The sequence below is a fragment of the Neltuma alba genome, unplaced genomic scaffold, assembly GCF_004799145.2.
Source record: "Neltuma alba isolate B1F8T4 unplaced genomic scaffold, ASM479914v2 tig00005938_pilon, whole genome shotgun sequence".
NCBI lineage: Eukaryota > Viridiplantae > Streptophyta > Magnoliopsida > Fabales > Fabaceae > Neltuma > Neltuma alba.
In genome coordinates this window covers 1-57,753 of record NW_021634286.1, presented here as the reverse complement: position 1 = coordinate 57,753, position 57,753 = coordinate 1, and the positions used below count along the sequence as shown (strand labels likewise).

The following is a 57,753-nucleotide window of genomic DNA, read 5'->3' as shown; positions in this document are numbered from 1 at the left end:
AAGTGTGTCGACGGCTTCATCCATTTCATAGGGAAGCAGTTTGCTGACGACGGCCGGAGAGGGATTCTCGATGACGTGGTTGAGGCGACACCTGACTCTGGTTTCTATGTAAGGGACGCCGTCGTCGTTGCAGTCTACGAAACTGTTATCTATGAGTTTTCGGCGAGTGGGTAGTAGTAGTCGGATAAGACTTTAGATAATGATTTCTTGAGGTGGTCGGAAGCATCGTCGTCGATGCATCCTAGGTTTGAAGTGCGAGTATCGTAGAAATAGACCCATGAATTGTTGACTTCCGGACATAACTGATCGAGGAAGGAGAGATGGTAATGACGAAGATGAGGTGTGAGGTGTAGGAGAGCAAGGCTTTACGATTTTTACGATTTCCTTAGAGATTATTTCAACTTCTATCTTCATTTTCTCAGTGCTTCTGGTTATCATTAGTGCATGTATCTATTTATATTAAGACACGCTAGAACTTGCATCTTGGGACCGGTAAGCGTTTAAACGCAGATGACTCACATTTTTAAAACTAAAAAATTGTGATATAACTAGAGAAAGAGACAATGATAATTAAACAAAATTTAATACTGCATTTTGTGATTAATATAAGAGTTAGATAACTAATTTATAAATATTAAAAATTAGTTAAATTAGTTATTTGTAAAAAATAGATATTGTCTTACTTAAAATACCTTATCCTAATTATGTGTATTGAAAATATCTTTTGATATAAACTTCTTAATATATGCAATCGTCTGTCATTAGGATAAATATTGAAGATAAAGTGGATGAAATCTTATATTTAGGACAAAACGGAATCTCCAACTAGCTATTATATTAAGTGTAAGGTAATAAAATTTAAATCATTGAAATATTTGTAAATAATTCGAGTTAGATCAGGTATGTATCCTGGTAGATCGATATCCATTGGCAACAAGTTATTAACGAATTAATCCTATAGTATAAGCTAGCTGTTTTGTTTTTTCTGTCTAGCTGTTTTCTTAATTCTCTTTGCTGGCCGAAACAGACAGTTTTGTGCTCTTCTTACTGGCGTCTCTTATTTAGGATATTCCTTTATGTTTATATTACTAATTTATATATAAAGTCTAGGTCGATCACTTTTGTTAATACAATTTTGGTGTTATTAACAATCCCAATAATTAATTGAAGCAACACAACATAATATTCTGCCGGCCGTCTTGTTGATGCATGTGTATATGTCATTGGAACGATAACGGATGATGCCCAGTATCATGATATAATTGTTCTAGAATGATTTTTGCCTTGTTCTTGTTAATACTTGTTTAAGAATATCAACAATATACTTGCAAATAATGCGCATATATGTGTGTGTGTGTATTTATATACCTTATCATATTCTCAAGAACGCTGCAAATGAAGAAAGAAGGGAAGGAGAGATGACTAGAAGGCTTACTCCAGGTGAAATCTAAACTATGTTTGGATGGAGAAAAAAAAAGTTACTAAAGGAAATAGAGGGGATGGAATAGTACTAAAAAGGAAAACTTCTAAAAAATAAAAAAAAAATTATAAGGCAATCTTGTTTGAGTGTTAAGTACTAAATGTGAACATAATTTTTAATAGAAATTCGAATATTAATTTTTCAAATTATGAAAAACTCACTCCTTTTTTTTTTTTTTTTACTAGACTCCATCCATTTGGTCCTTTAGTCCATAAAATAGCTTATTCATAAGCTTGCTTTTGCTATCCCATTGGCCCATTATCGATTGGCAATCTGAACCTAATCTCTTTGGTCACGGGCAGTGCAGTTTGGGCCTATGTTTAGTCCAAACCTATTTTGAGTTCGGTGATGAATACTCCTTAATTTAGACCACTTTTGAGGATTTAGGATTTAAAACTCTTCGTAAATCTTACAAATATGCAAAATAACGTCTCATATTTTTTTCTCAATTTTTCTAGATCTTAACAATTGGGAAAATGGCTAATAAAAAACTTTGAAAATATGAAATGCTCGAATTGGAACCCCCACATACATGATTTCAGAAAAGTGCAACACCTAAATTGAAATTTTAAAGTTCAAACAGAAAGATCCCGGCGGCAGCAAGTCATCAAGCCATAGCCGTCACCTGTGTTGGAGCTCCCACGGGAGGATTCGTTTTAGAAAGTGGCGTAGGTAGCGTAGGTAGGATTTGATATTTTTAAATGTTAAGTTATTAAATTTGTTTCAAATTGATAAAAATTACCTATTTTACTTTTTGATTTACTCTCATTTCTCTTACATTTAAAATTCTCTCTCCTTCTTGTAACAAAGGTTAAAAGTAAAAAAACTATCATTAATTATCCTGTATTCCTGTCAACCTTTTTATATTTTAGACCAAAATTTTTTATAATCAACTTTTTATATTATAAACCGGAGGGAATATCAATTTATGAGTTTGATAAATTAGTTTGAAAGAAAAAATAAATACAAGAGATAAAATATATTAATTCTTACATTTAATAATATCTCTGGTCCTTAATGTAAAAACTAATTTGACTTCTGTTTTGATTCTAAATAAGATCCAAGCTATTTCGTTTCTTATATTTATCCCTTTTTTTTTAATATAGTTGTTGTAGTAATGATAATTCTAATTAATACATTTGATTAGTAATAATTTTTGAAAAGACAATACTTATTTATTACAAATAACTAACTTAACTAATTTTTTTAATTTACTCAAATTGGTCAACTAGCTCTTACGTTATACTATCTTCAGTCATTAATATAAGAGCTAGTTTGACTTTTAATTTGGTCCTAAATACAAGACTCTATTCTATTTTGTCTTTCATATTTATTTATTTTTTGTCAAAGTAGTCCTTGCAGTAGTTGCACATGTTAAACGTTCCATCAAATAGTAGTTTAGCTAATACACATATTAGTAAGGATATTTAAGAAAGAGAACATATATTTATTATAAATAACTAATATAATAAATTTTTTTAATCTACGTACTTAAATTAGTTAATTAGCTCTTATATTAAGAACTAGAGGTAGTATTAAGCACCAGAGGTGGTAGTAAAATTCACCCTTTACTAGTTGCTACATCATTTATGACACGAAGAGTACAACATATTTGTGTGTGTATAATATAAAATTAAAATCCGGGCTCTTGCTCATTCATTTTTAATATATACACACAACACACACACACACACACACACACACACACACACACACACATATATATCTCCTTCATTTACAAGTTATAACTTGTCATAGCTAGCCACTTACGAAGCGTGCGTGAGGGGCACAAGTAACTCCTGACTTTTGTGAACTAATAATCAATCTAACGAGAAGTTATGCGCTGACAGAAAATTTACTAATTGTTACGGTAAACGTTTTAAATTACTTTGTTTAAGCTTATAAGGTTAAACTTTTGAATTTTTTCTTTATGAATAAAACCAATCGAAAACTTTTTATAAACAAGAAAATTGAGCTTAAACAATGCGTGCAAGCTACCAATGATCTCTTGGTTTAATTTTAAGTTGTTAGTGTATCTTCTAAATAAAAGAATTCATGTGTTTTCAAATCAAACTAGAATAGCTAGCAAGTATCAGAAGTTAGATGATGAAGCTAACATCCGTTTAAAAATGCTTTATCATATTAGAGAGCATAGTAAATAATTTAGTTGATTTGAGTAGTATTTGACAAATTTATTAACTCTTGTAAGCTACCCTAGCCCAAAAAAAGAAAAAAACTCTCGTAAGTTACCAACAAGGATTGGGTCTAACAGAATAGCGAACTAAAGTTCAAATCCTTGTTAAGAAAAATGTTCACATTTTGTGCTCAACAGTATTTCGAATAGGATTATTTTTAACCGGAAAATACCTGTGTGTAGTACAAAAAAAAAAACTCTTGTAACCTAATCATTCTACCAACAAGTTCCTAATCAAAATTACATTATTGATTCAAATTAACAAGTAAACATTTTATAACACTTTCTTGGGAGATTAGACTTTTGACTCCTTAGTACCAAACAAAGTAAAGCCGATTATGACTTCCATCATCAAGAAAACTTATTATATAGTTGACAAATGAAAGTGGACAATTGACTATAGTACAGTAAACCCTAAAATAAACAACCAAGCCATACGATAAATCCAGAGCAAGTAGTAAAACATCATTTTAACCCCGCAGTAGAAACATGTGCGAGAAGTTGCTCATCGTGTTCAAATTTAGCCATGTCCTCCTCCGTGAGGCTAACATAAGCTTCAATGCCACCGCTTGACTTAGTGTCTTTGAAGGTAACCACATTCTTAAATTTCCACGTTGGCGGTCCCACCCACGTCGGATTCCCCCAACCAAAATCAACCTCGTATACCGGAAACCAACACAATGAAGAGAAAGCAAAGCAACGGCAATCTCTCCTTCTTCCCCACCACCAGTTGATCTAACCATCTCTTCTTTCTTCTGTTGAGGATTCCACTGTTCACATTCTCGAAGCTTCGCAATAAAACCCTTATCCATCTTATTTAACTCTTCTCTTAACTTCCTTCCCATATCATGACATTCTCCTTCTCGTCTAACGTTGGAAACGTTCTCATCGGCCAGTAATAGTTGCCGAACGCATATTCTGGTAATGGAGGATCCATTCTTGGTCGTAGATTTGCTGCCCATGCACCCAACTGAATCTTTTCTTTTTGCTTCCTTCTTCTTCTTCTTCTCCCCCTTAGTGGCTTCAAGAAACCTCGTCCATATGAAAGTTGACAATACTTCAACTCTTGAAGGTGGTTTCTGGCCTTCCAGAATGTTCTTCGCCACCTTCTCCGAGTATTTTGATCTCAGAGATTCTACTGCAGATGCTTCAAATACGAATCTGTTGCACACGATCTTTTCCTTCGGGACGAGACAATCCGGGTCGTATCCCGGCATGTGTTTTGGCGGGAAGAGTGCGGATGATTCGAAGTGGGTCGTGATGTGTTCCGGGTTGCCGCCGCGTGTCACGGTGGCCCAGCTCTTCACGAACTGGAAGTAAGACAGTGCATCGGCGATCTTGTGGGAGATGCATATACCAATGGCCATTCCGCCACATTCAAAGACATTAAACTGAACACCTAGGACTGTGTCAACGGCTTCATCCATTTTAAACGGAAGTAGTTCGCCAACGTCGGCCGGAGAAGGGTCGTCGATGACGTGGCTGAGGCGGCACCGGACTCTGGCTTCTGTGTATGGGACACCCTCGTCGTTGCACTCTACGGGTTAAGTTCTTGGCCATGAGTCTTCCTGCGAGTGGGTAATACTGAGTTAAGACTTGAGATAGCGATCTCTTGAGGCGGTCGGAGATGTCGATGATGTCGAATTTTTGTGCAGCAGCATCGAAGAAGTAGACCATAGAATTGTTGACTTGGGGAGTGATCTGGTCGAGGAAGGAGAGATTATAGCGACGAAGATGTTGAGGTGTAGGAGACGAAGGTTTCACGATTTGTGCAGAGATTACTTCCACTACTTCTGGCCTCATTTTTCTGTCGTGCTTCTCTTTATATTGCCCCACCCAAACAATTCATTACTCTATCATCACTATTTATACATCGCTATTATTTGTCCTCCTATTAAAAAAGAAGAAGAAGAAGTTTTCGTGTAATATCAACAATATTAGTAATGGTTTTTAGTCCACATGTGATCAAGAGCGAAGTTGCGTGCAGTACATATTAAGACGGGATCTTTTGGAAAATTTTTGGGGGGAAACAATGAGATGGTCGCTTTGGTGACTTACACATATATATAGCATTGATGAGCATTTTCCTTGAGGAGAAAGTTTTGGTGCTAATAACCTGGGGACTAATTAATTAGATGGATTAAAACCATGGTTTTAAAGGTGCTTTTACGGTGTATGGAGTAAATATATGGAGGAATTTGCCTTGTTCTGCGGAAAAGTGCTTCCAAACACCCCCTAAGATTAAAGTCGTCTCAACAAATGTGTTTATGAGGATTTAAACTTTGTTCTTCTTTTTATGGGAGTGAGACTGTCTACCATCTCAACTAACAATTTATTAATAAGATTACATTATCTATATTATTTTAGATTTTGTACGCATTAAAATAATTTTTTAAAAATAAATTAAAAAGTTAAATTCATACTGTTCAAATTAAACCTGAAAAATCCAAATTCCAATGGGGATAATGTCTTGTTTCTTGAATCTTAAATAGAAGACAGGTATTTGACAAGATATTATTAAATATGTCCATTGATGGATTCTCCGCACCACAATGAATATAATTAGCCGTATACCTGTCTTGCGAGAGTCATTTAATAAGCTAATAGATGGAATGATAGCATTTATTTTAGGTAAAATTTCACTAAAAAGACCTCTGTGAACCAATATTGATGACTATAAAGTATCTAGAGTTATTGTTTTGAAGACCAATAGATAGTTAATTAACAGTCAAATCATACAAAAATCGAATTATTTTTTCAAAAAGACCATCATGCTCTTCAACTTATTTTAAATATTTTTCTTCAAAATTAGAAATTTCCCATTGGATCATTGCATTTCCTCCTATATATAGCTACTTCTTTCCTTGGAATATTTATGGAAAGTCCTTCCTTCTCAGAATCTTTTGCTATCACGAAACAGCCACTTTAAAAATCCCTACGCAGGAAAGATAATTTTAATAATAGAAGAGATGTTCGAGTAATACTACCTCCAGTCCTTAATATAAGACCTTATTTGATTTTTATTTTGGTCCTAAATATAAGACCATAATCTACTTTGTCTCTCATATTTATATATTTTTTCCCAATGTAGTTCTTCTAATAATGGTAGTTCTAACTAATACACTTGATTAGCAAGGATATTTTAGAAAAGACAACACCTATTTATTATAAATAACTAACTTAGCTTCTTTCCTTAATTTCCTCAAATTAGTCAACTAGCTCTTATAATTAGAACTGGAGATAGTATAATTTTTAAAAGAGGTCTCTATATGTATTCTTTATAAAAAATAAATCTGCCTATCCTTTTTTTTTTTTTGGGGAAAAGCATATTCTACTTTTATTGTAGTAATATTTTATTTCCCACAACCATCCTCAATTTGCATTGAGACAGAAAATCAAAGTATCCGATTTTTATTCTTTTTGCCATCAAATATCCCGATTTTCTTTAATACTTTATCGTATTAGATTGATTACAACTTTTGGACGTAGGTTTTTGCTAACATAATAATGGTTAATATTATCTTTAGTCCCTAAAATTTGATCTCATTTTGATTTTGATTTCTAAATTTGAAATCAGTAGTTTTAGTTTCTAAAATTTGATTTCATTTTGGTTTGCCTAAAGATTTTTTGTTCTTAAAATAGACAATGTTTTAAAGACCAAAACCATTAGTTTCAAATTTCAGAACCAAAATTAAAATGATTAAGCTGAAATTTCATGGATTAAAGATGATATTAACTGCAATAATGTGCAATAGAAGATTTGACTTGTAAGCTAATCAAACAAGTTGCACCATAAGCAAAAAAACACACACATTGTTCCAATAAATAAGTAAAATTATTACTATAACACTTTAACTCCAACAGATGATACGTGCATAACTTTTATCCAAAGAAGAATTGCTCTGAGACACTGGCTACAGAACACAAGTCCTACTAGTGTCTCTCTTTCTAGAGGAGGAATGATGCTATATCCCTCTATGTAAGGAGACTGTAATATTGCAATGCAAGTCCCTATTCTTGCTTTTTTTTTTTTTTAGAGAATAATTGTCACCATTTTGATACTCGAGACTACTGCTTTAGTAATACTTTGATTATGGATATCAACATCCCTGTGAGAGCATTCCATGAACAAGCAATGTCTGAAAAAGCGATGAAACCCTTTATTTCTTGTAAAATTGAAGTTGGTGCTTGATTTTCCTTCATGTAAAGCTAGATTCCTACTTAGCCACAAATGTTGGAGTATAAAATACCTTTCACTACAAAAAAATATGTTAATTCTAGCGGTTATGGTGTTACATTTCTAGCGGTTTTTAACCGCAACAAATAACATTTGTAGCGGTTAAGGAACCGCTAGAAAAAACAGGGTTAGAAAAAAATTCTAGCGGTTATCGCAACCGCTACACATCATGGTCAAACGATAGAAAATTTCTAGCGGTTCCGAACCGCTAGAAAATATCTGAAGGAGACACATTCCTAGCGGTTATAAAACCGCTAGAAACTTCCCCGGAAAAATTTCTAGCGGTTTATAACCGCTATAGAAACCTGCTAAACGGGAATTAAATAATTTCAGTAGCGCGCGAAAATTACTAGCGGTTATAGAACCGCTAGAAATGTTTGGGAAATTAAATTTTCACACCAATTTGAATTTTAGAATGGCGGGAAACTTTTCTAGCGGTTTTAACCGCTAGAAAGTTTGGCGCGAAATTTAAATTTGACGAAATATTTCTAGCGGTTTGAACCGCTAGAAATGTTTACCGTGCCAGAAAAAAAAATTTATGGTTTTTCATATTATAATTTTAAAAACCATTAAATAAATTATTTTGAAGAATTTTTGTTAATTTGTATAATTAGTTATATGTTACATTTTATATATTCAAATTTGTAATAAAAAATATGTAATTACATTATGAATGTGTTAAAAGAAGTGAATTTAATCTAATAAGATAATTTAATTGAATATTTAATAAGATAGTTGAATTGAAGATGATATATTTTGGAATATTGAACCTATAGTATTAAGTTGATGAGTATTTGAATCAGTGGAGGAGGCATGCATGACAAATGTGGAGAAGAAAAATCTGAAAGGAGAAAATGAAAGGAAAGGAGAAATAAATATGTTAGTAAATTTTAAATAAAAACAAATAAAAGATACAATGAATTATAAAATAAAATTCACTTACCATAGAGTAAAGAGAAAAAAACCACAATATGAGATAGTAAGAAAAAAAGAGAGAATTATGAAGAAGAATAGGAGAGGAAGGAAAAGAGATGGAGTAAATGAATGTAGAGAAGATATGGTATTTATAGAGATCAGCGACACATTGTAGCGGTGTTTTTGTAGCGTTTTATAACTTTTTGTAGGTTATTCATTTTCTAGCGTATATAAAAGCGCTAGTAGTTAGTAGCGGTTTATATGTAGCGGTTATTAACCGCTAGAAATTTAGTATTTTTTATTTTTAAATCTGAACGAATTTTAATTTACAGGTATGTATTTTGTAGCGGTTCATAACCGCTACAAATTTTTCACGAAATTGTAATTTGTAGCGGTTATTAACCGCTACAAATTACAATTTTGTGAAAATTGTAATTTGTAGCGGTTAATAACCGCTACAAATTACAATTCGTGAAAAAATTTGTAGCGGTTATGAACCGCTACAAATGAAAATTTTTTATTTTTAAAAAAATTTTACGAATTTTAATTATACATATGTATTTATGGACGAAAAATTTGTTAAATAATTTATTTTGGATGCTGCTACTCTCCATCATCATCCGGCCTGAAAGGACATATTTTAAAAAAATTTGTTAAATTTATGTTGTATTTGGAAAAAATTAGTAATTAGTAGTTAATTATTTAAATAATTTAAGAAAAGACGTGTACCTGATAAGTGGCAAATTATCATCTCCTTGAGGAAAGAAGTCTTCAAAATTCGAGGGTTGGAAGGGTTCACTGTCGTAAATAATGTCACCATCACCCATATCGTAAAGATCCCGTGGCTTGAGGTGAACGACCATATTCCAGTCTTTATGTTTCTCGTCCTCGACATAGTAAATTTGGTGTGCCTCAGAAGCAAGGATATATGGCTCATCATCTTCAGATGCCCCCGTATGAATAAGTCTTGAGAAATTGACTGAGGTGATGCCCAAATGGTCAGTAGCGAGTCCCCGTGAAGTTGTCGTATTTGCCCAGGAGCATTTGAACAGTGTCACGGTGAAAAGCTGGTAAGTCAACTCAATAATGTCAATTAGCTTTCCATAGTAAGTGACGCCTCCAAAGCGCATATCGCCATCACTACTGCTAGCATAACATCTCGTTCCGAATGTCCCGCAAACTCCAGAGTTTTGTGTGAGCAATCCCTGATCACGTGCAACCGTACAGAACTTGAAGCCGTTGACATTGTACGCGGTAAACCTTCGTGCATGGTCTAACGGACCGAGAGAAAGAGCTCTGAATTCATCTGTGTATGGGCTGTTGTCATTACGTATTCGACGTGTAAACCAACTGGGAAACTCTTTGTGGACTCTTTTATCAATGTCAGCAGAACGCGCACGGCCCCGTAGCTGACGCCTGAGATAACTCCTAAACTCACTATAGTAAAGTGTAATTTGTTAGAAGAGTCAGTAAGAAACAAATATAAAGTGTAAAAGCTAGTGAGCTTATATGATATATATACTTACTGCATGAAGGGTTCAACTTGGCTGCAATTTATCAAAACGTGTCTGTGTGCCTGGAGTTTCTCTGTAGGAGTGAGTCTGAAGAATTCATATCCTCCAACTGGTTTCCCAACAGGAGGAAATAAAGTTGACGTGGAAGGACCGGGAGGAGAATCATCTACGCGACGCGGGCGGTTAAAAGATGTCTCCATGTCATCAAAGTACCTCGAACAGAAAGTTAGGACCTCATCTCCGGAATAACCTTCTGCTATTGACCCCTCAGGCCATGCCTTATTCCTAACATATGATTTTAATTTCCCAAGTACCTGTAAGTTAAAATTGCATTAATAATTACGAGTAAATGAAAGAACAATGTGAAATTTAAAGAGGCGGGAATAAAAGATAATCTAGTACCTCTCTATAGGGTACATCCATCGATAGTGAACTGGGCCAGCAACCTTTGCTTCTCGAACAAGGTGGACAGTCAAGTGAACCATAACAGTAAAGAATGATGGAGGAAATATCATCTCCAAGTGACAAAGTGTAAGAATAATTTTATTTTGCAGCTGATCAAGCTCTTCCGCTACCAAGACCTTCGCACACAACTTCTTGAAAAATGAACATAATTCTACCAAAACCACCGATACATCAGAAGGAAGTGTGTTTTTCAAGGCCAATGGAAGTAACTGTTGCATAAGAACATGAGAGTCATGACTTTTCAACCCAGTAACCTTTCGAGCCTGCAGATCGATACACCTTGAGATGTTGCTAGAATATCCATCTGGTACTTTTATGTTCTTCAACGTCGAGAGGAAGATATCCTTGTTCTGCTTTGTCAAGGTGAATTTAGCTGGCTGAAACTTGTCGTTTTCATCAGGCCAAGCCTCTTCACGAATTCCCCAGGCCCGTAAATCTTTTCTAGCTGCGAGATGGTCTTTGGACTTTCCAGCTTCATTGAGCAACGTATATAGCACATTATCGCACACATTTTTTTCAATGTGCATAACATCCAAACTGTGTCGTAGCAAATTAGATTCCCAATAAGGAAGAGTGAAAAATATGCTTCTCTTCCGCCATTGCATAGGTTGCGTATCAGATGTCCCACGAGATCGTCGTCCCAATCGTTCGGGATCCACACTCTTACCAAACTCGATATGAACATCTTCTAACTGCCGCAAAATATCCATACCAGACAAAGTAACAGGAGGATCTCTCTTCTCCTGTTTCCCATCGAAGCGAATCCGTTGCAATCTAAGTCTGTGCTTGGAATCAAGGAACCGTCGATGTCCTATGAAGCACCACTTGCGACTGTGTGGAAGGCGACATGGCACAGAATCAAAATTGCACTCAGGACAGGCCAACCCAGTATGCACATTCCAGCCAGACAAAGTTCCCAAACCGGGAAAATCACTTATTGTCCACATCAAGGCTGCACGGAGATTGAATAGTTGCTTGTCATGTGAGTCATATGCCTCAACACCATTCGTCCATAGGTCGAGCAATTCGTGTATCAACGGTTGCAGGTATACGTCAATATCATTTCCTGGTGCTTTCTTGCCAGGAATGATCATGGAAAGCAAAAAGGAGCTCTGCTTCATGCACATCCAAGGTGGTAGATTGTATGGAATTAACACCACCGGCCAGATACTGTAACTTGTGCTCATGTTTCCGAAGGGATTAAAACCATCGGTTGCCAATGCAAGACGTACATTTCTAGGATCATTGGCAAAGTCTGGAAATTTCGCATCAAACGCTTTCCACGCCTCCGAGTCTCGTGGGTGCCTTAACCTACCATCTAGGTTTTCCTCAGTCGCGTGCCACCTCATGTGCTGAGCCATTTTTGATGACATATACATTCTTTGCAACCGTGGTTTCAAAGGAAAGTATCTAAGAAAATAATATATTAAAAATTTAAAATACCGAATATTTTTAGAGACGGAACAAGTAACACGCTGTAATAATTTGTACCTGAGAATTTTGGCCGGTTTCTTCTTTTGCTTCTTGCCCTTTCGTACCGACTTATAGCGTGACGTCTTGCATCTCGTACAAATCTCTTTGTTGGCATCATCTCCCCAGTATAGCATACAGTCGTTTGGGCATGCATCTATCTTCTTATAGTTCAAGCCAAGCTTGTTAATAATCTTTTTTGCTTCGTAAAAAGACGGAGGGAATTCAGCTTGGGGGAAAGCATCTCCCAGTAATTCCAGCAACATAGACATCGCCTTGTCAGTCATACCGCACAAGCATTTGATGTGATACAGCCTCACCAAGAATGACAACTTCGAATACTTTGTACACCCAGAATAAAGAGGCTTGTCAGCTTCGGTCATGAGGTCAAAAAATTCCCGAGCAGTTTCGTTTCTTAGAAACTCCGGTTGAGGTCCCTCTACTTCATCTTCGTTGGGATTCGAGCTTTCGTGAACACCAAAAGCATCACGCACAGCATCATTCACGGCATCGGCCTCATCCACTCGAACTCCCATCCGTGAAACTACTGGCACTGACTCAGCACCCATATCTAGCCGTTCCCCATGTAGTTGCCAAAATACGTACTCTCGCGGAAAAGGCTTAAAGATTAAATGTTCCCTAACAATATCTTTGGGATGCCACTTTTTGAAATTACATTTAGGACAGGGACACTGAATCTTACCATTTACGGCAGCATTGGCGAAAGCAAAATCCAAGAAATAGTTTAGACCAGCCAAGTATTGCGGAGTCGACCGGTGCAAGTTGATCCACGACCTATCCATGACTAATAATGCTCAAATTTCGTGAAAATATGCCACAGAGCTCAAAGAGAAGTTAAAATGAAATTCAGTTGAAGTGCTTCAGCTTATAAAGGAGGGTGGAGGAACGGTCATTTTTTTGTAGCGGTTACAAAACCGCTACAAATTTGTAGCGGTTTTAACGGAAAATTTCAATTTCCAGCGGTTATTAACCGCTAGAAATTCTAAATATCGGTTACAAACCGATAGAAATTTCTAGCGGTTTAACGGGAATTTTCTCTCCATCTGTTTTGAATTTCTAGCGGTTTTATAACCGCTAGAAAATTCGGTCAAATTTGATAATTTTCTAGCGGTTCTGGTGAACCGCTAGAAAATTTGACAATTTTCTAGCGGTTCTCGTGAACCGCTAGAAAATTGTCAAATTTTCTAGCGGTTGAATTTTCTAACGGTTTTTGAACCGCTACAAACGCTATTATTTTTAGAAAACCGCACAATAAATTAATAACAACGAAAATATATTATAATTATGATTATAGAATTATTTCGAGTAATTAATATGTTTAACGTGTTTAATAAATTGTAATGTTGATGTTGTAATAAATAAATAAATATTTCAATATTAATTAGTACTTGACATAAATAAAATTATAGAAATAAATCAATAAAGGAAACAAATAAATATAAAATTTAGATAAATATCTAAATAATATATAAAACCGTAAAATCAAGATTCTAATAAAATCCGATACAATGAAAGCAAATCATGGGTGGGGGGCAGAAGCAGCATCATCGGGATCATCCTCTGCTGAATCCTCCGGCTGACGGTGGGCAGGCCGCTCAACCTGCTGGGACTGGACTGGCGGATGGCGGGGGTAGGGGCGGGACTGGTGGCATGTGTAGGTCGGGGATGTCAGGAACCGAGATATTTGGAGCTATACTGACCACCACATGACGCAGAGCCGTAGCAGCTGCCAAGAGCTGGTCAAGCTGCGTCTGGAGCTGACGATCACGCTCCTGGAACTGACGATCACGCTCCACGATCCTGGCCTTGAACTCTTGTCTGAGCTCCTCTCGCAATTCCTCTGAAGATGAGGAACCCGGCCGCTTCGCACTCGCATGAGAGCTCCCAGCAGTATATGAAGGGCCAGCGCCACTTGAGCGGGGCAACCTAGTCGGTGTAGGTCCAAGTCCAAGCCCGCTAACTCGACCAGGGTGCTGCGGCCGGCCACGACCCGCTAAAAGTGAGGCGTGGGATCCAAGGCAGACCCCTGAGACTCACGCAACTCGGAATCGACCTGAGTCATCCGTGCCTACCAAAATTAATATAAAGAAGTTAATTATAATATAATGATATCTACACTGTGATATTATATTAATATTTAATTTATTACTTACCGCTATCTCCTCAACCTCATCCGACGCACGCCCGTCTCGGGGTCTATACACCATCGGCCACATCTCGCCATAAGTGGGCGTGTATCCCCGCTCCTGCTGCGTCTTTTCTATCTGTAAATGAAATCAAAGAAATAATTAGTTACAAATTAAATACATCTACATATTTAATAAATTTATTTCAAGTACTCACAATCTCGTCATAAGTGATCGCAAAGCTCCTGGATCCAGCCCTATGACGTATCGTCTGATGCCTGACGCTCCTAGCATTTCTCCTAGAAAGAGCCTGAAGCAAAATGTAAAAAAATTAAATTAAATGAGTCAAGTCGGATAAAAAATAAAGAAATTATAATTAATACAATATTATCATACCATCTGGTCAGCCGTCATCCTAAAATAGACGTAAGTGGACCAGTCTTGGTCCGGGACTCCACCAGGTACATCTGCCAGTATCTCCTGGAGGGGCCTCGTCCCGTCACCTTTCTTCTCCCTCCACAGGTCGGCCCTCCTGTTCTTCCATGCCATCCCAAGCCTCTTGATCGTGTCAGCCCTCAACTCCTCCCCTAGAATAAATTTACTCTATGATTAAAATAATAAATTAACTAAATAACAAATTATAAACAAATAATTAAGCAATTTCAATAATCAAAAACAAATAATTAGTTTTTAACTAATTTAACAATATTATAAATAAAATATAAATTAATCAAAGTTAATAATAATTAAACAATTAAGTAATTTAAATGAAAAAATATTTTTACTCAACTAAATTTAAAATTATTATAAGTAATAAATTAATGAAATCAATAACAAATTATTTTCATTTAACTACTTTTAAATAATTTAAATTAAAATATATATTCATTTAACTACTTTAAAAATATTATAAATAACAAACAAATTAAATAAATAAAAAATTATAATCAAACAATTAAATTATTTGAAAACAAAATATATAATCATTTATTTAAATTAAAAAAAATTATAAATAACAATTTTATATTACCTTCATTATTTCCCAGCCTTGCTGCTTCTTGTCTGAGGTGATCTTCTTCCAGTCCTGCACGTAGATGGGGAACAGCGTCCACTGCTGACCAAGGAGGCGCACGTACTTGTTGTACAACTGGCCACCTTTCTTCGTCGGTTGGCCCAACTCATTGAGCGGCACAACCACTCGTCCGCCCGTCATCATAGACAGCTCTCTGGCTGTCAGCCTCCGATAGGACCTATTCCCCTCAGTGTCTGCAAAATTTAATTAAGAAATAAATTATATATCAATAAATTAATATAATTTCTATATAAATTAAATACTGATCAAAACTTTAAAAAGTTAAATAAATACTTACCGACAAATTCCACCTCATAACCAGCCTGACGTCTCGGAGCAGGACGCTGTGCAGCCTGGGGATACTCATTCCCCTGATCCTGCTCCTCCTCCTCCTCCTCCTCGTCAGCAGCATCAGCATGGGGTTGCTCATCCCCAGTAAAATGAGCCTCCTCAGTCCGCTCAACACCATCCTGCTCCATAAAACTGAGGATATCCTCCTCGCTCAGATCGTAGTCATGAATGCTGGGAAATGGCTCATCAGCATCATGATGAACCTCACTGGGTCCAGCTCTCTCAGGATCAACTGGGTCTTTCCCGTGTCGACGAGGCATCCTAATAACAACAAATAGTAATTATTTATAAATGAAATAAAAAAAATTAATTTATAAGCTATAACATAATAAAATTAATAAAATAAAACATAAAATAAAAATTATTTATCAATAAATTACTATTTTACCTGAAAATAAGGATCTGCAACTGAATCAGAACTCGAATATGTTTGTGAAGAAAATTCAACAGAGCTTCGCTTCCAGAACGATTGAAGAAGTGAGAGTGTGGGGGGGTATATATAGACCGAGACTTTCTAGCGGTTAGGCACAAAACCGCTAGAAATTTCTAGCGGTTTTGTGCCTAACCGCTAGAAATTCCCAACGGTCATATGACCGTTGGGAACTTTCTAGCGGTTCTAGGCCTGAACCGCTAGCAGTTTCTAGCGGTTATGACCGTTGGGAATTTCTAGCGGTTCTAGGCCTGAACCGCTAGCAGTTTCTAGCGGTTCGGCCGTGAACCGCTAGAAATGCTGGCGGTTCAGGACCGATCCGCTAGAATTTCTAGCGGTTCTAGCCGAACTGCTAGAAATTGCTAGCGGTTCAGGCCTAGAACCGCTAGAAAGTCTGGCGGTTCAGGACCGAACCGCCAGACTTTCTAGCGGTTCGGTCCAGAACCGCTAGAAATCTCTAGCGGTTAAGGACCGAACCGCTAGAAATTTCTAAACTCCTCGGGGAATGAAAAAAATTTCTAACGCTTCATGCATCAACCGCTAGAATTTTTCGGTGTCTAGCGGTTTATTAGCCTGAACCGCTAGAAAGTAAACGCTACAAATTTGGCGCCAAGTTCCCGCCAAAGCCCGGGGAGTATTCTAGCTCTCTAATTTTCTAGCGGTTAGGGGGTAACCGCTAGAAATGTGCGTTTAATGGTCAAACCGTCTGTATTTTGCAGCGGTTTTTATAGGAACCGCTAGAAATATCTGAAATTTCTAGCGGTTTTGTTTAACCGCTAGAAAGGTTCCGCTGCTACTTCTACAATTCCTTGTAGTGTTTTAATAACGTCCAAGTTTCTCCATCCTTGTAAGATTAATAACAATTATCAGCTTAATAAGCGAACACTTGAAATTAGCAAAAGACATGTTGTACAAGTTAATTAAAAAGCATCCAAGCCAAACTGCTTTCGTATAAGGGCATGGGATGTTTTAAAGTTTCATCATTTTGACATCCAAAAAGACATGATCCTGAGACATCGAGATGATGTTACCTTAGAACATCAAAGGAAGGAATGGCATTATGAAGTGGCTTTCAAATAAAAAGAAGATGCTTGTATGGGAGAGAGACTGCCAAAGAAATTTCTAGATTAAGTGGTCCCTCAAGTTTAGGAATAGTGGTCTATGATACATTGCAGATTAAGTCACTAATCTTATTTTACTAGATAAAACTACTACTCTTATATATTTACTTTATACGTAATCAAATAACTTAATTACAATCTTTTTTTGGACTCAACTTAATTACAATCTTGACTTTGCTAAAATAATAACCTGCTGGGCGCCACATGATATCCACTTGTGACCGGCAAATTAACAAGTTGCGTTACAGGCCTATAAAAACAAATTGATTTTTCAAATAAACAAGTAAACATTTTGTTTAAGAAACAAAACGTAGCCTTTTATAGTCTTAAAACAAACCCATATCTTTCAACCAACAAATTAACAGGTAAGCTCTCAATGACAGATGAGTAGTGGGCAGCTGACAAGAACACATACACTTTGCATAAATGGAAAATGAGAACCCAATTAAGCTCTACAAATATACTATCTCCGGTTCTAATTATAAGACATCGTTTGTAAACTACAAACGAGGTCTTATAATTAGGATCGGAGATAATATAACATTATAGTGTAACATTATTTCAACCCCGTGGTAGAAACATGAGCAAGGAGTTCCACGTCACGTTCAAATTTAGCCATGTCATCCTCGGTCAAGCTGATATAGGCTTCAATGCCACCATCTGACTTGGTATCTTTAAGAGACACCGAATTCTTGAATTTCCACGCAGGTGGTACTGCCAAAGTTGGATTCCCCCATCCAAAATCAACATCGTAAACTGGAAACCTACACAATGATGTGAAACTTAAGAGAACAGTCTCTCCTTTCTCAATTGCTCTAACAATCTCTTCTCTATTCTCTACTGGGTTCCATCCTCCGCTTTCTCGGAGCTTCACAATAAAATCTTTGTCGATCTTATTCAGCTCTTCTCTTAGCAGTATTCCAAGGTCCTTACACTCTCCTTGTTCGTCTAACGTCGGAGAAGTTCGAAGATACCAGGAATAGTTGCCGAACGCATATTCTGGTAATGGAGGATCCATTCTTGGGCGAAGATTCGCTGTGAATCCCACTAAGTGAATCTTTTTGCTCCCTTCTTCTTCCTCAGTGGCCGCCATAAATCGTGTCCAGAGGAAAGTTGATAAGGCTGCTACTCTTGAAAGGGGTTGTTTGTGGCCTTCTAGAACGTTCACCATCATTTTGGAATATTTGGTTCTCAGAGATTCTATTACAGATGCTTCAAATACGAACCTCTTGCACAGGATTTTGTACTTCCCGAGGGTTGAAGAACTCCGGTCGGATCCCGATGACATGTCTTTTGGCGGGAAGAGTGAGGAAGATTGGAAGTGGGATCTGATTTGTTCTGGTTCGCCTCGTGTCATGGCTGCCCAGCTTTTGATGAACTGGAAATACGACAGCGCGTCGGCGATCTTGTGGGAGAGGCATACTCCGACGGCTATTCCGCCGCAATCGAAGACGTTGAATTGGACACCCAGGACTGTGTCGACGATTTCATCCATGTCGTAGGGAAGAAGTTTGCTGACGTCGGCCGGAGAGGGGTTGTCGATGACGTTGCTGAGGTGGCACCTGACTCTGGTTTCTACGTAAGGGACACCCTCGTCGTTGCAGTCGACGACTAAGTTGTTGGTTCTGAGTCTTCCGGCGAGTGGGTAGAAATGAGTTAAGACCTGAGATAACGATTTCTTGAGAACATCGGAAGCTTCGTTGACGTTAAACTTGTTTCTGACGTCATCGGCACTGAAGAAGTAGACCATAGAATTGTTGATTTGGGGAGTTATCTGGTCGATGAAGGAGAGATTGTAGTGACGAAGATGTTGGGATGTAGGAGACGAAGGTTTTACCGTTTCTGTAGAGATTATTTCAACTTCAACACTCATCTTCTCTAGTGCTTTTTTCTTTTTTCGTGTTTTCTTCTGATTTATTGCCCAATCAGTTCACCTTATTACCAGTATTTATACTCGTAAAACCCCGATGGATGAGAATATTATCGTGGAGAGATCAAGAAAATCGTGGGTACTAAACTATGTGGATCTCTCACTATAATTTTGTCCTCTTCTTATGTAGTCTTCAGCGGAACATTTACTTATTACTTTCCTCCGGTTCTTAATATAACAATTAGTTGACTAATTTGATTATATTAAGAAAATTAGTTAAATTAGTTATTTGTAATAAATAGGTATTATTTTTTAAAAAATATCCTTGTTAATAAAGTGTATTGGTTGAAATTACCATTATTACAAACATTATTTTGAAAAAAAATAAGATAAATATGAGAGACAAAGTGGATTAGGATCTTATATTTAAGACCAAAATAAAAATTAAATGAGCTCTTATATTAAGAACCAGAGCTAGTATAACCCAGTATTATCAAACATTTTTAGGCACATGTTGCTACAGTTGCGTGCAAGCAACATGCGTCTGATAAGATATTTTATGCGGTTTCAAGAAACCATAGTTACAGTTAACAAAATAGACGTTAAATTTTAATGTATGTAAGTTAACTCTTAAGAGTTGATGGTAACATTAGCAGCTTAATTATATGATCAACCAACTTCAATTGCATCATAAAATTCATAGACTACTTATGGTTCACCTAATTTTTCTTCTCATTTTCCTTATCTTTGTTGTTAAGAATTACTCTTCCAAGTGAATATCTATTTAAAAATTTTCAATTATTATACAGACTGTGTTTGTCAATTATTTTTGGGGGCAATATAGGGCTCTCGGTCAATTTTTTGCTACTCTTTTTTTTTTTTTAATGAATAGGGATTTATTTATATGTATTATTGCTTCCTTGTCTTGGCATACATGGCATGTACTGAAGGCAAATTGTGTGTTGATGAGTTCGGCCTCATATATATGTCGTTGTCTAGCTTGACTCATTCAACTTAATAGTTAATGGCGAAGAGGACCCAAAAAGTATAATTTAATTCAAAATTATTTGTCGCTTTTTATTTATTTAATATTAGAACAGAAAGTCAGCTTGATGTTTAGAAAATGAAATTATTATGTACATAGAAATATAACAATAACTTTTAATGGCTTATTCTTTATTCATGAGAAAGCCAACAACATGCATGGCTATATAATGAAATAACAAACCTTTTATATATGGTTGGTAAACAAAAAAAAATTCTAATTTTTCTTTGACAGGTGAACGTACAACAAACCCCGACATATCTATGATCAGAGGCAATATGGTGATCGTGAGTAAAATATCCCTACATTCCTAATAATTCACATACAAGAAAATACCCTTTTAATATATAATCTTAAATACTGTACTCCATTCAATTTTATATACAACATCTAGATAACTAAATTATAAATATTAAAAAAATTAGTTAAGTTAATTATTTATGTTAAAGTGTAGAGTTTCTTATATATACCTCTTTAATCATTACCTCATTTACGAAAATCTCACTATATATACATATAAGTAATTAACAGAAATAATTTGAAAAAAAAATTTTAAATTTAAGAGATCAAATGAATTGAAAATTTATAGATAAGACTAAAGTAAACACCCTAACTAGTTGTCATATTCAGGATTGAAGTAAACACTATCACAGGGTGCCAAAGAAGCGCTCGTGACACGTAGTTATCTTATCCCTATAGCCCATGCCAACACCTGACTATTTTTGTTCGTGCCATTTATATAATTTTCTCTCTACCAATAATCTATCCCGAAGTCAAGATGTAAGATTCCAAATGTTTAACCTTAATTAAAGGTCTTAACGTGTTACCAAAGTTTATTGGGATCTAAAGGGGAACTTACAATGTTTCATGGTCAATTTCGAGCTTTCATTCTTGGGTTCTAGATAAACACAATCAGCGGCATGAGTCAAGGCATAATTGGATAATAAATAGTAATTTTTGCGTATTTTATCCCATGTTTATTTGTGATTTTGATGACAATGTTCGGCTAAATTTGGTTTGGTAGACATGATGTGAATTATTGATTGTTTCAATGAAAATAAATATAAATAATGGAAAATTTTGGGGTCAAATTGTAAATATTTTAAACTTCATCAATTTTCATGTGAATTAATACCTTCGATGACGGACCACCCAAATCCTTGGATGGGGCTTGGACGAGAAAGAGCATTTTTACAAAAATTTGGGCTCTGCGGTTCAGCCCAAATGAGCCTACAAAGAGAGCTTATTTGAAATATGAGCAAGGAGTTCCGCGTCACGTTCAAATTTAGCCATGTCATCCTCAGTCAAGCTTACATAAGCTTCAATGCCGCCATCTGACTTGGTATCTTTGAGAGATACCAAATTCTTGAATTTCCACGCAGGTGGTACTGCCAAAGTTGGATTTCCCCATCCAAAATCAACCTCGTAAACTGGAAACCTACACAATGATGTGAAACTTAAGAGAACAGTCTCTCCTTTCTCAATTGCTCTAACAATCTCTTCTCTGTTCTCTACTGGGTTCCATCCTCCGCTTTCTCGGAGCTTCACAATAAAATCTTTGTCGATCTTATTCAGCTCTTCTCTTAGCAGTATTCCAAGATCCTTACACTCTCCTTGTTCGTCTAACGTCGGAGAAGTTCGAAGATACCAGTAATAGTTGCCGAACGCATATTCTGGTAATGGAGGATCCATTCTTGGGCGAAGATTCGCTGTGAATCCCACTAAGTGAATCTTTTTGTTCCCTTCTTCTTCCTCAGTGGCCGCCATAAATCGTGTCCAGAGGAAAGTTGATAAGGCTGCTACTCTTGAATGGGGTTTTTGGTGGCCTTCTAGAACGTTCTCCATCATCTTGGAATATTTGGTTCTCAGAGATTCTATTACAGAAGCTTCAAACACGAACCTCTTGCACAGGATTTTGTACTTCCCGAGGGTTGAAGAACTCCGGTCGGATCCTGAGGACATGTCTTTTGGCGGGAAGAGTGAGGAAGATTGGAAGTGGGATCTGATTTGTTCTGGTTCGCCTCGTGTCATGGCTGCCCAGCTCTTGACGAACTGGAAATACGACAGCGCGTCGGCGATCTTGTGGGAGAGGCATACTCCGACGGCTATTCCGCCGCAATCGAAGACGTTGAATTGGACACCGAGGACTGTGTCGACGATTTCATCCATGTCGTAGGGAAGAAGTTTGCTGACGTCGGCCGGAGAGGGGTTGTCGATGACGTTGCTGAGGTGACACCTGACTCTGGTTTCTACGTAAGGGACACCCTCGTCGTTGCAGTCGACGACTAAGTTGTTGGTTCTGAGTCTTCCGGCGAGTGGGTAGAAATGAGTTAAGACCTGAGATAACGATTTCTTGAGAACATCGGAAGCTTCGTTGACGTTAAACTTGTTTCTGACGTCACCGGCACTGAAGAAGTAGACCATAGAATTGTTGATTTGGGGAGTTATCTGGTCGATGAAGGAGAGATTGTAGTGAAGAAGATGTTGGGATGTAGGAGACGAAGGTTTCACCATTTCTCTAGAGATTACTTCAACTTCAAAATTCATTTTCTTTAGTGCTTTCCTCTTTTTTCGTATTTTCTTCTGATTTATTGCTCAATCAGTTCACCTTATTGCCAGTATTTATACTTGAAAAACTCCGATGGATGGGACTATAATATTATCGTCGAGAGATCAAGAGAATCGTGAGTACTAAACTATGCGGATCTGTCACTATAATTTTGTCCTTTTCTTATATAACTCAGTATTATCAAACATTTTTAGCACACGTTGATGCAGTTGCGTGCAGGCAATATGCATCTCTCATAAAATATTTTATGTGGTTTCAAGGAACTATAGTTATAATTAATAAAATAGATGTTAAACTTTAATGTATGTAAGTTAACTCTTAAAAGTTGATGGTAACATTGGCAACTTAATTATATGATCAACAAACTTTAATTACATCAGAAAATTCACAAACTAGTTATGGTTCACCTAGTTTTTCTTCTTATTTTCTTTATCTTTGTTGTTAAGAATTACTCTTCAAAGTGACTATTTATTTAAAAATTTTGCAATTATTATACAGACCGTGCTTGTCAATATTTTTGGGGGCAGTAGGGCTCTCGGTCAATGTTTTTGCTACCTTTTTTTTTTTTTTTAATGAATAGGGATTTATTTATATGTATTATTGCTTCCTTGTCTTGGCATACATGGCATGTACTGAAGGCAAATTGTTTATTGATGAGTTCGGCCTCATATATATGTCGTTGTCTAGCTTGACTCATTCAACTTAATAGTTAATGGCGAAGAGGACCCAAAAAGTCTAATTTAATTCAAAATTATTTGTCGCTTTTTATTTATTTAATCGTAGAACAGAAAGTCAGCTTGGTGTTTAGAAAATGAAATTGATATATACATAGAAATATAGCAATAACTTTTAATGGCTTATTCTTTATTCATGAGAAAGCCAACAACATGCATGGCTATACAATAAAATGACAAACATTTTATATATGGTTGATAAACCCAAAAAAAAAAAAAAAAACTCACAACAAACCCCAAGATGTCTATGATTAGAGGCGATATGGGGATCGTTAATAAATGAATAAAATATCCCTACATTCCTAATAATTCACATACAAGAAAATACCCTTTTAATATACTATATCCGTTCCTTAAGATAAGATCCCGTTTGACTTTTATGTTGCTCTTAAATATAAGACTCCAATCCATTTTGTCTCTAATATTTACTCAATCTTTTCCGAGGTAGTCCTTCCAATAATTATAGTTTTAGCTAATACACTTGATTAGTAAGGATATTTTAGAAAAGACAATACCTATTTATTACAAATAACTAACTTAACTTCTTTCTTTAATTTTATCAAATTAGTCAACTGCCGAAGGTAGTAGAATCTTAACCTACTATACTCCATTCAATTTTATATATAACATCTAGATAATTAAATTATATATATTAAAAAATTAGTTCAATTAATTATTTATGTTAAAAGCGTATAAGTTCTTATATGCACCTCTTTAATCATTACCTCATTGATGAAAATCTCACTATATATATGTAGTTAATAAAAATAATTTGAAAAGAAATTGTAAATTTAGAAGATAAAATGAATTGACATTCTACATATAAGACTAAAGCAAACATCTCAACTAATTACCGTATTCGGGATTGAAGTAAACACTGTCACAGCGTGCTAAAGAAACTCTCTCGACACATGGCTATCCCCATATTCAGGATCGAAGTAAACGCTATCTTTTTGTTTCGTGCCGTTTACATAATTCTCTCAATACTAATAATCTATCCGCCCGAAATCAAGATGTAAGATTCCGCATGTTTAACCTTAATTAAAGGTCGTAAATTGTCACCAAAGCTTACCGGGATCTAAATTAAAGGGGATTTTACAATGTTTCGTGGTCAAATTTGAGCTTTCATTCTTTGGTTCTAGATAAACACAGTCAGCGTCATGACTCAAGGTATAGTTGGCTAATAGATATTAATTTTTATATATTTTATCCCATGGATTTTGATGATGATTTTCTGCTAAATTTGGTTTGGTAGACGTGACGTGAATTATTGATTGTTTCGGTGAAAAATAAATATAAATAATGGAAAATTTTGGGGTCAAATTGTAAATATTTTAACCTTGTCAATCTTCACGAGAAAAAAGAGAATTGCTTTTTGGAAAATTTGGGCTCGCAGTTCAGCCCAAATGAGCCTACAAAAAGGGCCTATTTGAGCCTGTTGTATTATCAAGTGACAAGTTTTATTATTGTTTTCGGAAGACGATGAGGAGTATTAGCTAGCAAACTTAAATTTAGCTTGGTGGAAAGAAGTATGTAATATTTGTTGTTTGTTCTTTTCTTGTTTTGTTACTTTGTTATTGATCTTGTTCCTGGTATTTGTTCCCTGAACTTGAGATGTTGGTAGATTTGTCATTTATCTATATTAGTATTTGCAATTTGACATTTGTACGGAAAGAGTAGATCTTTGAAATAATTTGAACTTAAAACTAGTATTTTATACTATTAATATGTTTCTATTTATAAATCATTTGTATCTTGAACTCGCAAATCAAGAAATCTATTGAATTAATATTTTTTACATTTGTTTTTATTAAAAAAAGAGTATTAAAATATATTTTATTTTCTCTCCCATATTTACTTTATTTCTCTGTGCATTTATTTAAGTTAACATACGTAAAATTGGAAAAAGCTAATTTATTATCATACAAATGACTTATATTTTGAAACAAATTTTTTCCCCCCACTGACTTATAAATAGAAACAGAGTGGTATAAGACAAAGTAAAAAAAAAAAAAAGGCCTGCAATTTAAAGATGTACTATCTCTAGTCCTAAATATAGGATCTAATTTCTAGTGTAAATTATATAACAAACTAAATCTTATATTTGGAACAGGAAGTGATAGCTTCTATTTGGAAATAAACTTAATGCATATGGCATTACCTTCAATTCAAAGTATAAATTATCTTTTAAAAATCCTAACATCTGAATACACCTAATTATTAATGTTATAAAAATAATATTTGATTAATCGGTTCAATTGAGTAAATCGAAAAATAACTTTTGTTTGATTCAAACTCTCTCACAATTGAACACTGGCAAGAGGCGATTTTCAATTTATACATGCATGATATCGTGGAGCCAACAAACCAATGACACCTAATTCAATTTTTTTTTTTTGACCTGGACTTAATTCAATTATTAGCACCATAATAATCGCCTACTCTATGGTGGGCCCTAGTATCACACGAGGCTCTAATCACGAACCAAGAAAACCGGAGGGTCCGAGGATCACATGGGGCTTTAGTGAACAGCTAAGAAACCCGGACAGTATGGGTGTTAAATTAAACCAATTGGCATTAGCTTTCAAGACAAATAGGGCCCACCAGTTGAGTCAATGCTTCGCCGCATCAGCTTCACATGAACCAAATCAGTGCTTTGCCACGTTCAATCACTTTGTCCGTTTCTGATAATATTAGTAATTGACTAATTGGGGAGAATTATAATGAAAAAAATAATTAGAAAGCAAGTTTTAAAAGTTTTCATTTTGAAATTTGTCATTACAGACTATTTAGATTATTATTAAAACTTTTTAATAATCATTTTTTTAAAAACCTCATTATAATTCTTCCTCGCAAGTATAACTTAAGTTTAAGAGCTAGCATTTTGCTAACAGTTTATACTTGGACTGGCACCCAGGCGATGGGTTGTGGGCTAGTATACCCCATGTGGCTAAGCAAGGGTGAGCGTGTGTAATGGTTATGTGGGTCTCCCATTCCTTATGACGGGGAGGAGGTTTAAATTGTTTACATGGTGATCTTATTTTTCAGGTGTACCATGATCTATTAAATTTGATGCAATTTTATTAATGATTTATTAAATTTGATGCAATCTCACTCATATTTCAATTTATTATGTAATTATAATTTGGTTACCTAAAATTGTTAATTTTAAATGAATAAAAGAAAAAAGGTGATTTTAAATAAATAATGTTATAGTACTCCTCCGGTCCTTATTATAAGACCCAATTTGACTTTTTATTTGGTCTTAATTATAAGACCCAATCCATTTTGTCTCTTATATTTATGCATTTTTTTCCAAAATAATCCTTCTAATAATGATAGTTTTAGCCAATATACTTAATTAGCAAGGATATTTTAGGAATGACAACACTTATTTATTATAAATAACCAACTTAACTTACTTCCTTAATCTCCTCAAATAAGTCAATTGGGTCTTATAATTAGGACCGGAGGAGTATATTTTTAGTCTTTTAGCTTTGTAGAAAGTTTTAATTTAGGGTCCCTTTGGATTGACGGTAAAAAAGTAACTTATTTTTAATTTAACTTTTAGAAACGTGAGATTAGGTAAAAGTTAGATTGGGTAATATGATTTATATTTGGATTAACTTTTATAAAAGTTAGTTTGTAAAGTAGAAAAGTTATTTGGATTATAGTTGGATAAGTAAGTTTAGTTTGTAGAATGAGAAAAATAGATATGAATTTTATTAAATAATGAAAAGCAATTAAAAATATGAATTTACAAAATATAATGATTTTAAATTACTATAATTGGAAGAAGTTATATGTAATGAATAAAAATATATTTAAATTAGAAATCACAGTAATGTGAAAATTTTTGAATCAAATAATATTAATATAATTAATTGGATGATGTACTTTGCACAATTTATATAAATATAAAATGAAAGATAATATTAAAAAGTAAAAATATTATAAAAGTTATGTTAAAAATTATTTCTATGTTAAAAATTATTTCTACTTAAGAGAGTATCAAACATAAATAACTAAAAAACGATTGGAAAGTACAAGGAATATGCAAATAGAAGCACAAGAACAATATAAATATAAGGGCAAAAATGTCTTTTAATTTTTTAAAATTACTTTTGCATAAGTTATAAGTAAGTTTTAGATGCTTTTGTAATTATGCTTAAAAAAAGTAGCTTTTGCCCCATAAGTCAGATTGGTTAAAAGCTGTGACAAACAGCTTCCGAATTTGCAAACTAACTTATTAAATTTTTAAATTACTTTTGGCCCTCAAAACGCTGCAACAAACAAGCATTTATTCTCTTAACTTTAACAAGTACATTTTTAGTCCTTTAACCTTAAAAATATTAATAAAAAATGATGATATTAAGATCTTATATGTTAATAATACATCTCATATATTAACATGTTAAGTTTAATTTTCAAAACAACCACGATTGTTACAAAAAAAAAACATAATTTGAGACCAATAATTTTAGGGTTAAAAAATTAAAAATATACTTTATAATGTCAATAAACCAAATTAAAACCTTTTATAAAATTAAAGAACTAAATGTATACTTTAGCTAATAAATAAATTAAAGAAAGGGAGATTGTACCAAATTTAAAACATAATGGATAAAATTATACCACTAAAAAATTAAAGTACTGTGTATTATTTTACCTTTTAAACATTTAAAAACTACAAATATGAAAAACACTCATTATAAGATATTTTCAAAGTCTAAAAGATTAAATCGTTAACGTAAGGGACAATTTTTCAAAAAACAATGATAATAAAGGGAAAAAAATAAGAAAAGAAAATTTAGATGAACGATAAAAGGAGTTTATATAAATTTTGTGATATGTATTATTATGTAACTATAACTATAACTATAAATAATAATAATAATAATAATAATAATAATAATAATAATAATAATAATAATAATAATTTATCACGTGCTTCTAAAGTTTCAAAATTACTTTTAAAAATATAACTTCCATTCTATTCTTTTTGTCATTTGTAATTTATAAAACAACTACTTTCGCATGATATTGTTATACTTTTCCTTTCATTCCAAGAAAAAACGACAGGCACTTTTTTTTTTGGGGCCAACGAACAACTACAGATACCGAAAACCATGTGTCTCTCAAGTTGGCAACAAATATCTTAAATATCATCCATCTATACTAATCATATTGTTAATATATATACATATATATCGTTCAAAAGAAATAATAAAATACTAGAGAGAAATGTAAATCAATAAAATACTATCTTAATTAATACTAGATAGAAGCCAAGAAGACAACGATGCGGAAGCGCACAGTGATATAAATAAGGGATAATATAATTTTTGGTTACTTAAGTTTTTTCTTATTTTGATTTTAGCTCTTTAAATTTCAAATCATAGGCTTTGTTCTCTTAAGAAGTAAAATAATCCAAATTTTTATTAAATTATAAAGTCAATATTTTAAATGAAAAAAAATTTGAAGGACCAAAATCTATGATTTGAAATGTGAAAGACCAAAATTAAAATAAGAGCAAACTCAAGAATCAAAAATTGTATTAGTCCAAATTTAGGAACTATATTCTCCATTATTATCTTAATTAATCTCTTTGCCGTGGTATCCTATTCCATCAGATCTTTATATTAAGTACTGATAAGAAGAATTCCCATGAGCAAATATTAATCAGAAGCAACAGGGTAAGGAGAGAGAGAGAAGCATCAAGAAAATGAGTGTCGAGGTTGAAGTAATCTCTGAAGAAATGGTGAGACCATCGTCTCCTACACCTCAACATCTTCGTCGTTATCATCTCTCCTTCCTCGACCAGCTTAGTCTGCAAATCAACAATTCTATGGTCTATTTCTTCAAATCCGATGATGTCGCAAACAAATTTAACATCAACCAAGCTTCCAGTCTTCTCAAGAAATCGTTGTCTCAAGTCTTAAGTCACTACTACCCACTCGCCGGAAGACTCATAACCGACAAGTTACTCGTAGATTGCAACGATGAGGGTGTCCCTTACGTAGAAACCAGAGTCAGGTGCCACCTCAGCACCGTCGTCGACAATCCATCTCCGGCCGACGTCAGGAAACTGCTTCCCTACGACATGGATGAAATCGTCGACACCGTCCTAGGTGTCCAATTCAATGTCTTCGATTGCGGCGGAATAGCCGTCGGAGTATGCCTCTCCCACAAGATCGCCGACGCGCTGTCGTATTTCCAGTTCATCAAGAGCTGGGCCGCCATGGCACGGGGCGAAGCAGAAAAAATCAGAACCCACTTCCAATCTTCCTCACTCTTCCCGCCAAAAGACATGTCGGGATACGACCCGAATTCTTTCATCGGTATGCACAAAGTCGTGGGAAAGCGGTTCGTATTTGAAGCATCGGTAATAGAATCTCTGAGAACAGAATATTCCAGAAAAGTCATAGAAGACCAAAAACCTCCTTCAAGAGTAGAAGTATTATCAACTTTCATACTGAACCGGTATATTGCAGCCACTAAAGAAAAAGGGGACAAAAAAATTCACTTGAGATTCGCAGTGAATCTACGCCCAAGAATGGAACCTCCATTGCCAGAATTTGCATTCGGGAATTATTACTTGTCTCTCGAAGCCTTTCCAACTTTAAACGAGAAAGGAGATTGTAACGACCTCGGAAGGCAGCTAAGAGAAGAACTAAACAAAGTGGACAATGATTTTATTGTGAAGCTTCAAGAAAGCAGAGAATGGAACCCTAATGGAGAAGAGACGACCGATAGCGGTATTGATGAGAAAAATGAGATGGTGGTGTTTTTGTTCACCTCACTGTGTAGGTTTCCGGTGTACGAGGTTGATTTTGGATGGGGGAATCCCACATGGGCAGGACCACCCACCTGGAAATTCAAGAATTTCGTTACTTTTAAAGACACAAGATCCGGTGGTGGCATTGAAGCCTATGTTAACTTCACAGAGGATGATATGGGCAAATTTGAACTTGACCAAGAGCTTCTTGCTCATGTTTCTACCACTATGGGGTTGAACTAATTTTACACCAATAATTTTATATGGGTCTTTATTATTATCATCATTTCATCATCGTTCTCGCATAGTTTTCTTGTATTATTGTCCATCGTCGTCTGTCACTGACAGCTTGTCTAGATCTGTCCATTGACTGAAAGTTGTGGGGTTGTTGAATAATTATTAAATAAATAAAAAGCGAAAGTTCTCATCTTTTAATTAATGGCGCAAATTGCAAGTTGCAACTTGTTGATTAGCTTACAAGTCAGATTTGACGGCAGAGCTTGCGTAGTTATCTTAGTAAGGACGTTGTATAATTAAGGAGGAAGATCTGAAGTATGAAAATCTCAAAACTGTCTTTGAAAATGTCTTAATTTCTATGAAATGGACTATTTTGAAATGAAATTTTTGTAAAGTAATAAGAATTGCACTTCACCTGTAGCAAGTAAGGGCTTTTAGATCGTTTCATAAAAATTCTTAAAGAGTTAGATAATTAATTTACATATATTAAAAAAATTAATTAATTTAGTTATTTATAACAAATTGTCTAAGTTTTCCAAAATTAGTTTCTTTAACCGTGTGCATGGAAGCTATGCCTTGATTAGGAACTCTCTTAATATATGTGATCAATGTGGATATTTTGAAAAAAAATTATAAATCAAAAAGGTAAAATGAATTGATATCTTATATGGAGGATCAAAATGAACATTTTGTCTAGCTCTTATATTAACATCTGATGGACATTTCGTGGGATCATTTTTTAAATCCTCATATTTCAGCTCTTATGTGTCTTTCTCCGTTGTTATTTAGCTAAATGGATAAACCTATTTGCTAGTTGCGTGCTCCGTACGATAAAGTAGTGAAGAAAATTGGACACTTTAAAATCATCTAATCCATTTTTGACTTGATAATGAGTCGGTAAAAATAAAAAAAGTGTTAAAAATAGTATCCTTGAAAATTTCATTTGTTTTTCCTCATTCACCCTCCTTTGCCAATATGCCACCGGTTATTTTTTTAACATACACCATTAATAGATCCTATTCAAATTAACCGATCAAGATCATAACCACTACGGATTGCATATGCATGAGTTATTTTTTCATTTTCTCAAATTTAACTAAGGTTGGTTTAATATACATACAAGTTTTGGCAATATAGAAAACAATTTTAGTAAAACGTACTAGATTTTAGGGAAATAAAGAGAAAAGTAAAGTACATCCAACTGTCTTTAGACCTCTCAGCAACCCAAAAAAAAAAGGAGCCAGAGCTAGATTGTCATTTTGCCTAGAAACCTCTAGTAATTTTTTCAGAGAACGTTTTGCGGAAAACCAAAGAAAAAAGTTCGATCGTTTCATAGTTAATGAATTTAGATAAGACTGTGTATTAGGAAAATTTAACTAACACCCATCAAGTGACTTATAATAAAAGCTATCCATATCTTCTAAAGGTGTCCTTATGATAAAGATACAAGAGAGTATCTCCTATGCACATTCTGATCATATAGATAGATGATTAGGTATCGAAAATATGCATAAATGTAAAAAAAAAAAAGTATATATATATAATTTTAGGAAAATATGTTAATTAAATAGCATTATTTTCTATAGCTAACACCTGGAGAATGACACAAATACCCCAAAAAGAAAATTAGGAATTAATGATCATTATAACATGTGAAAAGGCTCTTTGTGAAGTCAATAAAATGATGTTAAGATGCGCGTAAGGTATAAAGCCAAATTGATCTAATTCTTACCTACCAAACATTTTTATCTACATATATAACATCATCCAAGAACATATAACGCACATTTTGGGAGAAAAGCAGGATTAATTTAGAAGCCTAGCCGCATCCGTTTACCATTGAGGCAGAGGCTGACAGTTAATCTTCAATTGTTATATGTTTAGTATCGTATACTCCTTCTCATAATCTTTTCCATGAGATTCAAATTTTTTAAATTATTATCCGGTGAATCTAGCTAGTTTTAAACTGTTTGAGTATTAAATGTATTTTTGCTTGTTTTACTCTTAGTTATATCATCTTTTGTCCGTATATTCTTTTTCATTTTCTCTCTTACCTATCCTCTTGTAAATAAGGGCATTATATTTTGAAAAAAAAAGCATTCCTTGTATATTTATTACTTTTAACTAATATTAACTGATTTTTTAAACCATGTACTTCGGTTAATTGGATCTTATAAAAAAGAGCGGAGGTAATATTAATCAAAATAGATGACAAGCGCACTCAAACAAAATCAAAACAAAATACTCCTCCGGTCCTTTAAATATGACTTAATTGTTGAGTTAATTTTAGTTCTAAATATAAGATTTATTTCTCATATTTAATTTATTGATTTTTTTCTAAATTATCTCTATGGATACTTGTTTAATCATAATCAAGTAAGAGTGGTGGGAGGATATTAAGAAAGATAATTATGGTTTTTTAGAAAAAAAACATGTTATATTTTTTATAATTAACTAACTTACCTAACTTTCTTATTCTAATCAAATTAGTTAAATAGATCTTATATTAAGGACCAGAAGAGTATTAATTATAAACCTTAAAAGAAATCATAAAATAGAGCAGCACTTAGTAATGATGTGCAAAACGTATCAGTAAGGTGTGTTCTTCGTTTTTTTTTTTTTGGGCCCAGAAAAAGGAAAGATATTCATTACTTAATCAATCAGATTGTCTGAGTGATGGGCGCGAGATGATGGTCGATGAAGATAGAGAGTGATGGAAATGATGATGATCTCGCGATGATTGTGAATGAAGAGACTGACAGAGGACTGAGAGAATTAGGGTTAATGAGGATGTTTGGTTGGTGGGACACGATGGGATGAAAGGAGTCCACCGAATGCTCATCTCTTAAAAACATCACCGTTTAGGAAATTACCAGCATTGGCTCAACAAGAAAAAAAAAATACAACTGATATTTGTTTTTCAAAATCAATTTTAAATATGGAATAACTTGGCCTAAATAAATTTTAGAGTTAAAGTTATATTTAGCACCCTAAATTATGCTTTCTACTAGTGGTACTTAGTCTCCTAGAATAATTTTTATTCCATAATATTTTCTAAGCAGCACCCAATATCCTCAGTAATTTTTGATGTATCTAACACAATAAAGAGTTTTTCCCCCCCAAATAACTCAGTATCTTAGATTTAGAGTGTTTATTCTTACAAAGAAAATATTTTAAGAGCAAACTTTACGATACTGACTTCAAATTTGTAAATTTTTTGTGTGATCTTGCTCCTCAAATATTTTCTCAGTAGTAATGAGATAATTTTTAAGTAGCATTTGGCATCTTAAATATAGAGTGCTTATTGCTACTAAGAAAATACTTGATGAGCAAAACCACGCAAAAAGTAATAAATTTCAAGTTAGTCTGGTAAATTTTGCACTTAAAGTACTTTCTCAGTAATAATGAGTATTCTGAGTTTAAGATACTCGGTGCGATTTAAAAGCATCGTGGGATACATTAAAAAAAAAAAATTATTGAGGATATTGAATGATACTGGAAAAAAATTTGAGATGTTGGATGGAACAAAAATTAATTTAGGAGACTAAGTACTACTGGTAAAAAGTATACTTTAGAGTGATGAATACAACTTAACTCTAAAATTTATTGAGTTTAGGCTAAGTTATTACATATTTAAAAATGATTTTGAAACACAAATATTACTGGTCCTTTTTTCCTGTTGAGCCAATGCCGATAATTTTGCTAGATTGTGAGATTCTTAGAGATGAGCGCAGAGATTTCTCAAATGTGAGGAATGGGAAAATTAATTAAGTACACAGCTAAATGAAATTAATGGAAGTGGACAGGAAGGCGAATGCTTGTGCTGATGCCTTGGCGAAACTGGGGTTTGGGTTGGAGTTAGGTTGTCATATGTGGGAGGAAACTCCTTCGGCGCTAACAGATCTGGTTGAGAAAGGTAAGGTTGAAGATGCTGAGGTTGCAAGACGAGCTACGGAAGTTTCTGGGCACTTGCCCCCTTGATTTCTTTCTTTTTTTGTTTTGGCCCTGAGGCCTCTTTTCTTACCAAAAAAGAAAGAAGAAATTAATGGAATTTGAAACAACGTGGAAAATCGATTAATCACTACAAACATAAAGCAAGTGGCCATGACCAATTGATGTTAGTTGCAGCCTCTATTGTCACTTGCAAAATGAAATAAACCAAATGACGACAAATAATCAAGAGAATTAAAATGAAAAAGTTTCACCAAATTTCATTCATTCCCGTCTGAACAAAAACGTTTCAATTAATGTACCAAAAAGTTGTCGGTTGATATGATAAGTAGTCTTGCATTGAAAGAAAGAGAACCCAAGTTCGAATTCTAAAAGGTGTACTCGGTCTGACAAAGATTAATCTCAAATTTAAAATGACTCGGGATACTCTGAATTTACAAACAAAAAAAAAGTTTCATTTGTATTATTTTGAGCATAAGCAACCAAAAATTAATATTAAGAATTATCATTATTATTTAAAAAACTATTACGAACTTTTACATATATATATATTTATATCAATAAAAATTGAAATTTAGCAAAACTTAAATAATACAAATATCCAGGAAATTCAGTCACAACCGAGGTAGCCATTGTTGAAAATGGAATAACTTTATGACGATGAGTGGTCGAGAGACTGACGGAAGCAAACAATATAGAAGTCAACACGTTAAGCCCAATACGATTCACACATATCAAAGCTCACACTGTCAACTCGATATGTTATTCTTATTGGGTTTAAGCTCTTCGTTTATATATAATTATCATATGCTGTTTTTTAGTTTTTGCTTGGACAACAAATTAATCCCAGAATAGGGACACAATATAATCTATCTATCCATATATAGAAAGCAGAGCAGATCAATCTTTAATTTCAAAAACAAAATCTTACCTATCAAACTCTATCTTTGGCCGGCCAGTCCACAAAGGAAAACGTTGAAACGTCAAAGATAATGGCACATTTAATGAAAGATTGACAGAGACCAACCACCTATCGTCTCCTCAACTTGGAAACAAATATCTTATCTCATCTCTACATGCATTAATTGTTAATTGACAGCTACCTAAATCATCCATCTAGCTACATTACTTGTGCACGCAAGCCACTCTTCGCGAACCCGTTCCGATAATCTGAACACTCTAAACTCATCACATCAAATCTAGATTTGGTTTAAAGTTTAGATTTAAATTTTAATTAATTATTTTTAAATAAAAAACTATTTTTTAAAAAAAGAATAGTTAAGAAATTATATCTATTTTAAATTTTATACATATTAAAATAATTATTTTAAACAAATAAAATAAAAAAGAAATCAAATCTGATCCATCTAAATAAGATATAAAGGATTTAAATTTGATAAGTTTAAAGTGCTTATGAAAGTGATGAGCACCGAAGCTCTTCACACTTGACAAGTCAAAACTCTTGACATTAATTGTGCACTATCCACCGTCTCTCTCCTTCCCTATATATATGTAGCATTAATACTGGTGAATAATACGAAGAAGCTGCGAGTTGTGCATGTGAGAGCAATATCCTAAAGCAAACGGTACGGATCAGAAAAGCACCAAGAAATATGGTTGTTGAAGTTGTTGAAGTAATGTGTACAGAAATGGTGAAACCATCGTCTCCTACACCTCAACATCTTCGTCATTACCATCTCTCCTTCCTCGACCAGCTCAGTATGCAAATCAACAATTCTATGGTCTATTTCTTCAATGCCGATGATGTCGCAAACAAATTTAAGATCAATGAAGCTTCCCATGTTCTCAAGAAATCGTTGTCTCAAGTCTTAACTCATTTCTACCCCCTCGCCGGAAGACTCATAACCGACAAGTTACTCGTAGATTGCAACGATGAGGGTGTCCCTTATGCAGAAACCAGAGTAAGGTGCCGCCTCTGCGACGTCATCGACAACCCCTCTCCGGCCGACGTCAACAAGCTGCTTCCCTACGACATGGATGAAATCGTCGACACCGTCCTAGGCGTCCAATTCAACGTCTTCGATTGCGGCGGAATAGCCGTCGGAGTATGCGTCTCCCACAAGGTCGGCGATGCGCTATCTTTCTTCCAGTTCATCAAGGCCTGGGCTGCCATGACACGTGGCCAACCAGAACCAATCAAAACCCACTTCCAATCTTTCTCACTCTTCCCGCCAAAAGACATGTCGGGATCCGACCCGAATTCAGCCATCGGGAAGCACAAAATCGTGGGAAAGAGGTTCGTATTTGAACCATCCGTAATAGAATCTCTGAGAACAGAATATTCCAGGATGGTCAAAGAAAGCCAGAAACCTCCTTCAAGAATAGAAGCGCTATCAACTTTCATATTCAACCGGATCATTGCTGCCACAAAAGAAAACGAAGAAGTGAACAAAAAGAATCACTTGGTAACATTCGTAATGAACATACGCCCAAGAATGGAGCCTCCATTGCCAGAATTTGCGTTCGGCAACTATTACTTGTATAGTGAAGCTTTCCCAACGTTAAACGAGAAAGGAGAGTGTAACGACCTAGGAAGACATCTAAGAGAAGAGCTAAACAAAGTAGACAAGGATTTTATTATGAAACTTCGAGAACGTGAAGGATTGAGCACTTTGCCAAAGATAGAAGAGATTGATAAAGCAGTCGAGAAGGGTGAGATCGTGCGGTTTCATTTTACATCAATTTGTAGGTTTCCAGTTTACGAGGTTGATTTTGGATGGGGCAATCCGACATGGGCAGGACCACCAACGTGGAAATTCAAGAATGTTATTATTTTCAAAGACACCAAGTCAGGTGGTGGCATTGAAGCGTATGTGAACTTGACAGAGGAAGACATGGCTAAATTTGAACGTGACGAGGAGTTTCTTGCTCATGTTTCTACACAGGGATTGAAATAATTTTATATTTATTATATATATGTGTGTGCGTGTTTATTGTTATTGTTATTATTTATCATGGACGTGTCGTTTTCTTGTCAACTGACCTACGTGGTCTGTCACTGGCAGCTTATCTGTCAACTGACTTATAAGTTATGGGTTTTTGGATGAGTGATTATTAATTCAAAAACGTGAAGTAGTCTCTTTTTCGGTGGAAGTATTTAAAATGTTTTCTCCTCTTTAATTAATGGTGCAACTTGTTGCTGATTAGCTAGCTAACTAGTCAGATGTGATGGCACGGCTCGCGTTATTATCTCACAGCAAAGACGCTCTGTAATTAAGCTGCATGGATAAAATTATATTGACCAAACACAAGCTCCTGTGTGCCATAAATTAGTAAATTACTGAAGAAAATTGGACATTTTAGAGCTTATTCAACTTCTCATTTGCTAGAGCTCTCATCCTTTGTTTTGATGCATCTTTGATTATAATAGGTAAAGGAATGGTAAAATAATATCCTTGAAAATTTCATTTGTTTTCCCTCCTTCACCCTTTTTTAGTACGCACAAAAATTTCATTTTATATTAATTTTGATTCCATTTAATTAAAGGTGGTTCAAAATATATAAGCATGCCACTCATCTTCAATCACAAAAATATAAATATATACTACCTCCTGTCATTAAAACCAATAATCTGGATAGATTAAAAATTTTTTTAAATTAATTACTGTATTTGTGAAAAAATGTGCTGGTTTTTCTAAGATACTACCTTAAATCATGCGCATTAAAGCTATATTTTGACACAAATTTTCTTAACATATGCAATCAATTGGGATGGATTGTTTGGAAAAAAAAATGACAAGTATAAGGAACAAACTAGAAGTTTTATTTAGGACTAAATTTAACTTCTAACTAATTTTTATATTAGAAACTAGAGTAGTATTAAACTATTATAGCCATAACATAAGAATCACTAGAGAGAAACCCTAGCATAACATACTTCAAAGGGCAGCCTCTGGTTGGTAGTAGAGTATTGGAAATGATGGAAGGTAGCGAACCCCTAGATTCGTTTTGGGATCAAAACTCATAGCATCACTTCTAATTTTCATAGTTTGTCAAGCCAAAGGAACATTGGGTGCAATAACGAACACTTAATCGTAACGGTTATAATGCTTTCTTTTTAGGAGTGCGAACTTGGACCTTCACTCTCTCTTCCTCCTTCTATTCAATTCCATGTAGTCTTTTGTTGGCCAAAAAAAAAAAAAAGAAGAAGTTCCATGTTGTTTTTGCTTTTGAAACTCCTCCCCAGCTTTCAATGAAGTTGCCTCAGATACCAAAAATCATATAAAACTTTGGGAAAATGTGTTAAAAGAGTATTTGTTTCTATAAGTGGAAAATGACACAAATATCCTAAAAAGAAAATTCACGTGTGAAAAAGGCTATGTCTGAAGTCAATAAATTAAACTGATGTTAAGACGTAACATATACGCCAAATTGACCTAATTCTCAACCTACCAAAACTTTTTATCTACCAAACACTATCCAACTAATCACAACCCACCTTTTGGGCGTGAAATAGGATTAATTTAGAAGTGCATCGGTATATCTTTGAAGTAGAGGTTGAAAATCTTGAATTATTGTATGCTTTATGTCATCCTTAAAATAAAAGTTAGATAACTAATTTGTGTTTGGGTCAAGGGGAAGAGGTGACAAGGAGCTAGAAGGGATGAAGGAAAATACACTCACCAACAACAATCGAAAAGTATTATCTTTGTCATACAAAGAGAAACTACTTTCGTTGGGCTGTGGGGGTTATCTAGTTAAGCATGATCGATGAACATAAAGATATTGTGAACGGGTGGAGATCCTTCTTCACGAAGAAGAACCAGAACATGGATCCTAACAATGATGGAGACATAGATTTAGTAGATAGTGTGGAGACTGAAGGCACAACCATCAAACCAAGGTACCTGGTGCTAAAGGTGACAACAAAACAGTATACTTCTTAATGCCAACCCTGGATGAATTCTTTGATCATCAAACTCCTTGGGGCACAGGTCCCGAAGAATGTTCTTATTGATAGGGTGAGAAGAATGTGGAAACCAAGAGACCCAATGAAAGTGACTCCCCTTAGCAATGACTATTACATTATCTCATTTACTAGCAGAGAGGATCAAGATTATGCATTCCAGGAGGGGCCTTGGATGATAGATGACCATTACCTTTTGGTTCAATGGTGGCGCCCCAATTTTAACCCTAGGAAAGTAGATACACAATGTAAGATAGCTGCTTGGATTTTTATACAGATTTGCCAATGGAATTTAATAATGAGGAATCACTGGGCATTATAGGGAATATGATTGGGAAAACCATCAACGTGGATCACTCAACGTCAGTATATGATAAGGGAGAGTTTGCTCGTATCTGTGTTGAAATTGATCTACAACAACCTTTGCTCTCTGCGTTTATGGCGTTTGGTGAGGACTGGCAACTATTGTATGAGGCACTTCATCTAGTCTGTTTTAATTACGAGACATATGAGCATGAAAAGCATGAATGCCCCACATTGTGAGGGGACAGAACATACAGGGCCTAATGAATACTATGACTAAAGATATGGAGGGGGCCAACCAGGTGAGACCGTTAGTGGCTACGGCTACGATGGAGGGGTAGACGGTAACGATAGTGCCAGACGTACATTTGGGTCCTCAGATGTTGATTAGCTGAGAATTTTGCAGATCTTCAACTCGCATAATTCCCAAGAAATTAGATGGAGGAATTAATGGAACGGATTTGAAGGGATTGAAGAATGGCATTGATGATGCGGATAAAAAAGGAGTTGGATATAGCAAGATTTAGAAGAATCACTCTTGGGTCAACAAAAAGGAGGAATGAAAGATGGTATGTAGGCCAGTTGGATACAAAAAGATAAGAATGAGAAATTGTCAGGCTTTGATGGAGTCAGGGATTTTAGGAAAGAAACCAATAGCAATTCTAACATGTGGACTACAATACTAGGGTCTAAAAGGAAGATTGTTGAGAAAACTAAGTTACAGGGAAAGGCAAATGTTTCGGACAAATCAAAAGCCCAATTCAAGGGGGACATTAATCTCAATGAGTGTCTAATTGAAATACACAACCCTTTTATGTCGTTGCAGGGTAGGCGATCAAACTTAGAGGCCCAAAACCACTCAACCTGCATGTTTCGGGACACTAATGGGCTGACTATTTGCCAAATTGATCCACAGGGCCTAACATATGAGCAGGCGGCTTCATCTAATGAGGATGTGATTATGGTAGTTAAGCATGACACAGTGGCTTGAGAGCGTGATAGGACCATAATGACAGATATTAGCTAGGGGAGGGATATTAAAACTTCTCAGACTCAAACAATGGTTTCCTTATGAATTACATGTTTTGGAATTCTATAGGTACAGGCGCGAAGTCATTTACAAGCCTGATACAAGAACTAAAAAAGCACTTTTCCTTTGACTTTCTGGCTTTGGTCGAGACAAGAGCAGATAAAGAGAAAATAAAAAGAAGAATAGGGAGACTTGGGTTTCAAGACTACATTTTCATAGAAGCTGAGGGATTCGGTGGACATATTTGGTGTTTATGGAATGTTGGAGTTTGAAAGGTAGAGGTGTTAAAGCGTCAAAGATAGTACCTACACCTATCTATTGAAAATTCTAGACGAGATCGCTGGTATATGATTGTGATTTATGCTAGCCCCAACTTAATAGCACGATGTATTCTGTAGGTCAAGTTACAATGCTTGGAATGTAACATTCATGGACCATGGTTATTAGGGGGAGACTTTAATGTTACTCTTTTTCAAACTGAACGATTAATTGATGCTCCTCATTGCCTTTCCATTGACAGGGACTTTTGTAATTGGTATGAGGAGACAGAAGTGTCTTGCCTACGGATATGTAATCGAGAAGTCAATGATTCAGAAATTAAAGATGTAGTCTTTAGTATAGGCCCGCTCAAATCTCCTGGACCGGACGGATTTAATGCTCTTTTCTACCAATCTCAATGGGATATTGTTGGCACTTCTCTAGTGAAGCACGTGAAGCATATTTTTGCCAATCCTGAAGAAGTGAAAGAGGAAAATGGGACTTTGGTGATGTTAATACCAAAGAGGGAGCCACTAGAAACTTTTAAAGACTTATGGCCTATAAGCCTTTGTAACATTGTTTATAAAGTGGTGACTAAAATTGTTGCAAATAGAATGAAAATGTTCATACCACAAGTTATTTCCTCTAATCAGTGTGGGTTTGTTCCTGGGCAACATGGATTCGATAATATCATAGTGGCACAAGAAGTTATTCATTCTATGCACAATATGAGTGGAAAGAGGGGTGACAAACTCAATTATTTTTTCATATTTTGATATCTTTTATATGAGTTTTGTCAACTTAATTGGTTCCTTTTGGCCTTAATTGATTATTAATTGGTTTGATATGTTTTATTTTGAATTGTTATTTTATAGGGGCAAAATTGTCATATTTTGGTTTAATTGTGACTAATTGATTTTTGAGGACAATTAATGCTAACTTATCCTTGAATTTTGCTTGCAGGTTTTTGGAAGAAATAAAATATTAAAAATATTAAAAATATTAAAAAAAAAGAAAAAAAATATAACAAAAAGATCATTAAAAAACGTTTTGCCCCCACCCCACTAAACCTATTATTCATATGATCTTCAATGCGAGCTGACGGCAGAGAGGAGACCCACAAACTGAACACGAGACCAGCGAGCTGAGGGAGCTTACGGCGCCTTCCTCATTCTTCTCCGTTGAACCTTCCTGGTGGCAGGGGGTGTGCGACGGAGACAAACACAGCTCACGAACTGAAGGCGTGGGGAAAAGGAAATAGACAGTGAAAAAACAGAGACACACACACACCAGCGAGCTGAGAGCAGAGGAGGACACAGACACACAGCGAGCTCGTGACAGCGAGAAGCAGGAGTTGGACGGCGCGAGGGACCTGGTAGTAAAACAGAGTGGCAGCAGCGTGAACGAGACTAGCGGCAAGGGAGAGTGACAGCACGAAGGACCAGTCTTCACCGTGTGTACTGTTCCGTCGCTGTTTTTGTTATCTCCACTGTGTTCTCCATGGCAGCCCATAGCAGAAGACTGATTGTGGCATTCCTTATGGCAATCTGTGGCTAAGGTTATATAATTCTCTATTCAACAATAATGGCAGGACCTCGGATCATCGAAAGGGAGTTTTAGTTACTTTAATTTCCTGTCTAATAATTGTTTAACAATTCCTAGGTCTTAGGATAGTTATTCTAATTATTGAAAAATTTGTATTGTTAAATTTGATTATCTTTAGAGATTATTGTGACTGAATTATTGTTTAGCATTTGATATTAGGCTGTTTATAACTTTAATTTTAATTATAATATTGTGGTTATGACATTTGTATTGATTTTGGAGTTAATATATTGTGATTTTCTGAGGTGGCTTGGAATCTTGGATCATATTGTCTCTTGCTAACTTTAATTCTATTGTTTTGGATTTAAGATTTTTAATTAAGCATTGGTTTTTAACATCCTTAATCCCATTTTACTATTCTGGTTGCAGTTAGTAAATTGAGATTTTAGGAAAATATTTTGTGGCAATTTGAGGTGGCTCGGTTGTTGGATTAAAAGCTTAATTATAATTCTTAATTCATTGTTTTAACTCTCATATCTTTTGGAGTGACAATTGCCTACATTGTTGAATTAGAGGATTGATTATTATCATTGTTATTCGTGTGTTCATTTTCATTTCTTTAATCTTAATTCATTTTAATCATTTCTTATATTAAAAAAAATAAAAAAAAGTATTTTAATTTCAATTTGATTCATAGTATTTAATTAGCAGTTTTTCAAAATCAAAAATCCTTTTTGTAGTTTAGGTTACTTGCATTTATTTACTAGGATTTAATTTCGATTTTGACTCCTCAAAGTGAATACGACCCAGATTGTGCATTATATTGTATTAATTCGGTTAATTTTTGGAGTAACTCCAAAGCGACAAATTAAGGGTAGTTAACTTCAAGGGGTTTTATGGCCATCAAAATTGATCTTGAAACGGCTTATGATCGAGTTAACTGGTGGTTTTTAATAAGGTTCCTGAAGGAGTTAAAACTCCCGTTGGATTTCATTAATATTATTGAAAATTGTATCAGCTTGGCAATGTTGCAATTATTATGGAATGGCAGTAAAACAGATTCTTTTATCTCCTCAAAGGGTGTGAGACAAGGGGACTCGATGTCACCTTACCTCTTTGTAATCTGTATGGAGAAACTTGCCTGCCTCATTTAGGAGAGGATGCACAAACAAGAATGGAAACCGATTCGTCTAACTAAAAATGACCACCTATTTCCCATCTTTTCTTTGCAGATGACATCATTTTATTTGCGGAAGCATCCTTACAACAAGCAGAGATGATTAAACAGTGTTTGGATACTTTTTGCAATTGCTCTGGTCTTAAGGTCAACTCCTCCAAAACTCGCATCTTTTTCTCCCCTTATATGAATCATAATAGATGCTCTGAAATAAGTACGTATATGAGTTTAATGGGTTGAGAAAATACTTAGGCATTCCCCTTCATCATAAACAAGTGAGTAAAGATGCTTTCATGGAGACAGTATACAAAGTTGAACAGTGGTTGAATAAATGGAAGACAGGTGCCTTTTCTCTTGCAGGAAGGACCACGTTAATTAACTCTGTCACGTCAGCTATTCCAAATTATGTTATGTAGACTTCACTCTTCCCAGTGCCTTCTTGAAAAACTCTTGATAAGCTTAATAAAGGTTTTCTCTGGGGGAACACAGAAGGTCATAAAAAGATCTCTCTTGTCACTTGGATTGCTGTATGCACAAAAAAAAAAGGGAGGTCTAGGATTGAGGCATGCTAAACTTCAGAATCATGCTCAGCTTATGAAGGTTGGTTGGAAGCTTGTCAAAAATCAAGATGACCTTTGGGTTAAAGTGATTCGAGATAAGTATCGCTATGGGAATGATCTCATTCCAAGGACTGAGAAAAAGAAAAGTGGCTCCAATATCTGGATGGGGATAAAAAAGACTTGGAACAACATCAAAGAAGGTATTGAAGTTATGGCTAATGGCTCAAATGCTAGGTGGAAACACACTCGTAATAGGCAGTTTTCTATGAAATAGTATACGAGCAGTTATCAGATCCTGAGATGATGTCGGATACACTATGAGAGAATATTTGGAAGCTGCATATTCCATAACACTATAGATCAATGATGTGGTTAGCCACTTGAAAATGTCTTTTAACAAATGCCTTTGTGCCACAAACGAGGACTTACTAATGATGACTGCTGCTTTTTGTGCAAGAAAGACTCTGAGGATCTACTCCATGTGCTCCGCGATTGCACTGAAACAAAGAAACTATGGTAGAAGTTCATACCCCCAGTTAAGTGGAGACGGTTCTGTGAGTTAAGTTTCAATGATTGGTTTGTCTGGAATGTTACTTCCAAGAACGTTAATGGAGTCAAATGAAACTTGACTTTCTCCTTGATTTGTTGGTAGCTCTGGCAGCATCAACACCTCTTGCTCTTTGAAGGAAATAAAGCTTACTAACGAAGCCATCATTGTGAATATCACCACCCTCCTCACAACTCTTGGTCAGATCCAGAAGCAGATGTCAGGGATTGCACTGCCAGAAGTCAGACGATCAATAAATAATACGAACTGGCAAGCTCTACATAAAGGGTGGATTAAACTTAATGTCAATGGAGCATTCTCTTCCATTAAGCAAGCTTGTGCTTACGGAGGGCTTCTCTGAGATGAAACAGGCACCTTTTTACATGGTTTTATTCATAGACTTAATAACGAAGGCGCGCTTTATGCTGAACTTTGGGCCTGCTTACACAGACTGAAACTTGCATGGGATGGCAGTTACTGTAGAACAATCCTAGAATCCAACACGAGTGACATTCTAGAATTGCTGTTGAATGAGCCTGATGAGCTGCATGTTGACTACCCTGTCATTATGGAAATTCAATCGTTATGAAGAGATTGGGAAGTTTGCATAGCCCACATCAGTAGGGGGGGTAACAAAGCTGCAAACTTCTTTATGAAGAAGGCTCTAGGAGCAATTAGTGGTTTTCATTGCATTGGTACTGTGCCTGTTGAGCTAATACCCATTCTAGAAGCTGATTGCATGTCGATTGCCAAAGGTCAAGTAGGACTTGTGTAAGGTTTTTCCCCTTATTATCAAAAAAGAAAAGAGTTAACAACATAAAAGGACTTTTACATAATTTCAATTCTGAAAAAATGACTGCGAAACTTAAGTTATAATGAGATCCTAATTTAGTACTCCATCTTTAGTATAAGCATTAGTTGGAATTTGGTCTTAATATGTTAATTAGCTTTGTCTCTCATATTTATAATTTTTTTAAAACTAAATTATCTAATTTATAAATTAATCTAGGCTAAAGTATACATTTGGTCCTTTAAATTAATGCAAAATTTTAATTTGATCCCTTAACTTTAAAAGGAAAATTTTTGATCCTTTAATCTTAAAATCATTAGGATTAAGTAATAATTTTTGTAAAAATCATGATTGTTTTGAAACTAAACTTAACATGTTAGCATCTGATAATATTTTATCAACATGTAAAATGTCAATATCATCATTTTTTATCAACAATTGTAAGACTAAAGGATTAAAAGTATACTTTTAAAGTTCAAAAACTAAATTAAAACCCTATATAAAATTAAAAGACTAAATGAATACTTCAGCTATTAATATATAATCCAATGCAATATATAAATATTTAAGAAAAATTATATTACATTTATTATAACTAATTTATTTGGCTTTCATATTCTATCCAAACTGATTTAATTAAGGACTGAAGCTATATAGTAGTAATATTTTATGGTGTCCGCACTTATGTCATTCCTCCAATAATCTATATATCCAATTTTTCTTAACACTTTACGGTATATATCATTTAATTGGTAAAACATAGTGTGAGTTTGGGAACTTAAAAAAAATACTTAAACAAAGTACTTTCACATAAATTGAAATAAAAATTTGTCACATACTTATCTAGTTCATCATAAAATTACCTTCACAAAGTTAATTCATACAGTCCTATAAACTAGTCAACAAGTTGCACCATTGAAAGCAACGTTGTCAAACTCGTGAGTTTAAACAAACTCATGAGAATTATATAAACTCGGATCGTAAACTCGGATCGTGAACTCGTAAGAATTTATTTTTATTAATAAATTGGTATTAAAAGTATATAATCAAATAATTAATATATAAAAAATGAGAACAATTTCATTTAAATATATTTTAAATTTAAATAATTGAAATTATATCTAATCAGTGTTCATAATTTATCACATTCAACCAAAAAATTTCTATGAAATTCATATATAAAGTCACTAAATATAATCAAATCAAAAAATTTAGCATGAGTTTAAGAGTAAGTTAGCATGATTTTCTAAGCTTAAAACGAAAAAACAGTAAACTCGGTAAATGAACTTATAAGTTTAATCGAGTTTACAGTTATCACGAATTTAAGAGTGAATCGACATGATTTTGTTAAACTTGACGGGTCAATTCACGAGTTTGACAACAGTAATTGAAAGAGAATGTTCAAGAAGTAAACATTTTAATTAGAACACTTATTTAAAGATAAAAACTCCGCCTTTTTAATTTAATGATAAAACCAACCCACAAGTTTCATTAAACAAGTGATTAAACCCACAAGCTTTTAATTAAGGACTGAAGCTATATATATGGTACTAATATTTTATGACGGCCTCACTTACGTCATTCGTCAAATAATCTATATATCCAATTTTTCCTAACACTGTTCGTATACCACTCTGGTGGTTTTTAATTGTCACTTGTATTAATTTTTCATCTACTAAGGAGATCATTAAGTACATAAAATCTTTCACTTTTACTCTTATTAAATAGCTAGTATATTTTTCTCATTCATTCTCTTTTCCTTCACCTTTACATTTGTCTCCCTTAATTAATAAGGGTAGAATTGAAAATAAAGTATTAAAAAAGATACAAGTGACAAATAAAAGAAACGTCCTACATGTGACAATTAAAAAAGACCAGAGTGGTATATCATTTAATTGGTAAAATGTAATGAGAGTTTGGGAAACTTAAAAAATATTTAAGCAAAGTCATTTCATGTAAGTTGAGACAAAACTCTTCTCACATACTTATCTTGTTTATCATAAAATTACTTCCAAAAAATTAATTCAAACAGTCCCATAAATTAATCAACAAGTTGCACTATTAAAAGAGAATGTTCAAGAAGTAAACATTTTAGAGCACTTGCTTAAAGATAAAAACTCGACCCTTTTAATTTAATGATAAAACCAACCCACAAGTTTCATTAAACAAGGGATTCGCATTCCGTGCTCATCATCTTGATGAGCACGGAGTGCTCAGCACTCAAAACGTGGACGTTTTGAGTATTGAGCATGAGGGACCTTTTTTTTTATTACAAAAAAATATATGTATTAGAATTATTTTTAATTAAAATTTATCTAATACTTTTAAATATTTTTTACACATATTCAATATTTTAAAATATTTTATCATATCCTGAAATATTTTTTCATATATATTTAGTGTTCTAAAATATTTTCTGACAATGTATTTGAAAAAATATTTAAGAATCTAGTATGTTAAAGTATTTTGTAATCTATTTGGTACCTAAAATATTTTTTCATATATGTTCATTATTTTAAAATACTTTGTGACTGGGCTTACCTAAAAACATATTTTAGGATCTAGTATTCTAAAGTCTTTTATGATTTATTTAGTATCCTGAAATATTTTTTAGTATTCTAAAATATTTTATGATACAATATCAAGAAATAGAAAATTTTTTAAAACATTAAATGCACGTGAAAAAATATTTTAAGATATTGAAAACATCTAAAATTTTTTTTTTGAGTACTAGATAAATGTTAACCAAAAATAATTTTAATACATACTTCTTCTGATTCTTAATATAAGAGTTAGTTTAACTAATTCAAGTATACTACAAAAATTAGCTAAATTAGTCAATTGTAATAAATAAGTGTTGTTTTCTTTAAAATGCCTCTCACTAATTATATGTATTAACTAAAATCAACAATTGATTAAATCTTTAACACGTACAATTATTATAAGGACTGTATTGAAAAAAATAAATATATATAAGAGATAAAGTAGATTAAAATATTATATTTAAGACTAAATTAAATATCAAGATAATTTTTATATTAATAATTTGAGATGGTATAAATTTTTTTGTAACAAAAAAATAAAGTAAAAAAAAATAAAAATGCTCAGCACTTGTGTGTTTTGAGTGCTGAGCACTCCGTGCCCATCAGGCTGATGAGCACGGAATGCGAACGCTTAAACAAGTGATTGACAGATAATCTCTCAATAATGACGGACGAAGGCGGCCACTAGACGAGAACACAATCCGTAAATTCTAAAACAAGCACCCAAGACTTACAATAAAATATAAATAAAATTAGTGTAACATTATTTTAACTCCTTAGCCGTAGAAACATGAGCAAGAAGCTCCTCGTCACGTTCAAATTTAGCCATGTCTCTTCCTCTGTCAAGTTCACATACGCCTCACGGTGTCTTTAGAAACAATTACATTTGTGAATTTCCACGTAGGCGGTCCCGTCCATGTCGTATTACCCCATCCAAAATCAACCTCGTACGCCGGAAACATACAGTGAAGTGAAGGTAACAGGCACCACCTCACCTTTCTCAAAAGTTCTAACCATGTCTTCTTCGATAGGGTTCCATTCTTTGCTTTCTCGAAGCTTGGCAATAAAATCGTCGTCCACTTTGTTCAGTTCTTCTCTTAGCTGTCTTCCGAGGTTGTCGGAGTACTCTCCTTCTTGCTCGTAGATTCACTGTGGATGTCACTAAATGAATCTTATTGTCCCCTTCTTCTTTTGTGGCTGCAACAAACCGGTTGAATAGGAAAGTTGATAAGACTTCTACTCTTGAAGGAAGTTTTTGGCCTTCTATGACCTTTGCGGAATATTTTATCCTCAGAACATTATATTTCGTAAGGTTTTATTTGGCAAAGGATGAGAGCTCTACCAAATCAGTAGCTGATTAACAGGAAGAATGATAATTAATCATCTAAGGAAAAGGTTAACACCATATATAAAAGGACTTAAAGATTTCCAATACTAAAAAATTAAGAAATGAGCACGGAACTCAAGTTATAATGAGGTCCCAATTTAGTACTCTCTCCATATTTATATAAGGGTGAGTTCAAGATTGAATTTAGTTTTAAATATTATATTTAGTCCTTAATATAAGATTTACTTTGTAATTCAAATTGAATTACATTCTAAATCTTGTATTAGGGACTGGAGGTAGTATAATACTTTAATTCATTTTATCTCTTATATTTATCATTTATTTATTATACTAAGTTAGTTAACTTATAAACTAATACATTATATATATAATGTTATATATACATATCGTAGGAAAATCATGTTACATTTATTTATGTGGATATTAAGAAAATTGATCAAGTTGATTATTTGCATTGAAACCACCTTTTAACAAGAATCCTTTACAGTCAATAAGAATATTTTAAGAAAAAAACATTATAAATTTGGGAGACAAATAAGATTAATGTCTTATATTTGAACCAAATCCAACCTTTTAAACTTGCTCTTATATTAATTACCTGAAGTAATAATTTACTTTACTTTTTTAATTTATCTAAATTAGTTAAGCTTTTCAAGATGAAAAGTATGGTTCTAATTTTTTTATGTGGTACGCATGTCATTCGTCCAATAATCTATGTATCCTATTTTTCTTAATATTTATGGTAGGTATACAGCATGTAATTGGTAAATAATCTACTTTGCCCAAAAATATATATGGTAAATAATCTAATCCATTTAGCTTACTTATAAAGGGTGCTTAGTAAAATAATAACGCGTTGATCTGACATGCAAACTAATCAACAAGTTGCACTATTAAAAGACGCAGTGTTTAGTCAATGCCAAAAAAAACGGTGCAGTGTTCAAGAAGTAGACAATATTTTAGAACACTTTCTTAAACATAAAACTCGAACCTTTTTAATTTAATGACAAAACAAACACACAAGTTTCATTAATCAAGTGATTAACAGATAAGTCTCAATAATGACAAATGAAGGTGAACAGCAGACAAGAACACAGTACACAAATTGTAAAATAAGCACACAAATATATATAAAAAAATAAAATAAAATTATTTCAACCCTTCGTAGAAACATGAGCAAGAAGCTCCTCGTCACGTTCAAATTTAGCCATGTCATCCTTCGTCAAGTTGACGTACGCCTCAATGCCTCCCCCTGACTTGGTGTCTTTAAAAACAATTACATTCTTGAATTTCCACGTAGGCGGTCCTGTCCACGTAGGATTACCCCATCCAAAGTCAACCTCGTACACGGGAAACCTACACAGTGAAGTGAAGGTAACAGGCACCAACTCACCCTTCTCAATAGCTTTAGCCATATCTTCTCTATTAGGGTTCCATTCTTTGCTTTGTCGAAGCTTCACAATAAAATCGTCGTCCACTTTGGTTATCTCTTCTCTTAACTGTCTTCCAAAGAAGTCGTCGCTCTCTCCTTTCTCGTCTAACGTTGGAAACATTTGAACATACCAGTAATAGTTCCCGAACGCATATTCTGGCAATGGAAGATCCATTCTTGTGCGTAGATTCACTGTGGATGTCACTAAATGAATCTTATTGTCGCCCTCTTCTTTTGTGGCTGCAACAAACCGGTTAAATAGGAAAGTTGATAAGACTTCTACTCTTGAAGGAAGTTTTTGGCCTTCACTGAGCTTTCTTGAATATTTTGTTCTCAGAGATTCTATTACGGATGCTTCAAAAGCGAATCGCTTGCCCACGGCTTTGTGCTGTCCCATGTGTGTATTCGGATCATATCCCGACAAGTCTTTTGTCGGGAAAAGAGAGGAAGATTGGAAGTGGCTTCTGATTGGTTCTGGTCCGCCGCGTGTTACGGCGGCCCAGGTCTTAATGAATTGGAAATGCGACAGCGCATCGGCAATCTTGTGGGTGAGGCTTACTCCGACGGCTATTCCACCACAATCGAAGACATTGAATTGGACACCTAGGACTGTGTCCACCACTTCATCCATGTCGTAGGGAAGCAATTTACTGAAGTCGGCCGGAGAGGGGTCGTCGGTGACGTGGCTGAGGTGGCACCTGACATTGGTTTCTATGTACGGGACACCCTCGTCGTTGCACTCTACCACTAAGTTGTCTGTTATGAGTCTCCCGGCGAGTGGATAGTAGGGAGTTAAGACTTGAGACAACGATTTCTTGAGAACATCGGAAGCCTCGTTGACGTTAAATTTGTTTGTGACAGAATCAGCCGTGAAGAAGTAGACCATAGAATTGTTGATTTGGGGAGTTATCTGATCGATGAAAGAGAGATGGTAATGACGAAGATGTCGAGGAGTAGGAGACGATGGTTTCACCATTTCTCTAGAGATTACTTCTACTTCAACACTCATTTTATTTTCTTGGTGCTTCTCTCCTTAACGTGTAGCTTCTGATTATGCTCAACAATTATTATGATCATCTCTATCTATACTTATAATTCTCATCATGGACGAGGATGGCTAATTAATTAATGGGAGTTGGTTGGGTGCTCATCAAACACCGAAATTCTGACCTTCAAATCGTCTTGATTTAATTCTTTTTATTTTTATTTTGTAAAATTTTATTTTGGTAGGTATAAAATGTAAAATAAAAATAATTTTGTCAGTTTTATTTTTTTAAAAAAATTATTTAAAAATCACTGGTTGAAGTTTCTGAATCTAGAACTTTAAAACTATTTCTGGGAGATGATACGGATGTTGTTATTCAGCCGATGCAGGAGGCATGAAGTGGAGCGAAGGTAAGGAATAGAATTCTTCTTGAATTTATATGTGGCTACGCTCGGTTTATAGAGTATGCCAGGTGATCTTTTCTCATAGTTTATTATTTATTTAGATGGAAAGAAAAATAGGAAACAAATTAGAATTGAAGGAAAAAAAATCCTCCGAAATAGTAAATTTTTTCTATTTATTATTTCTTGAAAGTTTTTAATTCTTCTCTTCTATTTTCTTCCATTTTTGCCGTAGGATCCTTACATATTAAAGAAGGAAATTCTAAAGCTGATTGGCTTGCAACTTAAACTATACTTTAGGGCATGGTGATGATTTGATTGTGTTCCATAGTTCGCTTTGAGGATTATCTGATGTACTTTTCTGTGACATGATGGGAGTTTCTTTCCCACATCTCTGCACATAGTTGATGATTGAGGATGCTGAGCTTTCGCCCCATTTAGGGAAAAAATAATAATAAATAAACAAAAGAAATCATGGCCCTATAGACTTGTATGAACTCCATTGTTATTATCTGTGACATATACAATTATGATCTTGATTAATTGACTTGAGTGTCGTGGTCTCTGTTTTTTTTTGTTTCATTGTTATAATGACAGTATAGTCTGAAATAAAAATTTGATGGCGTAAAAAAACCTGATTTTTAAAATCTTTTCTTAAGAACATTATATTTTCTAAGGTTTTATTTGGCAAAGGATGAGAGCTCTACCAAAACAGTAGCTGATTAACAGGGAGAATGATAATTAATCATCCAAGGGAAAAGGTTAACACCATAAAAGGACTTAGAGATTTCCAATACTAAAATATTAAGAAATGAGCATGAAACTGAAAGTCATAATGAGGTCCTAATTTAGTACTCTGTCCATATTTATAAAAAACGTCTGTTTGGGATTGAATTTAGTTTTAAATATTATCTTTAGTCTTTGATATAAAACTTAGTTTACAGTTCAAATTGAATTATAATCTAAATCTTAGGGACTTGAGGTAGTGTAATACTTTAATCCATTTTATCTCTCATATTTATCATTTTTTTATTAAACTAATTTATTTAACTTATTAACTAATATATAGTGTATATATAATGTCATATATACATATTTTAGAAAAAATCATGTTACATTTATTTATGTGGATATTAAGAAAATTGATTAAGTTGATTATTAATTTGTATTGAAACCACCTTTTAGCGGGAATCCTTTACAATCAACAGGGATATTTTGAGAAAAACATTATAAATTTGGGAGACAAATAAGATTAATGTCTTATATTTGAACCAAATCCAACCTCTCAAACTTGCTCTTATGTATCCTATTTTTCTTAATACTTTATGGTGGGTATAGAGCATGTAATTGGTAAATAATCTACTTTGCCCAAAAACTGGTAAATAATCTAATACATTTAGCTTACTTATAAAGTGTGCTTTGTAAAACAATAACGCGTCGATCTGACATGTAAACTAGATAACAAGTTGCACTATTAAAAGACGCAGTGTTTAGTCAATGTCCAAAAAAAAGGGTGCAGTGTTCAAGAAGTAAACAATATTTTAGAACATTTTCTTAAACATAAAACTCGAACCTTTATAATTTAATGACAAAACAAACCCACAAGTTTCATTAATCAAGTGATTAACAGATAAGCTCTAAATAATGACAAATGAAGGTGAACAACAGACAAGAACACAGTACATAAATTGTAAAATAAGCATATAAATATATAAAACAAACATAAAATTATTTCAACCCCTTTGTAGAAACGTGAGCAAGAAGCTCCTCATCACGTTCAAATTTAGCCATGTCATCCTTCGTCAAGTTGACGTACGCCTCAATGCCTCCACCTGACTTGGTGTCTTTAAAAACAATTACATTCTTGAATTTCCACGTAGGCGGTCCTGTCCACGTAGGATTACCCCATGCAAAATCAACCTCGTACACGGGAAACCTACACAGTGAAGTGAAGGTAACAGGCACCAACTCACCCTTCTCAATAGCTTTAGCCATATCTTCTCTATTAGGATTCCATTCTTTGCTTTCCCGAAGCTTCACAATAAAATCGCTGTCCACTTTGTTTATCTCTTCTTTTAACTGTCTTCCCAAGTCGTCGTTGTTCTCTCCTTTCTCATCTAACGTTGAAAACATTTGAACATACCAGTAATAGTTCCCGAACGCATATTCTGGCAATGGAGGATCCATTCTTGTGCGTAGATTCACTGTGGATGTCACCATGTCAATCTTTTTCTTGTCCCCTTCTTCTTTAGTTGAAGCAATAAACCGGTTCAATAAGAAAGTTGATAACACTTCTAGTCTTGAAGGAGGTTTTAGGCCTTCTTCAATGACCTTTCTTGAATATTTTGTTCTCAGAGATTCTATTACCGATGCTTCAAATACGAACCGCTTTCCCACGATTTTGTGGTTTCCGATGTGTGAATTCGGGTCGTATCCTAACAAGTCTTTTGTCGGGAAGAGTGAGGAAGATTGAAAGTGGGTTTTTATTGGCTGTGATTCGCCGCGTGTCATGGCTGCCCAGCTCTTGATGAACTCAAAATACGACAGCGCGTCGGCGATCTTATGGGAGAGGCTTACACCGACGGCTATTCCGCCGCAATCGAAGACATTGAATTGGACACCTAGGACTGTATCGACGATTTCATCCATGTCGTAGGGAAGCAGTTTGCTGACGTCGGCCGGAGACGGGTTGCCGATGACGGTGCTGAGGTGGCACCTGACTCTGGTTTCTACGTAAGGGACACCCTCGTCGTTGCAGTCTACGACTAAGTTGTTGGTTATGAGTCTTCCGGCGAGTGGGTAGTAGTGGGTTAAGACTTGAGATAATGATTTCTTGAGAACATCGGAAGCTTCGTTGATGTTAAATTTGTCTGTGACATCATCGGCATTGAAGAAGTAGACCATAGAATTGTTGATTTGGGGAGTTATCTGGTCGATGAAGGAGAGATGGTAATGACGAAGATGTTGAGGTGTGGGAGACGATGGTTTCACCATTTCTTTGGAGATTACTTCTACTTCAACGCTCATTTTAATTTCTTGGTGCTTCTCTCCTTGACGTGTAGCTTCTTATTATTACTCAAAACAATTATATTTATGCTCATCTTACAGCCCTTATCATGAAGGAGGATGTCATTGTCAATATTATATAGATGAACATCTAAATCTGGATCATTCATATATTTAATCTGAACAGTTCAGATTTATTTTTTATTTTTTTTCTTATAATAATTAGTCTAATGTGTACGAATCTAAAATATGATATGCAATATCTTAATTGTGATCCCCCCCCCCAAAAGTCAGTTTTTATTTAAAAAAACATTAGTTGAAATTTTCAAATATGTATCGTTCAAAGTATATTTGAATAGTGCAAATCTCACAATAAAACAAAACTATGACCAGTTTTAGTACTCATCATTTTAATGAGCATTCTAAGCTCATCAGATTTGAATCATCTATATCTCATTTAGATACTCCAGATTTGATTTCTTTTTAATTTTTATTTATTTAAAATAATTATTTTAATATGAATAGAATTTAAAATAGAGATAATTTTCTAACTATAATTCTTTCAAAAAATAATTTTTTCTATTTAAAAATAATTAATTAAAGATTTTAAATATGGATCTTCCAAATGAGATATGGATAATCCAAATCTGATGAGCTTAGAGTGCTCATCAAGGATTGAAACTGGTTCCATATGAATGAGTATTGCCATGGTCATCATTGCAAAGAGCACTAAAACTAATTTCAAATTTCAATCACGACAATTTTATCCTCTTATTGATGTCTCAATGATAGTTTGAATTTGATTTTGATCAAGATCACGTTTTAACAACTAAGGATTTGTTTGGAATGGGGGAAGGAGCTTTTAAAATATCTTTTCAATTGTGATTAATATGTGAAGAGAGTTTTGTCTCGACCTATATAAAAGTGCTTATAAAAGAAATAGATCTAAACGAGCCCTAATATACAAACTCCCCATGTGATTGACAAGATTAAACATTTTTCATTTTCATTTGAAGAGTGGTTGCGTGCAAGTAATAATTGAGAGAGATAATAAAATACTGATTGCGGGCTTGAGGAACTATGGTTATGGTTATCGGTCACTATTGATTTCTTGGAGTGGAAGGCGAGCCTTATATGCGGGAAAGTTATTAATTCTTCTATGAATTTGCAAATTAAATAATAAATAATAAAATAGATGCTAAATTTGTAATGTAATTCAAAGTAACTCACAAATTTAAAACTAAAAATTTTAAGAATAACAATAAAAATTTAAACTTCATGATATATAGTACACTGTAACTGTATCACAACTCCAAACTTCTTTTAGGGAAAATTGCAAATAAAGACCGTGGAATATATAAAATCGCAATTTGGGTCCTTGAATTTGTATAATTGCTGTCAGAGACCCGGTCCCAAATAAGAATTATGAAATGTTGATTAAAAGTCAAAAACGCCCTTCTGCTTTTTTGCAGTCCCTTGTCTACACATGCCCTTACTTTATCTTTCTTCACTTTCCAAGTCGTCTCCCTCTTTCTTCATTCTCCGACTTGTCTCCCTCTTCTTGATGATGAACTATACAAATCTCTTGAAGAAATTGAGGCTAACACCATTAGAAATCTCCTTCTTGATGAAGATGGTCCATCTTTTGGTGTTTTTGATGACTCGAGTTTCAATAATTTACCAAAACTGGTGATAACCTGGAAGATTTTGATCTGTTTGGCAGTAGTGGAGGTATGGAGCTGGAAGGCGATGAACATCTAACTATAGGAAAGGGGCCAATGGTCCAGATAAAGATCCTAGTTGCTTCGGACGTTTTAAACGGAAACTTTCTTTTGTTGAACATTCTTCTAGAACAATTTTGTTAGAAACATTAACAGCAATGTTGAAGATTCTGAGCTAAAGACTCTCTTTGAGGTGCTTCTTTATTGTTTACGTTGATAGATGCTATGCTAGAATTCTTAGAAAGCATTTTAGACTTTGAATCTTATAAAAAGTCAATGCAATTTCTTGTTTGTTTTGACAAATAATGGTGATTTCTGAACCAAGTTTGATAAGTGTGTTGAAAAGAACAAATTGACAAGTTCTGATACCCACTTCACGACAAGTTCAGTAATGCGAATAACATTTAGGAAAGCAAATAACAACTTCTGATAAGCAATTCATAGAAATTCGAGTTATTGTGTTAAGATGACAGCATTTTCAGATTTCTTTAGCAGATGACAAGTTCTGATACACAATTCATGACAAGTTCAGTAAGGTGAATGACAAGTTTAGTAAGGCGAATGACAACTTCTGATAAGCAATTCATAGAAATTTGAGTA

At 34.4% G+C, this 57,753-nt stretch overlaps 7 protein-coding genes across 7 annotated transcripts; 2 read left to right on the top strand and 5 right to left on the bottom strand.

Annotated features, from left to right (window-relative positions):
• Positions 1-4,144: 4,144 nt before the first annotated feature.
• LOC114749085 (salutaridinol 7-O-acetyltransferase-like) lies at positions 4,145-5,101 on the bottom strand. Its single transcript, XM_028937558.1, has one exon. It carries the CDS (start codon positions 5,099-5,101, stop codon positions 4,145-4,147), a length of 957 nt encoding a protein of 318 aa, XP_028793391.1.
• A 12,851-nt stretch (positions 5,102-17,952) lies between these two features.
• LOC114749084 (vinorine synthase-like) lies at positions 17,953-19,269 on the bottom strand. The gene has a single exon (XM_028937557.1). It carries the CDS (start codon positions 19,267-19,269, stop codon positions 17,953-17,955), a length of 1,317 nt encoding a protein of 438 aa, XP_028793390.1.
• A 2,272-nt stretch (positions 19,270-21,541) lies between these two features.
• On the bottom strand, positions 21,542-22,825 carry LOC114749083 (vinorine synthase-like). Its single transcript, XM_028937555.1, has one exon. The coding sequence runs from the start codon at positions 22,823-22,825 to the stop codon at positions 21,542-21,544; it is 1,284 nt and encodes a 427-aa protein (XP_028793388.1).
• Positions 22,826-29,181: 6,356 nt separating this feature from the next.
• Positions 29,182-30,827, top strand: LOC114749086 (vinorine synthase-like). Its single transcript, XM_028937559.1, has one exon. It carries the CDS (start codon positions 29,340-29,342, stop codon positions 30,633-30,635), a length of 1,296 nt encoding a protein of 431 aa, XP_028793392.1. The 5' UTR covers positions 29,182-29,339; the 3' UTR covers positions 30,636-30,827.
• Positions 30,828-36,229: 5,402 nt separating this feature from the next.
• Positions 36,230-37,498, top strand: LOC114749082 (vinorine synthase-like). The gene has a single exon (XM_028937554.1). The coding sequence runs from the start codon at positions 36,230-36,232 to the stop codon at positions 37,496-37,498; it is 1,269 nt and encodes a 422-aa protein (XP_028793387.1).
• A 13,264-nt stretch (positions 37,499-50,762) lies between these two features.
• Positions 50,763-52,016, bottom strand: LOC114749081 (vinorine synthase-like). The gene has a single exon (XM_028937553.1). It carries the CDS (start codon positions 52,014-52,016, stop codon positions 50,763-50,765), a length of 1,254 nt encoding a protein of 417 aa, XP_028793386.1.
• Positions 52,017-54,154: 2,138 nt separating this feature from the next.
• On the bottom strand, positions 54,155-55,420 carry LOC114749087 (vinorine synthase-like). The gene has a single exon (XM_028937560.1). The coding sequence runs from the start codon at positions 55,418-55,420 to the stop codon at positions 54,155-54,157; it is 1,266 nt and encodes a 421-aa protein (XP_028793393.1).
• Between the last annotated feature and the right edge of the window lie 2,333 nt (positions 55,421-57,753).

Excerpts from the sequence above, each read along its gene's own strand:
- LOC114749085 (XM_028937558.1), bottom strand. The coding sequence starts at position 5,101 with ATGGATGAAGCCGTTGACACAGTCCTAGGTGTTCAGTTTAATGTCTTT.
- LOC114749084 (XM_028937557.1), bottom strand. The coding sequence starts at position 19,269 with ATGAGTGTTGAAGTTGAAATAATCTCTACAGAAACGGTAAAACCTTCG.
- LOC114749083 (XM_028937555.1), bottom strand. The coding sequence starts at position 22,825 with ATGGTGAAACCTTCGTCTCCTACATCCCAACATCTTCTTCACTACAAT.
- LOC114749086 (XM_028937559.1), top strand. The coding sequence starts at position 29,340 with ATGAGTGTCGAGGTTGAAGTAATCTCTGAAGAAATGGTGAGACCATCG.
- LOC114749082 (XM_028937554.1), top strand. The coding sequence starts at position 36,230 with ATGGTGAAACCATCGTCTCCTACACCTCAACATCTTCGTCATTACCAT.
- LOC114749081 (XM_028937553.1), bottom strand. The coding sequence starts at position 52,016 with ATGGTGAAACCATCGTCTCCTACTCCTCGACATCTTCGTCATTACCAT.
- LOC114749087 (XM_028937560.1), bottom strand. The coding sequence starts at position 55,420 with ATGGTGAAACCATCGTCTCCCACACCTCAACATCTTCGTCATTACCAT.